We start from the raw sequence: 72,089 nt of genomic DNA, 5'->3' as shown, positions 1-72,089 counted from the left end.
AAATTCCCCCTCAAATCTCAACAAATTCTCAATTCTATCACAGTTCTAGGTGCCGGAATGTTCGGCCTTCACCGGAGTATCCGGTACTTGACACTGTTCACATATTCGCTGAGTTCTATCCAGATTCCAGAACCTGGAATGTCCGGTCTTCACAGGAGTATCAGGTAAAGTGTTAGGATCGGAGTCTCCGGTCTAGACCGGAGTCTCCGGGCTCTCCGGACTTTTTATCCCTATCCTACCCGAACAGTTACTTTTCCCCTCCACATACATCTTCTTTCAACCTCTCTCTTCACAAGCAATCCCCTTCGGTGATTTTCAAGAGTGACCAAGGATTTTTGTCATCTCTCATCGTTTCTCTCTCAAATCCAAGGTCGGAATCTTCGGACTCTCCTATTCATCGATTCTCCGGGGTCTTTTGCCCTAAAAAGGTACTTTTTCAAAAAATCTCTTGATCTATCAATGCCTTTCTCTAGAATCAATTTCCTCTAGTAGACTTGCTCAATATCCTTCTTAGAACTTATTGCTCCAAGAGATTCACCTTTTACTGGCTGAATCCCCCAAACCCTAAGGTTTTAGGTTAGCTTCGGGCTGTCCGGAGTATCCAGTGTTCACCAGATACTCTGACCTCTGACAATTTTTCAGAAACAGTCCAGTCTTGATGCAAATCTCGCCGTATCTTAAATCCATCCCTCTCGTGTATCTCAGGAATCTCAATATGGGAGGAGATAGATATGTGCAAGGTCACACCTTCGAGAGAAAGAAGAAGCAAAGGAGTTATCTTCGTGCACAAGAGCAAAGTGCTCCACCACAATCAGAGGACAGTGGTAGTGGGCATGCAAGCGGTAAGCACGTTCAGAAAATGGTGAAGAAAGTGAAATCACCCCAAGCCACCGGATGTGGTATTCGTCTTGAAGAAGGAAAAATTGATGAAGGGTCTCAAAGAACAAGTGTTGGTCTAGGCAGAACAAAGAGTCAAGTTGGTAGAGGTCGAAAAAGTGGAAGAGGATCAGCCCCAGTGACAGCGGGAAGAGGAAGAGGAACCTTGCCATCTCGAGAAGAGAGAGGCAAGGGTATTGCCATGGGGAGTAGCTTCGGGTCTCCTAATGATTTTGAAGAAGAGCATGAGGAGAAGCGAGAAGAGGATACTACGATAGGCCCTCTGAAGCTTCACAGACCCATCAAAATAACTTCACCTTTTGAAACCCCAAGGTAGACTGTCAACTACATGAAACATGCTTCGAAGGTAAATTCCGAGAGGCATGTAAATCCATTTGAGTATGAAAAGAACGTCACTGATTATCGCTTTTGGAATGATTTCCAATCGGATTTCTACGAGAGAGTCATTCTTACCAAGAAGAAACCCATAACTCACATGCAGTGGATAGATTGGGATTATATGGTACAGAAGAACAATTCTGTGTTTAATGAGGTCATAGCTGCCTGCAAACACAAAAACGTGACGAACATCATTGCATTTAAATATGATTGGTGTGAAGAAGTAATAGCACAATTCTATGCCACTGTCTGGTTTGATGGAGCAGAAAATCCCTTCATGCACTGGATGACAGAGGGAGAGCAATATAAAGTGAGTTTTAGAGCTTTTGCTCACCACTTTAGGTTTGATACTTGTGACACTCACAAAGATCCGATTCATAACAAGCATCAACTCACTCTGGAAGAGTTGGGTTTCATGTATCTAAATCATGGAAGGGTTGAATTTGGAAAACTTACTGGTATGAGGCCTTTCTATAGGTGTTTGAAATCTCTTTTTCGGCTCACTTTGGCACCCAAGAGCAGAGATGCAACAACGGTGCAAAGTATGTTGAGAAATCTTCTTGCTGCAATGTCCAATGACCATGCACCGTTCAACGTTGCATACTTTCTTTGGGAAGAGATAGTTTTTACTTCCAAATCTCCTGTCAAGAGCTATGGATATGCTCCTTATATCATGTCTATCATTGAGAGAGTATCCAAGAAGACATTTGTGAAAGAGATCAAACATGAGCCCTATCGTATGAGGCCTCTGAACATTAAGGCTCCCTCTCCATTGCCATCTCCACCTCGTGTTCCCCCGAGCACTAGAAAGATTGCTTCAAGACGTGCTCCACCACGAGGATCATCTTTTATCAAGAATTCTCTCAAGGCCATATTCAATGTGTGCACTCATAACGCCACACAGATTAAAGAGCAGAATGTCAGACTAAGGAAGATGGAGAAGCACCAAAAAGCCATGTATGCTTCAATGAATCTTCAGCCGCCCTGCTCTCCCATTGCTTCAGATGAAACAGAAAGTGCACACGTTGAGTTTGAAAATCTTTGGGCTTGGTATCATGAAGCCCAAGCAGCTGCAGAGAGCTCCCAAGCGCAACATGATGATGATTCCTCCGATGTAGAAGACATCCCTGCAGCAAGCTCTTCTCATAATGGTGACAACGATGGAAGCGGGGATGAGGACGACGGAGATGAAATCTATGAGGAAAGCAGTGGTTAGCTCCTCTCCTCTTTTTGGTGCTTGATGCCAAAGGGGGAGAGATGTCAGTTTCTTTTTCCAGCTTTGTAATGTTTTCTTTTCATCTCTATTGGACATTAAGACATATGTATTATTTGTGACGAACTATGTGGTGTGTTTAAAATTTGTAAGACATTTTATGTTAGTGTGATGCTTGTTAAGTTTGTCTTGTTATGATTATTAGATTGAGTGATATATATCTTGTCATATGCATCATGAATACTTTTGTATACACAAACTTGCATCCCACGGATCCTAGGATATAGGGGGAGCTCTTGCAAAAAGTTTCTTATAAATATGTGCATTTGTGCTAAATTCAAATTCTCAATCAATTCACACATTTAGGGGGAGCTCGCCATATATTCTAAAATTCAAAATCTTTTAATTCAGCTATCTCTTGTAAGCTTTAATTGTGTTGTCATCAATCACCAAAAAGGGGGAGATTGAAAGTGCATCTAGGCCCACTAAGTGGGTTTTGGCTTATTCATGACAAAACAATTAAAGAACTAATATGTTTATTGAAGCTATGAACAGGTTTTAGTCTCATTTGTGAAGATACACGACGTTGACGTTCCTCAAAAAGAAAAGAGAAGCGGTTTGTAGTACTCAATAGGATTTAATTTGTTTTATCTTTGAAATTGAGTCTACGAAAGCCGTACTATTAAGAGGGATGCAATTGTTAGCTTTGATGGTGTGTCAATGCTCAAAGTAACATATTAGAACCAATAGTTGATAGACACATTCACCAACGGACACCGGGAAAAATAGGCAGAATGTCTTGAGTCCGGAGTCTCTGGTGTTCACCGGATACTCCGGTACTCAGTGTTTTAGGCCGAGAGAGACTCCACTAGAGAGTCTCGGTTCCGAATTATTTTTAATTGTCCGGAGTCTCCGGTGTTCACCGAATACTCCGGTAGTTGGTGAATTTTGGCCGGAGTCTCCGAGAAAGTCTCTGACAGAGAGCCTCGGTTAAGCCTTTATTTTAAAAAGACCGGAGTCTCTGGTGTTCACCGGATACTCCGGTTAGATGAAGTTTTTAGCTAGAGTCTCGGAGTGAGAATCCGCTAGAGAGTCTCGGTTAGCATTTAATTTAAATGACCGGAGTCTCTAGTGTTCACCGAATACTCTGGTACCTGGAGAGGCTGGAGAGTCCGGGAAGTCTCCGCACTATTTCTTTGAGGTGACTAAGTCCGACCCAGAGACTCTGGTGTTCACCGGTTACTTCGGGCAGTTCAACAGAACCGTAACGGCTAGTTCTGACACCGTTCTGAGCCCGTTTTGGATTTTAGGCCGGAGACTCCGGTATTCACCGGATACTCCGGGGTAGGTGTGTCAGAACAGTAATGGCTAGTTTTTGAGGGTTAGCTATATATACCCCCACACCACCTAACATTTATTGCTTTCTATTGCTGCTGAGCTCCACATTGAAAAAGCTTCCTAAGAGCATTCAAGAGCCCTCCAAACATCTCTAGTGTTTAGTTTTGTGCCAAATTTGAGAGATTGTGTTTGGAAGAGAAATTGAGTTGTTGAGCATTGAGTTCGTCATCAAGCACACATTTGTGATCTTTTCTCTTGGAGCCTCGTGCTCCTAGATGGCAAGGCATCGCCCGTAGAGCACCCTACAATTGTGGGGTGCCACGGGAAGTTTGTAATCGCCATCGACTTGAGTAAGAAAATCTAGGTTGATCTTTGTGGTCGCTAGGAGAGGATAGGGTTGAAAAAGACCCAGCTCTTTGTGAGCTCCTCAACAGAGACGTAGGCACTTCTTTGTGAGGTGGTCGAACTCCGGGATACATTCTCGTCTCCTCATTTGTGCCAGTTTTACTAATTGTTGTAGTTTTGGGATTTTTCCCAAATTCTAGTATTTGTGAGAATCTTACTGCTAGCTATTGTTGTTTAAGCATTTTACTCATAGTAGAACTAGTGGTATCTTTTAGACTCTAGTAAACTTTCTTAGATTCATTGGTTTTTGATATCCTGTATAACCTGGATATTCCGGACTAGACCGAGTACTCCAGACAGACCGGAGTATCCGACCTTCACCAGAGCATCCGGCCTCTGATTAATCCGCTGCTAAGTTTTAATTTTCAGAAACGCCTATTCACCCCCCCCCCCTCTAGGCAACTTTAAGTACATTCAGGTGGAGAGAAAGAACAAGACATTGATCACTCTTTCAAGAGCAATGTTAGATGAGTATGGTACGCCAGAGAAGTTTTGGGCGGAATCAATCAACACGGCATGTCATGCATCCAATCGAGTGTACCTCCACCGACTATTGAAGAAGACGCCATATGAGCTTCTCATTGGGAGGAAACCCAATATCTCATACTTCTGGGTGTTTGGGTGTAAGTTCTTTATCTTCAAAAAAAGAGAACGCCTAGGAAAGTTTGAAAAACGTTGCGATATTGGTTTTCTTATTGGTTATGCATCTAACTCCAAAGCATATCGAGTATTCAACAATGCCACAAATTTTGTTGAAGAAACATGTGATGTGGAGTTTGATGAATCTAATGGCTCCCAAGGAGAAGTTGTTTCTTGTGATGATGTAGGTGATGAACCCTTGAGAGATAAAATGAAGAATATGGCAATTGGGGATATCAAGCATAAGAAGGAGGATGAAGATGTACCCTCTACTTCAAATCAACACACCTCCATGGCGCCCCAAGTTGATGAAGATGAGGACAAGGATGATCAACCACTTCCATCACATGATGTCCATATCTCTCAAGAGGAGGCTCAAGCCCAAGCTCAAACCACCGCAAGATACACCTCAAGAACCACAAGTGAAGCGTACGCATATTTCCAAGGATCACCACATTGACTTGATCATTGGAAGTCCATCTAGGGGAGTAAGAACTCGCTTTCGTCAATATGCTTCATTTTGTGAACATTACTAATTTGTCTCTTGTTTGGAACCCACATATGTAGATGAGGCTCTTAAAGATCCGGATTGGGTGATGGCTATGCAAGAAGAATTCAACAACTTCACCCGCAATGAATTATGGATTCTTGAAGAAAGGCCTGAAGACAAGAATGTAATTGGAACCAAGTGGGTCTTTCGCAACAAGCAAGATGAACATGGTATGGTGGTACGCAACAAGGCAAGACTCGTCGCGCAAGGATTTGCACAAGTTGAAGGTTCGGATTTTGGCGAAACATTCGCTCCCGTGGCAAGGCTTGAGGCCATTTGTATCCTTCTTGCATTTGCTTCACATCATAACATTAAGCTTTTTCAAATGGATGTGAAGAGTGCATTCTTAAATGGCTACATCAATGAACTTGTTTATGTTGAACAACCCCCCGGTTTCAAAGATCCTAGATATCCTAATCATGTCTATAGGTTGCACAAGGCACTTTATGGACTCAAGCAAGCCCCAAGAGCTTGGTATGAACGCCTACGTGACTTTCTCATCAACCAAGGATTCAAGATCGAGAGGGTGGACACCACATTGTTCACAAAGATCATCGACAATGAGATTTTCCTGTGTCAAATTTATGTTGATGATATAATATTTAGTTCAACTAACAAAGAGTTTTGCAAGGAATTTGGTGACATGATATCTAGGGAGTTCGAGATGTCGATAATTGGCGAGCTCAACTACTTCCTTGGATTTCAAATCAAGCAATTGAAAGAAGGGACGTTCATCCATCAAGAGAAGTACACGAGGGACATCCTAAAGAAGTTCAAGATGGATGACTACAAGCCAATCAAGACTCCAATGCCTACAAATGGACATCTTGACTTGGATGAAATGGGTAAACCGGTTGACCAAAAGCTTTATTGTTCTATGATTGGGTTGCTTCTTTATCTTACTGCATCTAGGCCTGATATTATATTTAGTGTATGCATGTACACTCGCATTCAAGCTAATCCTAAGGAATCGCATCTTAGCACGGTTAAAAGAATCCTTAGATACCTAAAGCATACACCTAGCATAGGCTTGTGGTACCCGAAAGGTGCTAGTTTCCTACTCTTGGGTTACATGGATTCAGATTTTTTCGGATGTCGTGTGGATCGTAAGAGTACTTCGGGTGGGTGCCACTTGCTAGGGTGATCCCTAGTTTCTTGGTCATCTAAAAAGCAAAACTCGGTAGCCTTGTCCACCGCGGAAGCAAAATACATTACCGCCAGAGCATATTGTGCTCAAATCCTTTATATGAAGCAAACCTTGTTAGACTTTGGTTTTCGTCTAGAGAAGGTTCCACTCCTTTGTGAGAACGAGAGTGCCATAAAAATTGCAAACAATCCCGTTCAACACTCTCGCACAAAGCACATTGATATTTGCCATCACTTCCTTACAGACCATGTGGCTAATAATGATATCTCTCTTAGTGGTGTAAGGTCGGAAGATCAATTGGCGGATATCTTCACAAAACCACTAGATGAAGCAACCTTTTGTAGATTGCAAAGTGAGTTGAATGTGATAGATGCTTCTAACGTCATGTGATGCCTTGTCATATAGATGCACTCATGATTGTTGCTTGTCTAACCTTCTTAAGATAGTGGTGAACATGAGTTTTGCTTGAGATGGTGGTCCCCTAGTTTTTCTCAAGGCATGTTGATGGGTTCACCATGAAGAAGCTTGAGAAGGGAAGTAATATGACAAGATAGATTTATCTTATGTTATGCATTCACATGCCATATAGCTTGCACCTATATTTACTTTCATGCACTTGTTTTGCATTGCATATGCATTGGCGGTAGAGAGTTCACAAAGGAGGATATCACTCTTTGAGATTGTTGTCTGCTCTCTATGTGAATATACACCTCCATGAGTATGATTAAAAAGTCGTAAGTGCTTAATGCCTATTGAGTCATGTCCTAGTGAATTTAAAGTCTTAATCTTCAATTTCATAGGAAATATGGTTCATACATTTCCTTGGAGTTTTCTCCCTCCTTTTTATTTGGTTCTTATTGCCTACTGCAAAATTATGTATGCCATAGCCTTTTTGGCAAATATTTGCAAATGAGTGTTTGAGAGAGTAAGGCTTCACTCAAGGTAGTCCAAACATGTGTTTTTGTTGAGTGGTTGTTTGAGGTTTGGACTTAGTGAGAGATTTTAGTTCAGTAGAAACTTTCTCTTCTCACGGGATAGTCCAGTGATTCTCTCCGTCCCCTCATCGGATCATCCGGTGCTCTGGCTATCAGATCAGTTCTTTTCTTCAAAGCTCCGGTGCATCTCTCCGATGATCAACTCAGCTCCAGCAGACAGTCCGGTGTGTGCAAATGATCTCCTTGGTCATTAAAGGTCCGATGTTTGCAATGGTCCAGGACCGGACCTTCCAGTGCTCAGTCAGTGGCAAGTTAAGTCAGAAGGTCTGCTTATCAATCCAGTGACCCTCTCCGGTTTTCAGTGCAACAACATCGGAGTATCCGGTGTTAACTTTTGAAAATTCTCTGAAGATTTATCTGATGGCAGTGTTCGGTGTTCAGTTTATACCCACTGGAGCATCCGGTGTGTGACAGAGGTCTCAGCTCAGTTTTGTTATGCTCTCTGGAAATAATGATCCGGTGCTCAGCTCTTAGTATTATCGGACCATCCGGTGTTCAAATTTTTCGCAGGACCCACTTGTCATATAAGCTTTCTCTCTCAGCCGGTCCGTTCACTTTTCTGCACCGCTGCTCAATCCCGTATCACCCCCGTCGTCTTGCCGCGGTCTGACTCCACCTCGCTGTCATGTCCTGCGCCGTCCTGCTCCGCCGCCTGCGCCGCGCTGCGCCCAGAAGCCTAGCTCCGCCCGCTGTGCTGCAATCAAGCTCTTCGACAGCTATGATTTGTTCCTCTCCATCATCTTCTTCCTCCATTTGATCTTGGTGAGCCTTCCTCCATTGAATTCATCAAATTTGAAAACCGTAGATTGATTTTGAGGAAATTTTGATCAAATTTCGATGAATTCAATACAATTGTGCTTCAATTAGTTCAAATCCATACATTTGATGGCATGTCCATCCATATATGCGCTTAAGTGCTCATATTCATCAAATTCATGATGAATTCATTCTTTTTGCTCAAATTTCACTCATATTCAAGCAATCAAATTCATGATCATTTGTTCAATTTAGAACTATATCATTCTCTTTGATCTTGTTTTAGGGCATGTTCATCTACATTGCATCGAATTTGCTCAAATCCTTCATATGTTGGTCAAATTTCTTGCAAATTTGCTCACAATTCAAATGCCTTTGATCAATTAATTCAAATTAAAATCATATCCTCTAAAACTGATCATTGCCCTATCACAAACATGAATCCTTAGCATGTTCGTCAAGTTTCCTCAAAATCCTTGCTTAGGATTCATTTTTGGGTCACATCATGTAAGTTTGATATACCCAATGCTATCGCTTATCCTATTATCATCTCTCTATCTGTCAGATGGGTCATGAGTGCATTGACAAGGGCAAGGGCAAGGCCGTTGAGTAGCCAAAGAAGAAGTCAAAGGCTCAGAAGGAGTGGGATAGAGCCATTGCAGTAGCTAAGGCAGCAGACACTCAGCATGGTTTCGCGATCTGTGATGACTCTCCTACTCCGCGTCGGTCCACCCACTCCCGTCCTACCGGGAGGTTGGGTTCGATGACTTCTGGCCAGTCGGGCAGCCAGAAGAGGGCTCATCTGAAGCCAAAGCCAATTGAGGAGGTGGAGGAGCAGGCAGAGCAGCAGCAGATAGATCAGCCACAGGCACAGGCAGAGCCCCGACCGATTGCTATGACTTCGTTTAAGTCATCAAGGATCAAGAAACTGCATTTTGTGCTAGTTGAGGAGTGGTTTCCTGAGGTCAGGGATGATGGAGTTGATCCCCAGTTCTGGTCAGTCCTATAGGAGAGTTTCTTCCATTCCTATCTTAGAAAGAAGGTCAATTTGAGCCAGCACAAGACGCTCAACTGGTGCTATATGCAGTCAGCTGTAGGGGTAGTGGACGTGAAGCAGCACTTTGATGCCTTCCCTCAACTTTCAGCTCTGCTCACTGACGTGGACAGATCCGTAGAGGACTAGATCAGAGTGTTCTATGCCACAGTGTGGATTGCACCAGAGAGGAACTTCATTCAGTTCATGTTCCAGGGAGAGACTTTCATATTATATCAGAACAGTATGATTGAGGCTCTAGGGGTTCAGGCGAGTTCTAGGTATCTGCACGAGATTATTCATTCGAACGTCAAGCCCCCTCACCGTCCTCTGGTTAGTGGCATCTTTCCGACTGATGAGGAGATCAGGCTGCTTTTCAGACAGCCCTTCGCTCCAGGTTCGCCACGACTGCTAGATACGCTGACACCTGTAACGAAGGCTATCCACTTGGCCTTGAGACGCAGTTTGCTATTGAGGATCGGCTATAGAGAGGCAATCACCAGCTTGCAGCAGTGGTTGATTCTGTCCATCCTCACTCACCGCCATTTTGACATCGTGGATCTGATCTTGTGTGAGATTGAGGATGCCATAGCATAGGGTATGTCCTTGGCTAGACAGCAGCCATACGTGCACTTCATATCTCACTTGCTTGCTCATGCCATTAGGTATCCAGAGTTCCTTGAGGTCTATGATGATTCCCCCACTCGCTTCAAGGAGTATCCTCCTTCTGCTCTCACCGACAGACGCCGTGGTCAGCAAGCCATGGTTCACGCTCAGGAGATGATCCCTGTTGATGAGCGAGAGAGAGCAGCTGTAGAGGACCAGGCCCTAGTAGAGGCCGAGGTAGAGCTACCTCTGTATATTTTTGATGTTAACGACTCAGATTCAGACAATATTGAGTACATTCCTCCGGTCGTTAGGTCACAGGATGCCGAGGTAGGAGGTTCTTCTCAGGCAGCCCCTTAGACATCTGTTCTTACTTCTTTAGCACCTGAGACAGCTCCTTCAATGACCCCTGCTGTGCAGCCTTCAGAGCTAGCACTGATTCTTCAGCAGATGCAGCAGCAGCAGGTAGTTCAACAGTAGCAGATCCAGTAGCAGCTTGCAGCACAGGCTGTGATGCAGGCGAAGCTCCAGGCTGACATTATTCGCCAGCAGGAGCAGTAGATGGTGTTCTTGCAATCTCTATAGCAGCAGTAGCAGGCCATGTTCTCAGACTTCAGTCGGACAGAGAGAACAATGCTCACATGTACTCCTTCCTGTTCCAGCACACTGGCCTTCAGTTGCCAGCTGCACCTCCAGCACCTTCTCCAGCCGCCAGTCCTCTCCCGGGCAGTGTCATGGTCTATTGACTACTCCGAGGTCAGACTTTCCTCTATCAACTCTCTTCTCCACCGGAGTACCTTCTCTGATACCTACCGTGATGTCTTCGAGGCCAGTGCTTACTTCTCGGACATCACCTCTACCCACTGGACCTCTCTGTTTTGAGGACTCGTCGCAGCCGACAGATCCAGCTCAGGAGCCTCCTGTTGTGCCTCCAGCTGTCTCGCTGCCTGTGGTTGATGAGGTAGACCCTACTCTTCGAGAGGCACTCAGTCAGGTCGACAAGAGATGGCCGCCCAGAGTGTCGACACAGTGCCGAGTCAGACTGCAGCAGGAGTGTCCTCTCCAGCCGACGACGCTGACATTGAGCTTATCTTGTCTTCATCCAACTCCGAGTTCGATGCCTCTCAGTTCGTGGTACAACCTTCTTCGGCAGCGTCGGCTCCCTCATCTCCTCCTGCTCCAGATGTGTAGTTGTGTTCTCTTTTTGGTGCTTCGATGCCAAAGGGGAGAGAGTCTAATGTTAGGGGGAGTTTTGGAGAGAGATTGCTAGTTTTGAGTGTCTAGAGAGCTTTCTAGTTTCAGGGGGAGTCTAGTTTAGCTTTTGGGTAGCTAGGTTCGGCTTGTTGGATCTTATGGATTTTGATGTATTGACAGGTCATTTGGTTCTTAATCGATGTGTTTCGCCTATCATCTCATTGTGTTTAATTTCTCGCGTGCTTAATTTTATTTTTTCTAGCAAGTTATATTGTCATTGCATAGCTTCATAGGGTGTACTTCAATTCATATCTCTATTATCTTATTTGTGTTGTCATCAATCACCAAAAAGGGGGAGATTGTAGTAGCATCTAGGCCCCTAGGTATCTGGTAAGTGTTTTGGTGATTAATGACAATCGTATCATTATTGTGACTAACAATTTGTTTTGAAGGTAATCAAAAGTTTAATATACAATGATATTTGGGTACTCTTGGTCTCTAAAGCGATAATCTGGTTGATCAATGGACATGTGCATCAAGATTAAGGATCTTCTAGTTCTAAGTGTCACAAAGGAGATAAAGGACATTTAGAGTAGTATAGGTCTCCTTTCTTAGTCTTTTAACCGTACTATGAAGAGGGGCTAAGAGTAGTAGCTTGACCTAGTTGGGTCTAGACTTGATTTGATGCACACTTGTGAAATTCTAGCACTAGGTAGCTCATATAAGTCCGTGGTAGAGATGTTGAGAAGTTAGAAATCAAGGAAAGTTTGAATTGGATGAGCTTAGAAAAACTTGCCTCATCGGATGATCCGGTGGTTATGTTATTGGCCTCACTGGAGCATTATTTGCACAAGTCAGAAAAACACTTCTATGTTCACCGGATGCTCTGATGATCTAGGCTAGGTATCACTGGATAATTTTTTATTTGACACATGTACAAAATTTTCAGAAGTGTTACAACGGATGGTCCAGTGCTAGTGTGTTTAATGCACCGGACTAATTTCAGCGGAACAGAAGTTTTCGGGAAAAAAATGAACTTGAACTCACCGGATTATCCACAGATTGGAAGATGTACTCACCGGACTAATTCTTGCAGAGAAGCTTTTCTGGTGACCAAAGAGATTTGTACTCACCGGATTATCCGGTGATTGAATGTTGATATCACCGGACTAACTTCTGCAGAGAAGGTTCTTCAGGCAGTAGGAAGTGGACTACCCACCGGATAGTCCGGTGATGGATATGTATGAGCACCGGAGCATTTTCAACAGAGAGGCTTGCAAAGTGAAGTTTGGCTTGGTTCAACTGACAGGATGGTCCGGTGTCAGTGTATTGAACACCGGATCTTATCACCAGACTAATTCTCAGCAGTTTCGTCTAGTGACAGCTGGCACTTGGGTATGAAAATTGTACTCACTGGATTATCCGGTGTGAGTAAGGATATACTCACCGGACAATCCGGTGATAACAGAAAATGTGGGTGGTTAGGCAACGGCTATAATTTGGATCTTTAGCCTATAAATACCTCAACACTTGGTTTCATTTGGCACACAAGCAACTCAGAGTAGTTCATACACTGTGTGTATCATCAAGTAGCAGGAGAGAGCACTTAAGATGGTTTCCATGTCCCTAATTGAAGGTTAAGGATATCATTAGTCCTTGGAGAGTAGAAATTGTGCATCTGGCTGTAGTCTAGGCTTGATCCTGATCAAGTGAAGCTATTGGCTTGTTACTCTTGGTGGTTGGCAACACCTAGCTGGTCTTTGGTGATTGAAGGTGTCTCGGTGAGCTCTTGGAGTTCTTTTGGGAGCCCCGAGAAGAGATATGTACTTGGGTTGATGCCCGCCAATCCGGAGATGGAGAAGTGGCAATCATGAGAGAGCACTTGAGTCTTGGTTATTCAATGGGGAGAAATATCTTTGGTGGATGCTCCAACCAGGACTAGGGGGAGTGCCAACTCCTCGATACCTCGGGAAAAATCCGGTGTTCTCTTGTCCATCTCTTTACTATTTCGCAATTTAATTTGAGTATTTATATTCTTGCAAGCTTTCTTCTCCACTTTTTCTTACTATCTTAGCTTGCTTGTTTTTGCTGCCTTCTCCTAGCTTGTTCGTGTAGTCGTATTTTTTTTCATCGAGGCTAAGATTGCTATTTGTTCTTGATTTCAGTAGAAGCTTTTAATTGCCCAATTCACCCCCCTTCTTGGGCCATTCGATCCTTTCAGCAGCGACAATGACAGTAAGAATTGACCCCAGCTGCTCTCCGCCAAGCACAATGTAAAAAAGACTGACCCGACTATATTTGGCACCTCAGGTGTTGAATACGGTAGGTTGCTTTCGGCACCATGTCCACATCATGTTGCCTGTGCTTTCGACGCCGTGTCATATCGGTCACTTTTTGTCTCTGCCTTTGTCTCTCCACCCTGCACTATAAAATGAGGGCAGCTACAATGCAAGAGAAGAGCGGAAGTGCGAGAGGAGAGCAGAAGCACAAAGGAGGGGAGAAGAGGAGAAGCAGCAGCACAACGCGTGGAGAGGAAAGGAGAAGCAGTGCGAGGAGAGGAGAATCACTCAGCGTAAAGAAATCTATGAATAGGTTAATAGTGCAGTGTAATTTATAAGAAGATTGAATATTTGCTCAATGTAACTTTCATGTTAATTTAAATAATATTTAATTCAATATTGAATATTAATTATTTCACTTTTATTTAATAATGATGATTTAATTAGCATTGTTAATTAGTTACATATTTAGCATGTGTATCGTGCAAACATATAAGTAGTAATTTTATTAGATGTACCTTTGTTTACCAAATATGTTATGACTTTCTATATTTATTATGGAGAACGTCCTGTAGTTTTGCACAGGAGGCTCGTAACTATTAAGAACAACAGCACATAGAGAGTCCGGTTCATGTACTTAATGACCTAGGTGACCTGAAATCACACGTTTTGAGCATTTTGCGTGTAAACCAGCAATTCCGTACTGTTGTCTTAAAGGGTGTGTGGCCACGGGTTGTTCCAAACAGCTTGATCGTTGTCCATACGTTGTTCGAGATGAGAAAAAACAACGCATGGGTATTGTAGTCACACAAGGCATTGGAGGAGAACTTTGATATGGGGGTGTACATAAATATAGTGCCACGACTGGTGCATGGTGATGCTGTGAGTACCGTGGAAGGATCAGGTCAGCAGGTGATGCATGAAGATGATGGAGGGCATGTCGGGGAGGACAGTTCTGGTAGAGATGGAGCTAGAATGGACCATTCTGATGTAGATGCAGGATGCATGGGTGATGAAGCCGGTGGTAGCAGGGATGAAGAAGATGCGGACAATGACGACCCGGTGTCGGTGGTCTAGTACATTCGTGGTGCTGGTTTGTTGGATTGTACCGTCGTTGAGTATAACACATTATCTAACTAGGGATACTAGAATAGGGACATCCAGGTCAGGCAACAATTTCATAACAGGGGGAGGTCATCCACTTTATTAGCAACTATACTGTAATGACAAGAAGGGACCACAAGTGCGTTCGATCGAACCCTACAGAGTATGAGGTCAGGTGGTTCAAACACCCGATTTGTCCTTACTTCGTACGAGCACATAGGACTAAATATGAGAACTATTTTGTGATCAGTAGACACACCCCCACATACATGCAGCGAAGAGACTATTAGGAATGTGAGCCACACCGTTGATGCGAGGTTCATAGCCCAAATCCTCATCACCCTTGTTGGCACAAACATTTGTTTGTCGCCAAAATCCAGTATGGAGGAGGTGCATACTAAGACAGGTATGCTGATCAATTACCACACTACGTGGCGTGCGAAGCAAAAGGCGTTGAAGATGCTATTTGGAAGCTTCGAGAAGTCTTAGAACTATGCTCCAAGGCTAATGTAGAAGATTGCCATGACAAATCCAGGGACTCAATGGGCGATGGCGGATGAGCTGATCAAGCTAGAGGCATACAACACCACTAACCGATACCCCATTGGGTTATTCTGGTCCTTTGGACAATGCATTGAAGCTTTTAGACATTGCAGGCTGGTTCTATGGGTGGATGCCACATTTCTGAGCGGCAAGTACCATGGTACTCTTATGACAGCGATGGCGGCAAATGCAAATAATCAGATCATTCATTTCGCCTTTGCAATGGTTGAGAGTAGAACAATGATAGCTAGCTGCGGTTCCCCACTTTGTTGAGGACACGTGGTGTGGGCAACAGGGAACGAGTTTGCATCATCTCTGACCACAACAAGGGTCTTCTACATGCATTGAACGTGCTGCATGATAGCATAAACTACGCCATTGCATGGCCTGATGTGGAGAGAAGGTGGTGCATGTGCGACTTGGGAGCGAACCTTTACACAAGATATCACAGTAAGTCTCTTGTAAAGAGATTCAAAGGTTTGTGTCTGCAGAACCAGCAGGCAAAGATATGGAGAGAGTTAAATCAGACCACTCGCAAGATGATGGCAGATCAACAAGAACAGGAGGACCATCTGCGAATGCAAATGGTTGGAGAATAAACTATTGTTAGCCGTTCATGTGCTACATTTAGCCAATGGATAGTGGGGAAGCCGGCGGAGTGTTGTGCCCTAATCCATGACACTCACGGTGCCAGGTTAGCACTTAGAATTTAAATTACATATTGAACCCTATCTTATGCAAATAGGCTTTCTAAAATTTTTGTATCCCATGTTAGGTACACCATCATGACAACGAACATAGCGGAGGCGTTCAACAATGTCCTAAAGGGAGTACAGGGCCTCCTGTTGTGTGCCATCATTGGGCTCATATTCTATAGAACGTCGAACTACTTTTGAGACCGTGGTAATGCTGCTATGAATTGTAGCACGTGGTTCGCACCTAAGGTGAAGGCAATCTTATCCAGAAGGAGGAACAAGGCACACTTTCATCAGACGAGGATCTACAACATGGACAACAATGACTTTGAGGTCATGTGCTGCCATAGGTATGCTTTAGGGTATAGCGTAGGGGACACCGTGCAACAATGTCAACTTGAGCCTCACAAGGTGAAGTGCACATGCAATAAGCCAAAACTACACAATATCCCGTGCTCGCATGTCTTAGCTGCTTATAGGGACATGGGCGGCAATGAGGGATCACAGTACGTAGCACCGTACTTCACGATAGATGCATTAAGGAGCACATGGCTTCCAAAGATGTGGTCCTTCAACATCGGAAGCAACTACAAAGCTATCGAGGGGCCTATGTGGGTACCTTATCCCCGAGTACAATGCACGGATCCTGGAAGGCCTAAATCAACGAGGTTGTAAGGTGACATGGATGAAGCAGATGATATTGACGACCTACGCAAGTGCAAACTTTGCAAACAACCTAGCTCTGACAGGAGGACATGCTCGACTTGACAATAAACTATCATGCACTATCAAACTGTAGTGTTTTAGAGTTGTTGCATTTTATTGAACAATGAAGCTTGTTTTTCACCTATGTATTAAACCATGAAGCTTGTAACATATTCTAATTTGTTATTCACATACTTATTGAACCATAAAGACTGTAGTATATTCTTTTTTGTTATTCACCTATTTATTGAACCATGAAACTTGTAATATATTCATATTTGTTGTTCACCTACTTATTGAACCATGTAGCTTGAAATCATTGTCATGGCTCATACTGGTCTTCCCGAGCTTCTTCAACAGTGGTACGACGAGAACCATAGAGGGTGGATGATTTTCACAGGGCAGCAGGTACCATGAATATATGTGCTTTTTAATTACTAACATAATTTGCTACTAATGCAGTACATGTATTGGATACCTTTTGCAGTTGCTTCCGTTGCGAGCCCGGAGTGTCCACACGATTAAAGAGTTGGACCCACGATTCCACGAGCCACTTGTATGGGCAGGCTTACTATCTTTCTCTCTCATGATGGCCGGAGCTCCCATGGCGAGATGACTGTAACATTGAGGGACGTGGCCATGCTAACCTGGCTACCAATCAGGGGCACCTCGTTAGTAGTTTCACGACCAGCGAAGGAACATTGGAAGGGTTACGTTGAGGGTAGGTAATTATTTTTTATGTACTGCAATTCACATATTGTATAGCTATTTAACCTTCGTTGACCATCTGCATCTTGTAGGTTTGATGTGCCATATGATAAGAAGGATATTGGCCTCTCCATGTCCTAGATTCATGGGCTGCCACAGTTCGGTCCATGCCCACCGGATGCCGACGAGGCTATAGTAATACAACACTATGAGGTGTAACAGTTCGGTCCTGCTGGGAGGCATCATATTCTGCAACACGACATGCGATTATGTCGTTCCGCATATTGTATGGTTAGCGATTCAACTCGCTTCACATCCTTACGAGGCAAAATCTTACAGTTAGGGATCTGCTATGCTGGCTACCATCTACAGAGGATTGTGTGATGCAACCCAGTGATCAACGAACAAAGGATCTGTAACATGCTGCCTACACCTCTTATAGCTATGGAGCTGGGAGTACCTCCCGGTTTGTTGGCCTTGGGTGCTCAAGAGCTACTATCCAGTCCCCATCTCCGATAGCATTGCAGATGACATGAGGCCTACGATGGGGTATCGGTGGATGCATGCTAGGCTAAGATGGAGTCAGCAACAAGAATATGGTAGCTACTCTCATGTCATTAGTGATTTTGACGTCCTTAGCGCAGATCTCGTGGAGTTGGATCCATGGTGTATGGCACAAGTGGCCGAAATTGCGACTGGCAGGCTCATCGCATCATGTTATTGGCGTGACTCAGGCTTATGGATGACTAGATGCTTCTTATTGTACATAAAAATGTGGCAGTTCGGGTACTGACAGGTAGTGCCAGTACCTCCCCACGAGACACCGGTCGGACCCACGAGTAAGTGTGTTATTGTAGGAAGCATTAGTGCCCAAGGTGATCAATATTAATATATTTTAACTATGTATGTCATGTACAAGAGGAGCTCACAGGGGGCCGGAGGAATGCGAGACTGGGCATCTGTGAATGCCGAGCATAGACAGAGGTGGACAGAGTCAATCGTGGTGGATGTCATTGCTCATGTTGGTTAATACGATGATGGCACCTACTGGGAGTAACTTTCATGGTATGTCCATGCACGTGCGCCACCTTACTCAGCGGACTTGTGGAGTCAAGCCCCAGACCATTCTCCGAGAATGTGCCAGTCTTCTTCATGTTGTGGTAGGTGATGCAGTACTTATAACAATTTTAATTGGTTAAACCTCCGTATTACTAACATGTCCCTCATCTCATATAAACCGAAGAGGCGTACGCAATGCATACGTAGGCGGAACAAGCTTGTGGGGAACCAAGCGGGTCATCAACGCGGAGGGATCGAAACCCTTTCCGGGAGTACATGTGGATGAGAGGGTCCTGCTTCTTGTCCACTATACGTGGTCTAGGTGATTGTGACCCGCGTTGGAGGGGGTATGACGTACCAGCAATGGACCTGTCCCGTGCCTCCCACAGCAGGCGCTCATCCGGTGCTCATGACGAACCTGTTCGCGTACAGTCGCGTGAGGCATCTTTAGCTTCGGAACATCATGTGTCACGTTCTGGTGCTAAGGTCGAGGAGTGCACGTAGGCGTTTGAGTTGGAAGTGACCACACGGCGTAGCTTTAACTATGAAATGACCACACCTCTGTCATGAGTTAGTCTTTAGACAGGAAGTGACCACATGACGTAGCTTTAACCATGAAATGACAACATCAAGTCAGTCTTCAGACAGAAAGTGGCCACACGGTGTAGCTTTAACTATGAAATGGCCACACCTCTGTCGTGAGTCTGTCTTTAGACAGGAAGTGACCACACGACGTAGCTTTAACCATGAAATGATAACACCTCTATTGTGAGTCAGTCTTTAGATAGGAAGTGACCACACGACGTAGCTTTAACCATGAAATGACAACACCTCTGTCGTGAGTCAGTCTTTAGATAGGAAGTGACTACATGACTCAGCTTTCATATGAATCCATGCCTCCATGCAGAGGCAACAACAACTCATGCTAAACTTTTGCAGATTAAAATGACCACACCAAGCAATAGCTTTTGCATGGAATCTCTGCAGAGCATCAGTGTTAGACCTTTTCCAGCTTTCACATAGAATTCTATGCTCCAGTCCCCAGCCATGCTCATGCACTCAATCCATGCACAAACCCCCAGCCACCATAAATAACTCCACCCTCATCCATGGATAGGCCAGTCCATCCTCAGCTCTCTCAACTGCAATGTCTTACTCAGCTCCACCAAGCCCACCCAAGAAACATTGGGGGATTTTCATCCCCTAGGAGGTCGAACCGCCGATGTGCTTCTGTGGCGACCCTTGTAGGCTTCATGAGTCCCAGGACATCTCTTACACCTATGGTCTACGCTTCTTCATATGTGCTAACTACCAGCACGACAAGCCTCGACATGGACCGTATGAATTCCCACCGGTATAGTGACATAGATCACTCATGTGGCACTTTCCCTATGATTTCAAGCATTTTCTTACTAATCTCTCATTTTCTTTCATTTTTCTAGTCTCCTCCACCTCTATGTGACTTCATAGAATGGCTAGATATGGAGCAAAGTGATGACCAGAAGCAGTGGATCCCAATGAGCATGCGGTGGACAAGGGAAGTGTACGAACGCTAGGAGTACGAGCAACAGTAGGAGGAACTATGACTTAAGCGTCAGGAGGAGGAGCGCATGAGGAGGGCAGCGGAGGAGCGAGCCTCGGCTGAAGCTCGCGAGGATGAGAGGGAAAGGAAGCGGGAGATGGCCCGTCACGCTAAGGCTTCAGGCCCCGATGCCCTGAGGAAGGGCAAATATCCAAGGTGCACTCAGTAGAGACCATCTTTTGTAACCCGGTCTGTTTTTATTCCCTAAGGCATGTTAGGTTTAGCAGTAGCACGCTATTAAGTTAGTCGTTAGGCGTCCCGTACATGCTAATATTTGTTGTCGTCATCTCTTTATGGTTACTATATATTCACGCACCGATAAAAAACCTCATATCAAATATAAGATTCATCAGCGTATGTAATCTCTATACCGGGTTATATGGTAATTGTTCTTCACAACTATTAATGTTTGATAATTTAGAATTCGTATCTTCCCAACGTTAATTCACTGCAATATTACCTTGCAAAATTCTTTCCAACGAGGTTTAATATTAATATGAAATGATAAAAAATACATATAAATGGAGCATTACAAAGGCTTAATATTAATTTGATAACCAAGGATTTATGCATGCTAAATTATTTTTATTCAAATTGAATTAAGAAGAGAATATCACATGAAATGATAAAAATGCATATAAATGGAGCATTACAAATGAATTCACTTTTTTACCAAATAATATAGGGTTGAAAACATTTTTATAAATTAGTACATCACATTAGAAGAATATTAGTGAATTTTTATAGATTTTTTAGAATTTATTTGTGCCATTAAATATTGCTAGAATTTATAAAGTTGGCTTATTTGGAGAATTTTAATTAAATATTGGCTTGGGATTTTTGGATCAAACCAATTAAAATGGGTTGCTCATGATATCTAATTTTCTCATGAAAATGTTTACAATTGTTGGACTATTTTTTTAAAAAAAATCGTGAATTAAGCTTCAGTCGTGGCGTGGCGCTGGCATAGGCCATATTCGGCACTTGAGGTGCCGAATACGGCACTGTTACAGGTGAGCAGTACCGTATTCGGCACCTCAAGATCTGAATACAGACGGGCCAGTCTTTTTTTTGTGTTTCAGGTCCAAAAATTGGATTTTCGGATTTTGAATGCCGAATACAGGTGCTAGATTTACAAATACATCGGTATGTTATCTATTTTTGTAAATACATTGACCTATATTGTCTATTTTTCCATTTTTGCCACAAAGGCATGGTGCAAAGGGGTGGTGGGCTTCCAGCCTCGCGGCGCTTGCAATAAAGACTTATCAAAAGGATTTTTTATTTTCTAATTTAGCAGAAATATAGGCTCCTTTCAAAAACTTGCAAAAATAGGTCCTTCTCACCCCACTGAAAGGGCGAGATTTATATCTCTCCCACTGAATGGGATGAGAAATGATGTGGCATACCACGTGTCTGTGCAAAGATTCTTCTCGCCCTCCAAGTGAGAGAAATCAGAAAGTGAGAAGGGTGCTTTTTAAAAAAAATTGCATTTCCTACCACAAAGATCACAAATTTTATATAACAAGTTAAATTGAATTCTAACATCATGACGTGAACACGTTATACCTAAAAGTTCTATGCTTGGACAACACGACTGTCCCGCTATGAAAATTTCATCGAATTGATCATATCATGTCGATTCCGAGCTATTCAAAATACCTATATTTTTACTGGATCAATCACATTGATTCCAAACTGACAAGAAATTTCTTGTCCTTCTATAATGGCCATGCATTTCTCACTTCCCAATGAGCGAGAAATCACCCCGCACAATGGATTTCCCTCTAAGAGGAAGATTTTTCTAAATCTCACCCCCTCAACGGGCAATCCATGGGAGATAGCCCTGTGTGAGGTAGAGTTTTCTAATGGATTGTCCTCTCAACAGGAAATCCATTTCTTGGCATCAGCAACAGTTGTGCAAACCACAATGGTAGGTTAGGTGGACTCGCCTTGCATTCCGGTTGAATGATGATATTGATTGCCCTTTGATAAGGCGATTTTTATAAGTCTTACCCATTATAAATTTAGCCCATTGAACAAGTGAGAATGAATTTCTTTGCAATTTTCTAAAATAGGCGCATATTTTTGCTAAATAAAAAATCCTCATCAGGAAAGCCCAAGCTTATCTGATGACGGGAGAATTAACAAAAATGGGAGAAAACGGAGGAGCAGTTGGATTAAATTTTCTTGTTGCTTACCGGTGAAATGGAAAAATTACTAGGACGGGTGCTCAAATTTCCTTTAGGATTTGTAATGTTGGGTAGGAATAGATAGAAGAACATGAACACGTTGGTGCGGTGGTTGAAGCATGTGCATCAATGCATGTACTAAGTGATGTTATGCCTCCAATCTAACATAGACATGTGCTAGGGCCACAGGTGGAGCTTAGGGGGCCTTGGCCCCCTCAATATTTGTGCAGCTACTCAGTAAAATTAGTAGTATTTAGGTAATTTACTGATTAAGCTTCAAAGTGGCCATCTCTACCTTGCTTAATTCATCAATCATATAGTATTGGCCCCTCCTAATTTTGTGCCCAAGCTCCACCACTGGCTAGGGCATATCTATTCGGGTGTGTAGCTATAAGTGTGTGTATGTCCATCTTGTACCAGAAAAAAAAAATCCCTCCATTCTTAGATGATGACATTACATTTAGAAATTTTGATCATTAATATACATAAACACTTAGTAAATAATGGAAAGTCAAAATTATGGTGGCTGCGGGCACCTTTTGTTGGTTGTTATGGCTATGTAAGAATGATATTGTCGTTAACAATAAGAAATATTCTACTCCTTTGCAGGTTATCTATACATGTACACATTGGCTTTGCACGTGGCATGTTCTGCAGTAGCAAGAGCACAGGGGGACGATGGCAGCTATGTGCTCGCACTTGGAGTGGGTGGCCAGTGAGTTTTTTACCCAGTTTGGATGACAGTCTAGACTGCAAATAGCAGCTCTTCCACATTAAACCAACACTGGAGCATCCTACTTTTGATTGTGTTTCTTTTTTCTTTTGGTGTTTTTTTAGATATGTGCATTTTAGTTATGCAGAGGCTAGGAGTGTACTCTTAATCAGTATCACCTTGATATAATGTTAAGAGTCAATAAAGCTTCCTTTTTTTGAATTTGGTTCCTTCATTTTTAGGGATGGGTCCCAAATCTGGTTCTAGGAGGATCATTTGTTGGGAAACTTGTCACTAATAGACCAATACCCAAACTTATATAACATTACTCGAAATAACAATGAATCAGTAGCCAAAGTGCTATGATCCTTCCCTTTGGATGTCTCATTCCGTAGGAACCTATCAGAATGATTTGCCCAACACCTTATCAATATTAACATATCATAAGAGCGTGATGAGTTACGGTGGAATTTGATCCAATCCGGAAAAGTTAGTGTTAACTTGCTTTATCATGCTCTCATACATAGTACCAATATTCCAACAATAAATAAGCAACTGTAGAAAATAAAAATACCTTTAAAAGTTAAAATCTTGTGGTATCTTTGTAAAGGGGTACTTTTGATCAAAGATAATCTATCTAAAGGATAATGGCAAGGAAGTCAGAAGTGTTGATTTTATCATAAAAATGAGACGATTAAGCATCTTTTCTTTAATTGTCATTTCGCTCGTTCTGCATGGTTTATCATCCAGGTAGCTTCAAATCTTTACCAACTGCGAAGTGTACCAAATTTATTTGAAAATTGGCTTCATGGTCTTAGTAAACAATGAAAAGCCAAAATTTGTTGGCCGTTGTGTCTTTGCAGGAATGACATTATCTTTAACAGTAAGAAAAATTGCACTCCTTTGCAGGTTATCTATACATATACACATTGGCTCTGTATATGATTTGTTTTGCAGCAGCAGGAGCACAGAGGGACGATGGCAGCTATGCGTGCGCACTTGGAGCGGATGGTCGTGGAGCTTTTTACCAAGTTTGTATGACAATCTAGACTGCGGATAGCGGCTCTTCCACATTAAACTAGCACACGAGCATCCCACTTTTGATTGTGTTTCTTTTTCCCTTTGGTGTTTCTTAGCTATGTGCATCTTAGTTATGCAAAGGTTTTTTTTTATGAAACAGTAGGATCGTCCCCTACTGGTTATATATTAAAAATAATAAAAAAGAGAACAAAGAGAGAATTACAAACCAAAACAAAAACAACAAAAAGACCTATACATGTTATTCTAAAGAAGCAAGCCATTCAGACATAAGATTAACATTTGAAGCTTTGGCTCTAAGAATAACCAGAGCAAATTATTTTTTGAAACAACTCCAAACTTTATGAACCGAAGGAGAAGCATCATTGAAGATCCAATCATTTCGAACAATCCAAATACTCCAGCACATCAAAATAATAATCTCTATGGCGAAAGGAGTGGCCAGACATCTCCTAAAGCGTTTGAAAGTTTGGATCAAACCAAGACTATTGTTAACTGGGAGATGAAGGAGAGTCCAACAATTCCTTGCAAAGTTGCAATCGGAAAAAGATGTAGACTATTCTCCTCAATTTGCCAAATACAGAGATCATAGGTGTAGGAAGGGAGAAACATATTTTTCCAATGAAGAACTTCCCTTGTGTTCAGTATGTCTTTAAGCAATAACCAGAAGAAAACATTATGTTTCATTTGACAACGGATTTCCAAATCCAATTGAAAAATGAATGAACAGGCCTGTGGCCAATAAGAAATTTATAAGCTTTATTATCCGAGAAGTGAGCACTTCCCCAAATATAGAGCCAAGGGTCCCGCTGATTACGAAAAGCCAAGCTAGAGAGGTGTTCCAGCAGAACCTGATATTGATCATAAGCTTGCAACGAGAGAGGGAGGTTGAACGCATCCGAGAAATTGTGTAGCAAATGTACAACCTGCATTGTAATTCTAGCATCTTTTGCAAAAAGAGAATAACTCTGGGAAAGCCTGATTGGGGACAAAACTAGCCCAAATATCATCCCAAAGTAAAATGGTGCTTCCATTTCTAATTTGAGGGGAGGCAATACCCTTATAAGTGGTAAGGAGTTTTACATTATCTCTCCACCAAAAGGAACCTTTTTTGGAGTCTCTTGAAGGGTACCATTTCTATTGTAGCTTTCCCAGATCAGATGAACCCAAGGAATATCAAACTTGTTATAGTATTTATGAAGGTTCTTTAGGAGGAGTGCCTCATTATGAACTCTTAAATTGATGACACCCAGACCACCTTCTTTTTTCAGTCTGCATATCAGTTTCCATGCTACTAATGTTGGTTTCTTCCCATTAATGTCAGAGCCCCTCCAAAGACAATGCTTCCTATATTTGTCGATTTGATGACCGCTGAAGGAATTTTGATGGTGCACATGATGAAAGTTGGGAGGGAAGAAAGGACATAATTCACCATTTCTAGCCTACCAGCTTGGTTTAAGAAAGCAAAGGTGCATATCAGTCTTCCTTCTATTCTTTTAAGAAGAAGCATGAACTCTTCAATCTTTGGCTTACTGAGGCTTAGAGGCAGCCCCAAATAAGTGAAACGGAGAGATCCCTTTTGACAGTTAAAGGTTCTGGAAAGAATCTCCATCTTTTCATCTGACATATTTATAGGTACCATTACAGATTTGCTATAATTTACCTTAAGACCTATTGAATCAGCAAAGGTGTTTAATGGGGCTTTAAGAACAAAGAGCTGTCTTGGGCAGGCTTGAAGAACCAAAAGAGTATCATCGGCATATTGAACAATAGGAAAATCATGGCCAGCCCCCATTTGAATAGGAAGATGAAGCAATCCCAAAGCCTTTGCTTTATTGATGATGCTTTGAAGAAGGTCATCTGTCAAGACAAATAGCAAAGGAGAAAGAGGGTCTCCTTGCCTTACACCTCTCTTACAATGAAAAGACTTGCATGGAACACCATTAAGTAGAATAGCCTAGGTGCCTGATTTAAGAATTTCAAAAATCCAAGAGATCCAACGGTGACCAAATCCCTTATGCAACAGAAAATCAATAATAACCTGGTTCTCAATTTTATCAAAAGCTTTTTCAAAATCAAGCTTTAGGAGCACAATCTCCTTTTTTGATTTATGACAAATATGTAAATACTCAAAAGACTAAGCTAAATAATCTTGAATAGATCTTTCTTTGATAAAGCCATACTGATTTTTATGAACAAGTTGCTGGATAACCTGTTGAAGCCTATCAGCCAAAATTTTGGTGATTATCTTAATTGAAGAATTAAGCAGGGAGATTGGTCTATAATCACACACCGAGGTTGGATTGTCCTTCTTGGGAACCAAAGTGGTATAAGAATTATTAATATTTTGTGTGTTGATATTCCCTTCATAAAAACCACTGCATAAGTCATAGAAGTCCTGAGAGACCGCTCCAACATCTTTTTAAGAAGTCCCCAAACCATCTGGCCCAGGCGATTTGTCAGATGGTAGAAGTGCAATGATCCTATCAATTTCATCCTTTGAGAAAGGGAGCTCAATCCAATCCAAATCATTCGAAGCTGTCAAAAGATCAAAGAGGTCAAAATGCATTTTGACAAATTCTGAAGAGCCCAGCCTTTCTTTGAAAGAAAGCCATAACAATCTACTTTTTCTTCATGAGAGGAGTGGGAGATCCCAGTTTCATCAGTGAGGAACATAATAGAATTATTTCTATGCTTGATAGTGGTATTTGTATGAAAAAACTTAGTGCAAGCATCACCAAAATTAACATATTTAAGAGAACCCCTTTGCTTCTAATAAATCTTCTGCTGAGTTAAAAAATTATCAAGAGGAATGAGAAGCAAGTCTCTGAAATTCAACTACTGCATAGAAAGGTCTCAAAATTCCTCCAAGGTGTCCAAAAGAAGGATAGTCATCTTTGTATTGGCAATGGTAGCAGCCAAACTCGAGAGATGCTGCTGCGAGTGTCTAAGAACTCTTCTGAGGTTCTTGAACTTAGCCCCAATAGTTTTTGCCTTGTCAACTTGATTAGATTGAATAGATCAACCATGCCGAATGATGGACATAAAATGCTTGTGCTCCATCCAATAATTTTCAAATCTGAAAATCCTAGGTTTGGGGATAGAAGTTGTGATGCAGATCAGATAAGGCACATGATCAGAAGTCTCTTTACAGAGGTAAGTGACTATTATGCAGAGGTTGTGAGTGTACTCTTAATCTGTATGACCTGATAAAGATAATACTCACTAGGGTTTAGCGCAGGAAGCATTGAGGTGAGCTGAAAGTTATTGCTGCTGTCTACTAACTAGATATCCGATTCATGCACATGTTACAATATGGAAATTATTTCAGAGGTTTTCCTTTATTTTATCCATGTCAATAAATAATTCCAAATACCTCAACTTTTTCAGAACAGGCCCGAGTCAAATATGACTGACCCAATAACAAAAGTTTCCTAAAGGGATTGGTGTAAGCTACTGTAAGACAAAAGATCTTCTTTCTAAAGAGATTAGATTCTAAAGAAATTCTCATATTTATACTCATATATATAATTCAACAGTTATGGCTGATTTGGGCGATCTTCACCGTTCACCCGAGTTGATCAAACAGTCACTGTGCAAAGTTGAGTCCCGTTTATCATTCCAAAAATATATTTAATCTCTTATTATTTGGCTTCGATATCTAGATATCCAATATTTGCCTTCTATGTATTCTAAAAATACATTCAACCTCTATTATTTACCTTCTATACTTTTTTGGATTGTTGTATATTGAATTGATTCTATATGTGTAACATGTGTGCAGTTAGTAGTCGGACAAAAAAAAATCATATATCTATTTATCCTTCGCAGGGCTAAATAATAATGGTGCGGATTAAAATAGGTATGTCCCCTGACAATCTATTGTCGTCAGATCAAAATAGGACTTTCAGATGCGTGAACCGAATTTTCTATCGAACAAGAAAAACTCCCAGAAAAAAACGGCAAACAAGGATCACCGAACATGTGCTGCTCAACAATTTGTTGCTGCTTTTCCTCTCTGATTTTTCTTCTGGTGGCTCCGTTAGATCCGATCCGATCATGGTAAGTGGCCGAGTCAAGGTTTTGGCTTATGCGGTGGCAAGAAGCACGTACATGAATCATGCCGTCAGTGCATGATCATACGATGGATAGTTTCAAATGTACCATCTCATAACAAGCTGTTATTTGTTTCGGGATAGGTTGTCGCCAAGATGGTCAAATCCAAGTTCCTGCAAGTTATGAGTGTGATCAATCGTGATTTGATATGTATTTTTGCATAGATAGAAAGAGACAATCCTGATCGTGTAATTGTAGGGATGGTTACTTGCCTTGTACGCTAAGTTGTACCACTGTCTATATATGAAAGACACATCGGTGTACATAATGATTACGGCAAATTAGTTTTTCTAATTTGGTATCAGTTAGCCCTGATCTCATCTATCACCGGCACCATGTGCACCACCGGCGGCTTGGCCCCGTTCACCACCGACACGCTCAACTCCACCTCCGCTGGTGCGATGTCACCGACCTTTCCGTCGACTTTGTCCTTCAGCAGCCTCTTCACCGTACGGTTCACGCGTTCCAATTTCCTGCTGTGGAGGGCATAGGTGGTGCCTGTGCTGTCCGGCCAGGGCATGTTTGGTCACCTGGACAGCACCATGGTGGCTCCCCCTCTGATGGTGACCGAGGGCACGGATGAGGCAGCCGGGCAAGTGCCCAATCCCGAGTACGTGTGTTGGTTTCAGACCAACTAGACTGTTCTCGGAGCTCTTCTCTCCTCCATGACTGAGGGGATCCTTGGTCAGATGATCACCCTGACCTCAGCACATACGGTGTGGACTGCCCTCCACTCCATGTTCTCCGTGCAAACTTACGCGAGTTTTGTCAACGTCCGGTGCCAGTCGGCGTCGTTGAAAAAGAATGGCATGTCGCTGAGTATTATCACAAGATGAAGGGACTCATCAACATCATGGCCACCATTGGCCACCCGCTACAGGATGATGAAGTGATCGACCACATCATGGCTAGTCTTGGATCCGAGTTTGATCCATTGATGGCATCTTTGACCATCCTCAACACCACCATAAGTCTTCATGATTTTTATGCCTTTCTTTTGAGTTTTGAGGCTTGGCAACAACTTCATAGTTCGACGGGCGAGTTCACCTCCTCCGCCAACAACGCCACTCACTTGTGTAGATCTTCCTCCAATACCACCCCTCGCTAGCAGGATGGCAATGCTGGCTATGGTGGTCGTGGTGGGGGTGGCACAGGCCATGGCCGTGGAAGCTACTGTCCCCAATGCCAACTTTGCGGCAAGTTCAACCATGAGGTGCTAAAATGTCGCCAGTGCTTCAATCATGCATTTCAGCCGGACGACTCCCATGGTGGCTACCACACCGGCAACTCTGCATCAACCGGTGATGTGCAATAGTATGCAAACACGGGCGCCACGGATAATCTCACCAACGACCTTGATCGCTTGACCATGCATGAGCGCTACACCAGCAAGGATCAAGTCCAAGTGGCTAATGGTGCAGGTTTGATGATTTCGCATATTGGTCACTCTATGATTCCTGGCTATACTGTTCCTCTTGCTCTTAAAGATGTTCTTCATGTTCCTCATTAGTCGTCGTATCCTATCAGTCCATAAACTCTTTTCTGATAATAATGTGTTTGTTGAATTTCACCGGGATTGTTTATTTGTCAAGGACACGGTCATGAGGAAAACAATTCTACAAGGTATAAGTCGTGGTGGTCTCTACCCCATTCCGTTTGGTCACGCGTATTCATCGTCTCCTCGTCATGCCTTCGCCTACGTCAAGATCTCGTCCCACCAGTGGCACCAACGCCTCGGTCACCCCTGCCCAAGTGTCGTCCAGTCCGTTATGAGCTCCAATAATCTGCCTTGCATGCCTAATCGTGAGTCTTTAGTTTTTGATGCTTGTCAGCGTGCTAAATGTCATCAACTCTCATACAATAATTCTGCTCGTGTAACTTTTGCTCCCCTAGAGCTTATTCTACCAATGTTTGGGGACCTGCTTTTCCTTCCTCATGGAGGGGGGAGGGTTCAAGTTTTATGTGAGCTTTGTTGATGACTACAATCATTTTTGCTGGATCTATTTGCTTCGTCATAAGTCAGATGTTGAATAAGTGTTTTATATGTTTCATAAGCATGTTAAACGTCTTCTTAATTCCAAAATCTGCACTGTTCAATCCAACTGGGGGGGGGGGGGAGTATCATCGTCTTCATCGCTATTTTCAGCGTGTTGGCATTTCTTATCGCGTATCATGTCCACATACTTCTCAATAGAGTGGCATTGCCGAAAGGAAGCATCGTCATCTAGTTGAAATCGGGCTCGCACTATTGGCACACTCTTCTCTCCCGCTTCGTTTTTGGGACTAGGCATTCCTAACCGCATGTTATCTTATTAATCGCATGCCAAGCCGTGTCATTGGCAACGCGATTCCCATCACTCATCTCCTCAATATTGTACCTAATTATTCCTTTCGCTGCACGTTTGGCTGTGCGTGTTGGCCGAGTCTCAGGAAGTACAACTCTCGAAAGTTAGAATTCCGGTCCAAAATGTCTGTTTTTCTTGGCTATAGTCCTATGCACAAGGGGTCGAAATGCCTTGATCGGTCCACATGACGCATTTATATTTCTCAGGATGTTGTCTTTGACGAGACCATTTTTCCTTTTGCTACACCTAATACCCATGTAGACCTATCTTTATTATCTACTCCTATTTCATTTCCTTCGGTTGAGCCGGTTATTCAGGGTGCCCAAATGCGGAATTATGACATGTGCTATTTATCCACTAACTCTGCTGGTATAGTAGTTGGTTTGGTGTAGGAAATGATGCATGGTGCTGGTGTTCTATCTAGCCCTGCGCTCGATGGCCCTCTGTCCGCGCTGCCACATGGGTCGCCTGATGGTCCGGTCTCTGTAGTGCAGAGCAAGCCACCTGCTAGTCCTGCGCTCGATCCATGCCATTCTTCATAGTATACCTAACAAAGCGGAAGGTGTCGTTATTCCGATCATGATTTTCCTACCCTCAGGGACCTATTATACAAAAGGGTCCAGATAGACTGAGCAAAAAAAGCTTTTTGAATGGCAGTTCCAAAAAAACGTACTTCGACTTCTATTCCTTGTTGGCCTCCAGCTCCTTCTGTCCACACCCCCTCCCCCTGTACCTACACCCATTGAAACGTTTATTTTCTGACAATCTCTGATGTGACGCGCAACGCCAGACCCTCCATCCACGTTGACACATGGGTTGCCTGTTGGTCTGGTCCCTATTGCAATCGATGGGCCATCAACTTTAGACTCATCATCGACAATGCCTGAGCTGGTGTCCTTAGCTTCGCCACCATGTATTCCTACCTTTGGTTACCCAGTTACTGCCTCGATGGCTTTTCCAGCTCCTCCATCCGGTCATCCGATGCAGACACGAGTCAAGGATAATATTGTCAAGCCTCTTCAATGAATAGATGGCACGGTTCGGTATTATCCCTATCGTCGTGCTTTTCTTGCTGAGCTAGTGTCTCATCGTACTTCGTTGGCTGATCCTTCATGGTGGGAAGCCATGGACGTTGAGTCCTGTGCTCTTCAGGACAATCATACCTTGCAGCTAGTTCCTCGTCCACCTGGTACAAATATTGTCAACTCCAAATAGGTGTTCAAGTTGAAGAAAAAGACATATGGTTTCATGGACAAATATAAAGCTCATCGTGTTGCTTGTGGTTTCTTGCAACAATATGGTATTTATTATCTTGAGACTTTCAGTCATGTGGTTAAGCCTGCTACAATTCACCTTGTTCTCTCCTTGGCGGTTTCTCGAGGTTGGCATTTGCGCATTTATGGTCTTAAACAATCTCCCCGAGCATGGCACTCTCGTCTCAGTGACAGACTTCGGCATCTTGGTTTTCAGCCTTCTACTGCAGATACATCGTTGTTTGTATTTCATCATGATGCATCTCCATTTATATGCTTGTCTATGTTGATGATAGTGTTATTGCTGGGTCCTCTCAATCAGTTGTTGATCAGTTGCTGAGTAATCTCTCTAGTGTATTCCCCATCAAGGATCTTGGCAGATTGACTTATTTTCTTGGTCTTGAGGCCACTTAAAGTTCAAGGGGGGGTGGGGGGGGAATGTGTTTGACACAACATAAGTATGTTGTTGATCTTCTTCATCGAGCCCATATGGAGAACTGTAAGGCTATGTCTACACCCATGTCAGTCACTGACAAGTTTGCTCGGACTCTTGGTCAACTGTTGAGTGATGAAGATGCATTCAAGTACAGAAGCGTGGTTGGAGGGCTGAAGTATCTTACTCTTACACGACCAAACATCTTGTTTGCTATCAACAAGGTGTGTCAGTACCTCTCTAAACCCACTGATGTGCATTGGGAGGCTGTGAAGCGCATCTTACGCTACATTAAGGGCACTCTTATCACTGGACTTTGTTTCTCCCGCTCTTCATGCACCATGCTCAGTGTGTTTACTGATGACGATTGGGCTGGCTATTCTGATGACCGTCATTCCATAGGTGGTTTTGCAGTGTTTCTTGACCCCAATCTGATATCCTGGAACTCTTGAAAACATCCCACAATATCTCAATCTAATACTGAGGCAGAGTACAAAGCTCTTGCAAGTGGAACCGCTGAAGTGACTTGGATACAATCTCTTCTACGGGAGATGCACATTTTCCAACCAAGAGCGCCTGTTTTGTGGTGCGATAATCTAGGCACAACCTACTTGACTGCTAATCCGGTTTTCCATGCACGGACGAAGCATATTGAGGTTGATTTTTATTTTGTCAGAGAAAAGGTTGCTCTCGGTACTCTTGATGTTCGGTTTGTCTCTTCAGGATATCAGATCGCTGATATTTTCGCTAAGTCACTTCCCAAGCCTGTTTTGGAGAAATTAAAGCGCAATCTCAATCTGATGTTCACCAGTTGAGATTGATGGGGAATGTGATCAATCGTGATTTGATATGTATCTTTGTATAGATAGCAAGAACCAATCCTCATCGTGTAATTGTAGGGATGGTTGCTTGCCTTGTACGCTAAGTTGTACCACTGCCTATATATGAAAGACACGCTGGTGTACATGGTGAGTACGGCAAATTAGTTTTTCTAACTATGAGCAGTCATAGTATAATATCAAATAACCAAGATATGCAGGTCAAGTCCTTGTTAACAAGTACCTGTATGTGCTGGTCCCAAGTAGCATTTCATCATTCCTAGCTCATACCATGTTAGCATAAGAAAAGATTGTCTCCTCTAACATGGATAACCACATGATAGGACTAACAAAAAGGATGTTCCTCTACCGAGCATCTCACTGAGTTGTTAGTGTACATAATGTCTCACTTGTAGCTGGCTCTTCTCTCATCAGACTTCATAAGTGCCTATGCATATCCTACACAAGAAAATAGCAACAGAAAATTATATGTTTGCCTCTGATGCTATTTCTATAAACTACTGTAACATCATCACGTATTTCTAAACTAGCAGAGAAGAGGGTCTAGAAAGGGTAACAATAGCTTTGTTTCTAAACTAACTGATTTAGACCCACAGTAAAACCAAGAAAACGATGAAAACAGCCCATCCATTCAGCATGAACGCTGCACCAAATAATAGTTTACAGTCACCATTGAAAAATGATCACAGTGCTTAAATGTGCAGAAATAGGGAAGACATGGAGAGCGAACTAAATTGTGTGTCAGAAATTTGGTTTTCTATACCGACCAAACAAACTCATCCCGTTGAAACAGCTTGGACTTATGCAGAAAACCAATTACGAACTACAACCTAAACATATTAAGTTTGCATTAGTTTAACACATCACTAGGAGTTACAATAGTATACTGCATTGTTCAGTGATCCGATTGGTCCACTAAAAAGGAACACATGACAATAAGAGCGTGCATTGCACTGATCAGGAATGTAAATGCATAATAGACTCTACGAAGTGGAGAAGTTACCGCCAAGTCTAGGCCTAACTTCTTCTTTATCAATATAATAGGCAGCTTTTCTGCATATTTGTTCCAAAAAAAAGAAGTAAAGAAGTTACAACAGTAAACTATCTTCAGCGGTCAATGTATCCAATAAAAAGGGCAGACAAGATAAGAAAGTGAGTTGCATTGATGAGCCATGTATGCATAACAGAATCGACGGAAGGGAGCCACCTATGTCAGCTAGATTAACAAGAAAATGCAACACATCTGATTTCGTATAAGCCGCCAGTGTCGACACAAGTCTCTCGCCACTATTGCGAGCGTCGGAATTCAGCTGTACACAGAAGCTATAACGACTTCCAAGCTCGAGACTTGTGGGGGTTCTGCGCGCGGCACGCTACCTGTTCGTCGGAAAGCCTCCGAAGCGGCTGCTCGAGTGCGGCGACGATGAGGCAGCGTAGTCGCCCACAACTCAGGCGTTGAGGATGCATAGGACCCTCAGAAACCCGCAATGACGGCTGCAGTGGTGTTGAGCTAGTGGGGGTGACGCTGGTGCTGGCGCAGGAGAGAGGAGGCGGCCTCTTGGCCTTGGGTATGGAGCTGTATCGGATGGTTGGTTTGGAGCTGCGGATGTGATGAGGCGTTGGGATAGGGGTGGAGAGGAGGGAGGTGGAAGGGGAGGATAGGAGAGGGGAGGCCGCGGCCATGGGAGCTGGGACTTGGGGGGCAGGCGGGGAGAAGGGGAAAGGAAGGGAGGAAGGAGGAAGAGCTTACATGTGGGCTCATGCGGTGCGGTATCTGTCTCTTACATTGTGGCTCCACATGTAAGGGAGCTGTGCTGGCGTAAGTAAGAGTGCATATTTACGTCAACCTTGCGTGAATGCGTAAACGCAGCGTGTCTGTCAGTCGGAGAAGGCAAATCCATGAGAAAAAAACAAAAACTCAATAAAAAATAGAAGGAAAAACCTCTGGGTTCGGCTCTTACCTTCCCAAGTGTATACACCCGTACCATGCATGCTGTCTGTTGGTATGATTCCATCTTCCTTTATTTCTTCCCACTAGAAATATCTGTTGGTATGATTCTGACGGTGCTATTAGCATGTCGTTAATTAGGTATACCGTGCAGGGGAATTCGTAGTTTATAAACCCGTCCCACACGCTAGCTCAAAGAGACATGGAAAACGTTTTTTATAATAATAAACTCCAAAAATACCTCCAACATCTACATGCCACCAGCAGGATATGCAAAAGGATATGTCTAGCTCTTTCCCTTATCAAGATTTATGTAATACTTTGATGAATCTCGCACATATACTTCACAATAGCTATACAAGCTTGTGTTTTCAAGCGACATGTCCCAGCTCCACTCACTTGGATCTGGAAGATTAAATGTATGCTAAGGCTAAAATTTTTCATGTGGCTACTTCCGGTAGATAGACTGAACATAGGAAATCTTTTGAGGCACTTTCAAGAAATTGTACTTTTGTGGTGACTTCGTCAATCTTCAAGTTCCGTATCTCCGGTTTTCAATAGGCGTTGTTTGAGTGCGTGCGTGTGGTGGTGTGAGTATGTATTGGTGTTTCTCAAAAAAAAATTAAAGAAATTGCACACTGCTACTGTGTCCTCTGCAATAACAATATTGAAGAAACAAGGGATCACTTGTTTTACTTGTTTTCTGAGTGCTGATTCAGTCGCAGATGCTGGCAGAAGCTACATATGCACTGGCAGGCAATTCAGGACATATACGTAAGAGTTTCTCAACTAAGAAAAGAAACTTTCAACAGCCCTTTTTAATTGAGATATTCATCATCGCAGCATGAGAGATATGGAATTTAAGGAACGGCAAAATCTTTGAAGGACAGACCATATCTTCGACTTTGGATCTTGAGATTCAAAGAACAAGTTCTCCTGCATGTTCACAGGGTGCCAGAAGATGTCAAGCACAGTATCCGTCAATGGCTAGATCACATCCTTTAGCTTGACCTGTACAACTCAAACGCTGCACACTTCCAGGCCCTTCTTTTCCCATCCTTGGAACAAAATTGATGGATCAATTCTCCGACGCCACCAATATACCTTCACTTTCAGGTGGAACGTTCATGTTCCAGAGTTGCTTCCAGACTCGGTTATTATCTGTCGCCAATGGTGCGCCAACCGCCTTCTTGCACTCCTCCCCCCATTCACCACGCGATTCTTCAGACAGTAACCTCTAAGCCAAATGCAGACCGTGTCTCTCAGCCACTGACGAACTCCAAAAATCCTCATCAGAGCGCCTGGGGGGGGGGGGGGGGGAGGCATTCGCTAGGGTAACCACCAAAGCAGAGCAAGCAAGAAGCACCAACCCGGAAGAAAATAAAACCAACGAGACGTTTAGTTTAGGAGCAACAACGTGTTACCGCCGGCCAAAAAAACAGGAAGCAGCATAAAACCATACCTTGTTTAGCATAAGCTGGCCACCGGTTAGGCACAAACTATTTGTTTGGCGTTTTCAGACTTGTATTCTTTATTGATACCGGAAGGCAAACGAAAAAGAAAATCCTCTGCTTCGTTTATTCAAATCAAACTGAAGGACCTGTTGGAAAGAAAACAACAACAATGGATGACTATGGTCAGATGCTAAAGATTAAGTAACATGAGAAGGAAAAAAAAGGAGACAAAAGCACTGACATTTGGAGTTATCACCCATGCTTTGCTCGATCACAGTGCGGCAACTTAGCATCAACTCAAAAAGGGCTGCCGGATCAAGGATGTAACACCTGAGCTTTGCTTCAAACCAGAGGGGGGATTTGCTTCAGTACTCCATACCAGTAGCGTTTGCACTTGCTCGATCTTTGGCCTCCTCCATATATGAAAGCCTTTCTTTTTTCGGACATGCATACCATGAACGGAAGTTAGTTCCTGATGCTCGTTGCTGTCATATTTCATATCCAAGACACATTACATGCATTCTTATGGAATGTTACCAGGCATATAATCTAGTCGAGAAAAGAAGGCGTATACTCCCTAAAGTTATATAGGAAGTGTCGGTTTGGATATTGATAGTCTTCAAAACACAGACCACTATTGTTTGAAAAAGAAAAACACAACCATAATGTATATTTTCAAAACCAAATAAAGTTTTAATACTATGAAAGTATTTTTCAAGGCCAATTTAAACACATAATTTCCATTTAACTGATCAAATTATTCATAAACATATTAACGATTAAGTTTAAAAGTTTGGTTGCACGCAATAAAAAACGGCACACTTCTTTTTCATCAGATGGAGTATATACCTTAAAGTTTAGTTAGGCCATCTCCAACGGACACCGTATCCGGCCCCCGACCCGTATCCATGTCGGATGCGGGGCGGCGGGAGGCTGAAACTCGTCTCCAACAGACGTCGTATCGAGGTGAACAGCGATGCGGGGAGGGGTCCGGTGATGGCAAAATTGGGAAGCAATGTGGCGTCCGCTTCCCTGTGCGCGAGGCGACTGGCGAAGGGGTCGTTGTTCCCGCGGAGCGGCGGAAGGGGAGCTGGCGAGCCCTTGCGGAGGCGAGGCGGGTGGCTTCGGTGCCCAGCAGAAGCGAGGAGCATCTGGTGACCGGGGAGACGATGCATCCTCCCCCGCGGCTGACGACTAGGGCAACGCAGATCCGGCGGCGCTCGAAGGTTCCCCACCGTCCGTGTGCTCGGCCGCAGTAGCAAAACCGTGGTCCTCCCCAAGCCTCTGTAAGTCGTTGGGTCGCAGATCCATGTCTTTGCGTGGGCGACGGCCGGAGCTCGGGTTGGTCACCGCCGGTAGTGAAGTAGATCCCGTGTATTTCTGGAGGTCATGCTTGCTTGCTTGGTTTCACCTGATCCATCTCTTTGCTTGATTGGATTGTTGCTTCATGAATCTTTGGTGAGACACTGGTTTGCCATGGACTAGGGTGATCAGTCATTTTGAAGCGCAGCGCCGTAGATTCGATTTTGGAGTGCACATATATGATTGAATAGGAATGGGGTTCTGGAAGGGGATGACTAGTATGTGTTTTTGTGTGATTAAAATTGGATTTTTTTACCCGGAGCTAATTGTTGGATCACCATTCCTCCAGATGGCAAAAATTTGTTCTAGAGATAAGCTTTGCTGATGGTAGTTGGGTGCACAAATTCCAGATGAATCCTAGTCACACTGTCGTGTATATGCAATTATGCACTGCACGCTGCTTGATTGCAACATGTTTACACTTGACCTGTTGCATATCTTCTGACCTGACTGCAAGTTTATAGTGTTTCTGACTGCATTTTGCATGTTCATGTCTTGCATTTGTCACATCAAGGTTTCAGAGTGTTTAGTTTTAGATATAGGCTTTACGGAATTATTATTTTTGTGACAATGTTTCATGTATGATTATCCAATGGATTATTACTGAATGATGCTTGCTGCTAAAGAGTTGGGTGTCAATGGATTTTCATATTAAGATGTATGGCGTAGGCATGAAGTAGTTTGCAGAAGTGCAGCTAGGTGATTTAATCAGCTTCTTCTCCTTGTAAGTGAAGCTTGTAGCTTCATTGATGTTGGTCAGCCCAACACTGAATCACTGATGCTTCATAATTATACTTTGATTGAAAGTAAAAGCTGAGGGAAAGAAATTTAGACTGCAAATCAAGAAGTAACTATAGAATTCTTAGACAAAGCGTTTGAGTCATCCACCAAAAATAGTATCACAGCAAAGGTAGTGGCTCCTCCACGTGCATTGAAACAACTAATACATATTTTTAGCAGTGTACAATTTTAGCTCAATTTTAGTTCCTCGCTTTAGTCATCCCTCTCCCCTGGTTGTAGATGGACGCTGCAGCACTTGCTGCTCTTGTGTCGAAGATGCAGGACCATGTGCAGGAGGCAGCTGCCGCGTTGAAGAAGGTGGCCAATGACAACTTGAGTACGGACAGCACCCCTGCTGCCATGGAGCTCAATAGAGCACTGCTGGAGGTTGACACCATTGTGGCAGACTTGGAGCAGCTCGTGTTCCAAGTTGAAGATGCTCTGAGCGACGGTGGCGTGCCCAACCATGTTGGTCACGCCGACAATAGAAGCATGGCAGTGGAAGAGGAAGCGTCATTTTCGAGGGACATTGACGATGATGATGTCGTTCAAACTGACTGGAGCTCGGATAAGCTTCTGTGTGCTGATTCGGACGATGGCTTATCCATTGAATCCGATTGTTCTTGGTTTGTGTGTTTTTTTGCATCCTTGCTTATGTCTGTTTGCACTTTACATTTGGTTTGTGTGTGATCTGTCTATGATATGGTTTGTGTGTGGGTGTAGACTTTATTTGTCATATGGGCAAATCAAATGAAATCGGTGTCGATGATATGGTAGTAAATAATGGGGAGAAATATGGAAATGGATGGATAACTGACATAAGGTTTTTTTAAATGGTGTTGTATTTCCTTGCTTGTTTACTGGTTTGCAGGGACTCTATGGAGTACACCCCGTTCCTTCGTGGTGAGAACGATGGCATGGCTTGGGACGATGTTGTGCCGTGCATCCAAGACGGCATCATCGAGACACAGGATCATGTGGCAGATGTGCAGCACCTAGAGGCACCAGGAGAGGTGGCAGCTGCGTGTGGCCGTGGATGTAGTTACATCATGAAGAAGGACCTTCATCTTGTGTCAGCATAGCTGAACGTGAGCATGGATCCCGTGGTGGGGAGCAACCAGAGTATAGGGGCTTTCTGGCAGAGGATCGAGACATACTTCCACGAGCACAAAGACTTCCCTTTGACCTGCAACAAGAAGTCTATGCAGGGGAGGTGGACGTTCATCAATGGTATGGTGCAAAAGTTTTGCGGGCATTATGCTAGGGCCATGCGTACTAGGAAGAGTGGGACGACCGAGGCTGACACCGTACATTATCAGTATATTTTGGATTATTTTCTCTCTTCTGATTATAACAGAACTTAATAGCTCTTATTGGTTCTGATTGTGACTTAAGAGTAGTGTACCTTTCTGTTTACTCTCTGGGGTACCTATATGGCTGAAATACACATAATTTGGTACTATTGGTTGTACTGAGTCTAGAGCTTATCTTTTCTGATTATAAATGGAATTTAGGATACCAACAGAATCGAATTTGAGTAAGTTCATGATTGTTAAAACCTGTGCAGTCTGTCATTAGTCTTGTTTAAGTCTTGCATAAGATTCTGGATAATTACTTCCATATTATTAGTCAAGTTTCTTAAATGGTGTCAAGATACTAAATTCTGCAGGATACTTGCGAGTTTTGTGAGCCCAAACTTAACTATCATCATACCTTTGTTTGTAGTTTTCTGGTGTTATTTCTTATCAGATTCTAAGAGGCTAAGATTGCATTCTCTAGGTAACTATGCTTTTCCGAGGATTGATAGCTGCCAACATTGACAAGTCAAGAAAAAAGATCTGACAAAAAATAAATCCCTCCAACAATTAGCTTTTTCTGGAACTTAAGTTACCTTAACTTTGTATACTACTAAAAGAAAGGATGTTCTTGGAGGCATTGTGACAGTGGAGTGAAACGAATGAAATACAAAATATCTAATGTAGCAGTGTCTTCCATGTCCATGCCTAATTCAAGTTTGATATTTCTATGTGCCATAGTAAGATTTAACATATATTCAATTGCTATCTTTCAGTATTGAGATATCTCAGTTACAAGGGTAGATGAGGCTAGCACACCCACAGAACTATACAAACCACGGGTCATGCTCCTCAACCGCCTGAACAATCTTAAGGTAAAGATCACGTTTCATCCTAAACCTGCACAACCACCGAGCATTAGCACCTCACACATACATCAGTACATAATACTTACACAAGAGAGCTTCTGTTTACAATATTACCTACGGTGGAAAATGTAGTCGAGGTACACCGCAGGATCGGCAAAGTAGTCGTTGTACAACCTATTGTGGCCCTCCTGCCGATTCCGGTAGATACGCTGATGACCCGACACTGAACTGCCCCAAGGTCCCCACTGTGATGCCTTCTCGTCCGCATGCCAGGCGCTGAGAGTCGCTAAGAACAAATCATCTTCCTCATCGGAAGAATTGTTGGAGAAACATAGCTCTCTCAAGTACTGCTTTCAGGCTAAACAAGGATCTATTTGGCTGGTTTGCAAGTGAGAGTACCTCAGCCTCATATATATAGCGAGATGTTGAGCCTTATGACGGAAGCCACCGCAGTTCCTTCCCCTGGAAGCCACTAGTCATGAGGCTTCCGCTGCAGGACGAGTGGCCTTCCTGTACAAGCTAAATTGTAGTGGAAGCCACATCCGTTTCGTACATTGCAAGCAATCTGCATAGTTGCAGGTGTCAAAAAAAATTAGCTCTAAAAAAATTAATGCCAAAAAATATATTTATTTCCAAATAAATAAAATTTTAACATACCACCAATTTTAACTGTGCCATTCAATACCCGTTGCAACGGGAACATGTGAAAAAACGATGCTGCTATGGCAGTTAAACAAAAAAATATTTTAATATAGGAGAGAAGATAGTGGATGAGATATAGAGTTTCTGTTGGAGGTGGATGGAATGAGGGATGCTGTAATAGTGATAGGGGATGCTATAATAGTATTTTAAGGATGAAATTTTAAGGTAACTGTTGGAAATAACATTACTACACTTTTCAAATGCTACTGAATAACACATAACAAGCTGGAAGAAATATAAAAGACATAACTGATCATGTTATCTACTTCTTGCTCATATGATGTGCTATTAGTGTGTATCCATATTGACATTGAAGGAAAAATTGTGACAAAGAAGCAACAGGGCATGTATCAACAACTGCACACAGAAATTGAAGTACTGAGCGTCTGAGCCTACATGTATAGAATGACGGTAAAAAGAGAGAGAGAGAAATTAGTTGATACACTTACCTCTGGGAATAGCAGCGTCTATGCCTTCTCTCGGCTAATTATTTCCCGTATGTTTTTCTCAGCGTATTCAACAATAACCCATCTAATGTGGCTAATCTTCATACGCTCTTCATTGAATTCATTTTCTCCACTCTCATGCCTAAGCTTCTCTATGAGCTCCTCTCCAGTGTCTATCAAATATAATTTCTCAAGGCCTGTAAGGTACTCAATGCCACGAGGGAGGCGCTTCAATTCTGGGCAGTGATCAAACACTAGCTCAACAAGGCTTCCCAGTGCACCTTCTTCTATTTCGACTTGGTTAAGCTGCGGAGCACCAACTATTCTTAGTTGTCGGAGTCTAGGAAACGACAGTGCAGAGAAGTACAATTTGTTCCCATCATAAGCCTTAACAATGGAAAGATAGCATAATCCACGTAACACCACGAGGCTAGAAAATGAGTCTTCGTCAAGTTTGGAGTATTCCAGATACAATCGAGTTAAGTTGCTATGGTGCGACCAGGATGAGACAATCTGAGGCATCAGTTTCTTTTCCAGCTGCCCTGTAAGTTCAAGTTTATCTAGTGTTCCTGGTAAACGGAGTGCTTCCAGTGGTAATACTTCATTTTCGTTTGATGCAGCAATTGTCAGATGGGCAAGATGGCTCATGTTCATGATAGCACTGCACAAGTTTAAAGAGTGCTCACTTGTCACATCGCTAACGGAAAATGTTCTTAACTCCTTCAAGGCCGCAACATCACAGAGAGTCTCTACGGTTGCTTTAATGTCTTGCAGAGCATGCAGTCCGGTCAAGTTCCTTATGCCCCTAGGCACCTTAACTCCACCAAATTGTTCATACACTCCATCTGTGACCAGAGTACACGCGTACAGGAACCTAAGATTGTTTAGTTTTGCTACACTTTTTGGTAAAGATACCAGAGCAGTACCGCTTGCATCCAGTACTTCTAAGTTTTTTTAATCTTCCTACTGGCTCAGGTAGAATCTCAATTTCAGTATGTCTAAGACCCAAAAACCGTAGATTAAACAAGCTGAATACCTCATTAGACAACATCTTGAGTCGAGTACCTTGCAGATCCAATGTTGACAGGAAATTTGAACGTGCAAGGATAGGCCTCAGCAAATCAATATCGACATGAGTTGTAAATGCATGGATTGCACGGAGACGTGTTGCACCAGATTGACTCAGAGGTACAATATTGGTGCTCTGGATTGACAGTCGACGTGTGCCGTCTGCTGAAAATGTCCTAGAGCCGTCATACACTTTACCAAAGCATTCTTTCTCTGCTTTGTCGAGGGCAAGATGCCGGATGACATCATGCATTCGGCAACAACTCGCTCGTCCATACTCATTCCTCCTCACAACTTGTAGTAGGCTTCGATTTACAAGCCCATTTAAGTAGCCCTCTGCCACTTCTTCCAGTGTTTTGTTCTCTTCTCCCTTGATAAATCCAGCAGTAATCCAGTGCTTTATTAATCTCCTCCTCTTCATTCCATAATCCTCTGGAAACATTGCACAATGTAAGAAGCAATTCTTCAATTCATATGGAAGGTCCTCCAAGCTGACTTTTAGAATGATATCAACACCAGGGATCACATTTTTAGCTGAGTGCAACTCTAACTCCTCATACACATTTTTCCATTCAGAGTAACTTGGGGGTTTGCAAGAAAGTACGCGGCCTATGCATGCAATAGCAAGAGGCAAGCCTTCACATTTTTGTAAGAACTTTGCGGCCAAATCTTGTAACTCTGGGGGGCACCTTTTGTCATCATTATTCCAAAACGCTAGATTACAAAATAACTTCCAAGAATGATTTTCTCCCATGTGTTGCAGCTTAATTACACAGTTATTAGTTGCCAATGATGCGACTTCATATTTTCTTGATGTGAGAACCACTCGGCCGATACATTTGCTCGGACTCGGAAAGACATCCTTGATATTAATCCACACATCATTTTCCCAAACATCATCCAGAACCAAGATAAACCTTTTACCTTCAAGATGGTTACGAGTGATCTCCACTAGGCTTCTCATCTCCATGTTGCTAACGTCAACTGAGATCCCCAACTCTCTAGCAATCTTCTTCAGCAAGTCTTCAACTTGGTAACTTTGTGACACAGTTACCCATGCAGCAGCACCAAAATCTACTTTCACAATCTTATAGACATGATCAACCAGAGTAGTTTTACCCGCTCCACCCATCCCCCAAACTGTGGCGATTTTGTAGTTCCTTTCTTCCAAATCACCTACAAGCCACTGTTTCAGCTTGTCTACGTTATCCTGAATACCCACCAGATCCTCTTCCTGCGCAAAACAAAAGGTTTGATTGGTATTTGTAGCATTGTGGCCATTGCCTCCAGCATATCTCTCCATTCCTGGCATGGCATAAAGGCCCCTCTTTTTTGCAGCATCTTCTAGCTCAGCATTGATATCACTGAGCTCGTGAGCTAGACGACGCCAAATCTTGACATGCTTGATCCTCTTCATCATCTTGGCTGTAAATCCTCCATGCTTGTCGTCCTCGAGCTTGAAGGTGAACTCGTCGACAACATCCTCGATCCGGAAAGCTAGATCTCGAATTTTCTTGATGAAGATGCCAGTGGTCTCGTTGGTATCCTTGCACTTTTCTGAGTCGCGCAAGTAGGCCTTCATGATCTCCAGCTCCCCCTCGGCTTTGCGGATCTGGCCAAAGAGACCGTTGAGGGCAGAAGATTCCTTGGAGAGCAGCGATGAACCGTAGGTTGCTGCCCCGTTCGCCAAGGCCGCGCCGAGCTTGCCGATCAGCACTCCCACAACAGCCTCCGCCATGGTGGTTGTGTGCGCTTGCTTGAGAGCACAGCTAGAACTGGACTGGGGTGTATGGCTGTGCTCAGAGTCTCGAACGCCAAGGACTTTAAGACCGATGCTTTTGAGTGGACGACCCCACAGGCACCGAGAATTATTCCATGCTTTAAGATCAATTATTTCAGCAAGCACCGGCAGCGAGAATTGATGCCGAACATGGACTGGCACGAGTTTCAGCAATCCAGACGCTCTCCGCCAAGCACAATTATCTCGTGCTGAAGGGGAAAGGAGAGGTGCAGAGGAGTTGTGGGGCTCGTGGGGCTTGCGGGCCTCATCAGGAAAGCGCAAGGCATCCGTGGCCCAAGCTTATCAGGCATATTTGGTAACATGGCTACTCGGTGGTGATATGGCCTTCACACCCATCGAGCTTTTTTATTTTGTATATTTCGAAAATAAAAAATTACAAAACTATGCGTTGTTTGAAAAAATTGTAAAAATAGACTATTGGCATACTTCTAACGGGTGACATCTTTTAAAAAATAAAGATATCGGTCTTCTAGCAAGCGACAGGTTAAAAAACAAAAAAAAAAATATTTCATTGCTCTCAAAATTCCAAACACGATCGAAATAGTTATAAAATTTTCTGAAAGAAAAGTATGTCGTAGAGGATGTCATAATATATCTCTCAAAAAAATTCAACTGAAACAATTACTTTTACAATGAAAAACAAAAAAGATAAATTTCACTGTGTATAATAAAATTTGTCTTTTTTCCTCATTGTACTTATCATATTTTGTATAAATATTTTGAGAGCTAGATCATACTATCATCTACAATATATATTGTTTCAGAATTTTTCATAACTATTTTGATAGTGTTGTGGTGTTTTTTTATTTTTTAACCTGTCGCTCATGCGAAGGGCGACATCTTATTTTTTTAATGTGTCCCCATTGGAAAAGAGACACTTGATATCGCCTTCCAACGGGCGACAACAATCCAATTTTGTAATTTTTTCCAAATAAGATGTCTAGTTTTACAATCTTTTATTTCCGAAATAAAAAAATAAAACAATTCCACATCCATCTCACCTGCACCATCGCTGTAGCCCATCTGAGAATCGGCTCCATCCTCGGTGGCCCATTTCTGGAGAAGGCTTGAGACAGATTTCGATCCAAGGGCGAGTACTGGCTTGTGAGTACATCTAATCATGTCTCAATTTCAGCAGACAGCAGGGACGTGTCTCGGCCTGGCCGACAGGTTTAACCAACCTCCTGGTTAAGTATGTTAATCCACCAGGCCATGCATAATTGAAGCCCTCCCTGCTGGACGCAGACTCGACCTGTCGCTGTAATTAAGCAGCTGCCCCGGCACGAAAACAAAGACGTACGTGACAGTCGGCGCCGAAGCGGGAGCTCGGCGTTTTAAGGGCCGGCCGCAGGTATGCAGGTACGTTAGGTAGCCAGAAATGGATGGCCGGCCGGCCGGCCGGCTCTGGTTTAGGTCTTGCAATGGGACGGGTCGATGTCGGAGGTAGCAAGAACGTACTCGATTTGATATTTGAATAAAAAAACTTGACCCGCTCTCGGAACACCTGATGGGTGAAAATCACCCTCGACCCCCAATCTGGCAATGACCCGAAACCCGAAGGGACCCGCAGGTGGAAGTTGCGGGCGGGAGCGGCGACACGATGCCGAAGCTAGATGGGTGGCGCGGGAGTAAATGAGAGCGGCGGCTGCGGAGGGCTAGGTTGAGCGCTTGGGCCACCGACTGTTCAACTCATTTCGAGCGCCTGTTAACACCCCCGCCCCGACTCAAACACAAATCGGCTCTGGCCGGCGATCCCACGAGGCAAAATTTGCTCCCGCCTGATGTAAACCCGTAGGGACCCGACTCGGACCGCTCCGTTGCCCGTCCTACTCTGGTTGGACACTTCACCTGCTGTCGCCGTGAATCGTGAGGATATGGGGGCCTCATGTGCCGAGTTCACTCTGCGGACCACATGCAAGACCAGGGCGCGCGACACGACGCACGGATGGTGGCACACGCAAGCGGAGCACCGTCCAACTCCATGCATGCCATGCGTCGCCGCCGGCCGGCTAGGTGCACATGCCGGGGGCTGCCGCTCGCCCACTCACGTGGTGACGGAGGCCTAGCGATCGAGTCGACCACGTTCGTGTGTCCCTGCTTGCTGCGTCAGCTGGCTAGTCACTCGATCAGTTACTGCGTAAAGATCGATGTTCTACTGCTACATTAGCTTGGATAATTAGCAGTTGAAAAATTTGGAAGAAAATCACAACAGTTACCTGTGGTGGGTTACCGTAAGATGCTGACCTAGTTTGTCTTGTGGGGTTGAGAGCTAGCTTTTGGCTGAATACGTGAATCGTGTCAAACCACGGATTGAACCACGCATATTGTACCTTTCGAATAGGGATGTAAGTATGGTAGTTTTTAGGTTATTAGGTGGATCCGAAACTCAAAAAAGTGAGCTAAAATTCACTCACACCTAACTACGTTAAAGAAAAATAGATAGCACTTGTATCGGTATTCGCCCTGTATTCACATCTAACAAATCTGTCCTGTATTCGCCCTCGAAAACAAAATTAGATTCAGTGTACGAAATGGTCACCGTTGTCTTACTGAAATGGACACACTTTTGGGACACGACTCATCCGATTATATTTACTGTAGTTGTGGAATAATTTTTTGTCCTTGATCCGGAGCCAAACTAAGTATTTATAAATCTTTTTAGGAAAAATGTTTGATAAAATTTGCTACAGTAAAAAAATTAGTGACAAATAAATGAAAACTGAGGAAATACTAGTTGTGGAGTGATTTGTTTCTTGGATCCAGCGCCAAACTAATACTGTACCAACTGAACAAACCGGCCAAGCAGTTGCAGAATTCAATGCTGAGATTCTGCAGGTTTCTCGAACCACTTGAGCAGCTATTCTATTTACCGCACATGCATCTGACTATAGGCGTCCAGGATAAAATTAAGGAAAGAGGCGTTTAAGAACTTGTCGCCCTTAAGATTAGCACAATTAAAAGGGTGAAAATTCCATACTAAGACGGATGATCAGATGACACTTATTTTTAAAAAGAAATGCCATGCGAGGCAAGAATAGTCCTTGCTTCAAACTGTGTAGTACCACGGAATCAAACAAGGAATCGATGCTTCCCTAGCTACTCGGGCGATAGGTACGTACGTACGGATTTTCCTTTTGGAAAAGAAGTACTCCCTTCCTCCCGATCGAAATGATCACAACAGGCCACTACACTTTGATGCCTAGCTCCAAAACATGGATCAAATCGATAGACATCCCAACTTTCACTTTAAGGATCACAAGAATGTTTATGCCCAATTTTCGTCTAAAAAGAATGATGATATATAACCAAATAATGTAGGCACTTAAACCTCGTGTATGTACACTATAGTTGTGCAGCAAATAATGTGAATTCAGTATGGTAGATGGGTACATACCGCTCAATGATGGATTCAGGTCACTAAATAGGGCTCGCTTCTGCCTCTTTTTTTTCTTTCTCTTTTATACTTAAAAATTGAAGGGAAGCTTAGTTGCTTTTAAATGCGTCTAGAGGTAGAAGATTTAAGCCCCTCCACCCCATGATGGATCTGCTCTGATGGTACCTTTGTATGTACCAAAAAGGGAGAAAAAGATGAACCTGCCTGCTTCAGATTATCAAAAGGTCGTTAATCCGATCAGTGTGATCACATCAGTTTACTACTACATAAACCCCTATATATACCGGCCCATCACTGTCGGTTTCTAATGGGCCGACAGTGATGGGGAATCACTGCCGGTTCATAAGCTGCGCGGGAAAAATACAGTCATCGTGACTTATGAACTAGCAGTGATAAGAGCATCACTACGGCTATTGGTTTGAGCCGGCAGTGATGTCCTACTCTATCTTCACTGCCGGTTTAATCCGCCGACCGGCAGTAATAGTAGGGTATCACTGCCAGCTTGTTATATGAGTCGGCAGTGATGTCTTGACTATATAAAAGCCACCCTCTCCTTCCCCAAACCCGAGCACACAACAGAGAGGAGCACTGTTTGCTCAGTGGCAGCCATTTTTAGTCACCAAGTTCTTAGTGGCTTCAAAATTTTGAGGAATCCTCATGCCCTAGGTGTTCCAAGGTATGTAACTCCATCTTCAATCCATTTCTAGTTGAATTTTATTTGCTAAATTGCTCTAGATTTTGAAAAGATGGAGATGCACCTATGTCCATGATGTTTTAAGACAATGTAGATGCAATTATATCTCGTTTATTATACAGAAGCTTCAATTAGTAGCTTATGATGGAAAGTGTCTTTATTATTGATTTACATTAGCTATAGGTTTGAGCATATTTATTTTTTAATTAAGTTAGCAAGCTCCTATATAGAAACTTTATGTATGAGCATATTTATTTTTGATTTATAATGAATTAGAAAAATTAGCCATGATATTTAGGTATGTTGCAAGCTCCAATTATATTTTTATATTTTAATTAATTAGCATGCCCCTGAATGAAGACTTTAGGTAGTATTTATTTTGATTTTTAATAAATTAGAAAAGGTCTCCATGATATTTAGGTATGTAGCAAGATCTAATTATATATTTTATATTTTATTTAATTAGCAAGCTCCATATATAAACTTTATGTATGAGTGTTTTTTTTATTTTTACTTAATTAGTCCTACAAAAGGGTTTAATAATAAAGAAAAATTTCTAGGGATGCCACCAACAAATACTCATCGGAAGCGTACGCGAAAGCATACAAAAGGTGGCTCCTCCAACCCGGGCCAATTGCCGATAGGAGATGACGAGGTAATTTATTTGTTGGTGATCGTAAAATTTTCTAGATGTTATGAATTTGGATTTATAATAATGATATAATTGTAGATGGACAGAAGATAGATGTACGATGCGAGCCGTGTGAGCGCAAATTACAAGAACGGCGTGGATTGTTACCTGGTACAAGCCACGGCGCATAAGTCAAATACACAGTCTCAATGCATGTGCTGTCCATGCGTCGATTGCGAGAACAAGAAGCAGTTTTCCACCACCAGCAGATACATTCCCACTTGATGCCAAGGGGCTTTATGCCTGGCTATATTCGTTGGACCGAGCACGATGAAACTGAGACCGTACAGGAAGGGCAATTCATTGGCAGAGAAGACAAAAACTTGTGCACCCGAAATACCGGCTAACGAATACACCGATATGCCCCCTACCAAAGATACGTTGGTCGATGATGATCTAGAGGAGTTATTGGCCGACGCCGACGCCGATGATCTGGAGCAGATGTTGCGCGATGGGGAAGAGAACTTCACCAATGAAATAGAGTTTTAAAAGTTTCAGTGTATGTTAGAGGACTCTAAAACACCGTTGTTCTCGGGCTGCGAGAGGGAGCACACAAAGTTACGTACCGTGCTTTCACTGCTACAATTGAAGGCAAGCAACGGGTAGTCTGCTACAAGCTTCACAGAGTTGTTATTGTTCTTGCAGAAATTGCTTCCAAAGGGAAATGTGCTACCAGAAAACACATATCAGGCCAAGCAGGTTGTGTACCTATTGGGGTTGGAAGTGCAGAAAATACATGCATGTCCAAACGATTTCATGTTATATCGCAGAGAGCATGCAGACTTGGAAGCATGTCTCTTCTGTGGTGCATCACGGTACAAACGTGACCGTGATGATATCGATGGTGAAGGAAAGAATAAAAGGCCTCCCATCAAGGTGATGTGGTATTTTCCTATAGTCCCTTGGTTGGAGTGTTTATTCGTGAACAAAAGGCATGGCGAACTCTTGCGGTGGCACGTCAAGGAGCACAAGGATGATGGAATGCTGAGACACCCCGCTGATTCTATACAGTGGAGAAATAATGATAGGAAATACAATGAGCCATTTGCAGAAGATGTGAGAAATATAAGATTTGGGTTGAGTACGGATGGGATGAATCCATTCGACAACATGAGCAGTACTCATAACACTTAGCATATGATTCTATGTATCTACAACCTTCCTTTTTGATTGTGTATGAAGTGGAAGTACATTATGATGTCGGTGTTGATACTAGGGTCGAGGCAATCTGACAACGATATCGATGTATACCTGAAATCATTAATGGATGATCATGTAATACTGTGGAACAATGGTGTATAGGTATGGGATGCATACAAATGAGAGAACATCACCCTACACGCAATGCTGTTAGTAACAATCCAAAATTAGTCTGCCCTTGGCAACTTATCAGGCCAGACTGTCAAAGGCTATTGTACATGCATGCATTGTTTGGATGAAATAGAGAGCTTGTAGCTGAAGAATAGCTGAAAAATAGTGTACCTAGGTCATCGTAAATTTCTTCGCAAGAATCACCCGTACCGCAGCAACATGAGAGCTTTTGATTGGAAAGTTGAGACTCGATCACCTCCTAAGCATCGCACTGGGAGACAGGTATATGACATGGTAAAGGGACTTAGGGTTATTCTTGAAAATGGACATGGGAGTACACTGATTCCAAAATCTAATCTTAGAGCTCCTATGTTCAAAAAGAAATCTATTTTTTATGCTTATTGACCGGATTTGGTGGTTCGACACGTAATCGATGTCGTGCACATTGAGAAGAATGTGTGTGATAGCTTGATTGGTACGTTACTAGACATACCTGGCAAAACAAAAGATACACTCCAAGCACGGAAGGACCTGAAATATTTGAAACTCAGATAGGATCTACATCCCGAAGATATGGAAGAAGGCGACAAATATCTTGGTCTCGCTAGCTACAGTGTGAGCAAGACGGAGAAAATTGCAATGTGCAAGTGCTTGCATGAAATCAAAGTTCCATCGGGTTACTCCGCCAACATAAAGAGACTAGTAAACATGAAAATTTTGAAATTAACTGGCATGAAGCCTCATGATTGTCATGCGATGATGACACAGATGCTTCCAACTGCAATTAGAGGTATTTTATCGTCGAAGGTCTGAAACCCAATCATAAAGCTGTGTTCATTCTTCAACGTGATATCACAGAAGGCCATCGATCCGACCAAACTAGATAAGCTGCAGGAAGACGTGGTCGAGACTCTATCCTAGCTTGAGATGTTGTTCCCTCCATTGTTTTTTGATATCATGGTGTATCCCATTGTTCACATTGTGAAAGAGAGACGGATTCTTGGCCCATTGTTTCTGCATCAGATGTACCCTTTCGAGAGGTTCATGGGAGTTTTGAAGAAATATGTTTGTAACCGAAATTGGTCAGAAGGCTGCATGGTCGAGGGCTGGGGAACCGAGGAGTTCATTAATTTCTACGTCAACTACATGAATCTCAAATCGATTGGTGTGCCTGTATTTCGCCATGAGAGGAGGTTACAGGGGAAAAGGGACGATAGGTGCAAACTCATTTCGCACTAAATGACCATGTTTCATTCACGCAAGCACATTTCGCAGTTCTGCAATAATCAGTTGTAGTGGACCCATATGTCGAAGAACACCAGAAGATGCTACGCACCATAAATCCAGGGAAGTCCGATGTTTGGATCACGCGAGAGCACCGAGATCATTTTGGTGCCTGGTTACGTAGACAGGTGATGTATAAGCAGATAGAGTGTGCTCAGTTGACTGTGTTGGCTCACAGACCGTCAACTACAATCCTCACATTCCAAGTATATGACATAAATGGCTATACATTTTATACAAGAGCTCAGGATAATAAGAACGCCAAGAAAAATAGCGGTGTCCGTATAGATGCCTACGACAGCAATGGAAATAGGGAGACCTACTACGGATTCATAAAGGAGATCTAGGAGCTCGACTATGGAGTGTTAAAGGTTACTCTTTTCCGGTGCCAATAGATCAGACTCCCAAGGGGTGTGAAGATCGACAAATACGGTATGACTACAGTGGACCAAAAACACGTTGGATACAGAGAAGAACTATTCGTACTTGCAAACGATGTTATGCAAGTCTTCTATGTAAAGGACCCAGACCCGGCTAACAAGGAGGAGCGCCACGTGGTTCTTCAAGGAAAAAGAAGGATTGTCGGAGTGGAGAATGTTGTTGACGAGGAAGACTACAATCAATTCGACGCGCTATCTCCTTTCAGAGAGGACGTCAACCTAGGTCCATGGAAGATACCGACGAACCTTCCTATGTATGCCGTGATCATAATGAAAGGCGAATCGTTAAGACAAATTAGCTAAATTGTATTAATTACTATGTATAAATTTATTTTAGATGCAATTTATATACCTTACTTTTGTTATTGAACCTTTAGTTTCTAGTTTGTGGTGGAAGATGTCTTTATTATTGAGCATATTGATTTTTGATTTTTAATAATGAATTAGCAATAGCACAAGCTAGCACTATTGCTATGTATTACTATTTTTTATTTTTAATGAATTACCTATAGTTATGAGCATATTTATTTTCAATTTTTAATAAATTACCTATAGTTATGAGTATATTTATTTTCAATTTATGTTGAATTACCTATAGTTATGAACATATTTATTTTATTTATTTATTGTATTAGAAAATTGAACTAGGAAATTTAGGTATATACAAAATAAAATTTTGGTATATAGCAAGTTCAAATTTAAATAAATATGTATTAGGATTTTAGGTCAACAGAATGTTAATAAGTATAGATAGTACAAATTAAATCGGAATCACTTGAGTAGCGCAGTGGTTTGTTCGGTTTTACTTTTGCAGGTCGTGGGTTCGAGTCTCTTCGCGTGCGCGTGAAACTTTGAAAAAAAAATTCACCCTAAGCCACCAACAGAGAAAGGGGTTTCACTGTCGGTGGACATAATAGGCCGGCAATGAAACTACTTTCACTACCGGTGAAGTTATTGGGCCGGCAGTGAAAATACCCTTTCACTGTCGGTCGTCATATTGAGCCGGCAGTGAAGGTACCCTTTCACTGCCAGTGCTCAAATTGAGCCGGCAGTGAAAGTACACTTTCACTGCCGGTCGTTATATTGAGCCGGCAGTAAAGGTACCCTTTTACTACCGGTGCTCGAATTGAGCCGACAGTGAAAATCCTCCCCTATATTATATTGCTCGACGTCCGCCCTTTGACACTTAGAAAAATTGAGCCCTGTCTGTGCCCTCCGCGACACCGCCGCCTCTCGACACCGTCGGCTCCTCCCCGACACCGCCATCCCCGCCGCATCCTCCCCAACACCGCCGTCCCTGCCGCATCCTCCCCGACTTCGCCGTCCCCAGAGCCCCCCCCCCCCCCGTCTCCGTCCCTAGAGCCCCGCAGTTCCCGTCCCTCGAAAACAAAATTAGATTCAATGTAACTATATTTTCATATGAAATAGTCACTGTTGCCTTACTAAAATGGACACACTTTTTAGATACGACTCGTCCGATTATATTTACTAGTTGTGGAATAATTTTGGTCTTTGATCCGAAGCCAAACTAAGTATTTATAAATCTTTTTAGGAAAAATGTTTGATAAAATTTGCTACAGCAAAAATTAGTGACAAATAAATGAAAAGTGAGGAAATACTAGTTGCGGAGTGATTTGTTTCTTGGATCCAGCGCCAAACTAATACTGTACCAACTGAACAAACCGGCCAAGCAGTTGCAGAATTCAATGCTGAGATTCTGCAGGTTTCTCGAACCACTCGAGCAGCTATTCTATTTATCGCACATGCATCTGACTATAGGCGTCCAGGATAAAATTAAGGAAAGAGGCGTTTAAGAACTTGTCGCCCTTAAGATTAGCACAATTAAAAGGGTGAAAATTCCATACTAAGACGGATGATCAGATGACACTTATTTTTAAAAAGAAATGCCATGCGAGGCAAGAATAGTCCTTGCTTCAAACTGTGTAGTACCACGGAATCAAACAAGGAATCGATGCTTCCCTAGCTACTCGGGCGATAGGTACGTACGTACGGATTTTCCTTTTGGAAAAGAAGTACTCCCTTCCTCCCGATCGAAATGATCACAACAGGCCACTACACTTTGATGCCTAGCTCCAAAACATGGATCAAATCGATAGACATCCCAACTTTCACTTTAAGGATCACAAGAATGTTTATGTCCAATTTTCGTCTAAAAAGAATGATGATATATAACCAAATAATATAGGCACTTAAACCTCGTGTATGTACACTATAGTTGTGCAGCAAATAATGTGAATTTAATATAGTGGATGAGTACATGTCACCTAATGACGGATTCAAAACCACCAAGTAAGGACTCTCTCTCCTTTCTCTTTCTCTTTCTATTCCATGCTTAAAATTTGAATGGAGCTTGGGAGCTTCTAAGTGCGTATAGAGGTAGAGGATTTGAGCCCCCTCCATCCCATATTGGATCCGTCCCTGATGCTACCTTTGTATGTATCAAAAAGGGAGAAAAAGATGAACATGCTTGCTTCAGATTATCAAAAGGTCGTCAATCCGATCAGTGTGATCACATCACTCTACCCTTTCCTTTTATAAAGCATAACGTCTTATCTCTCCATAAAATCCTAATTAAAATGAGTTCGATTCTATCATCGGAAAAAGGAATACTAGACTAGCTAAAGAATTCAATTCACAAGGGATCGAAATATCGTAATTAGAAAATGCGAGACTTGTATTTTGATATGGTTACAGAGAAACACAATTATAGAGACGACGTATGGCCAAAGCTTGGTCTGTTTCTGAAAGAGTAAACGAAAAGAGAGTAGCAGGCAGGGGCAGGGTAACCTCGCTTTTTTAGCTGTCCACTTAGATTTTTTTAACCTGTACGTTTGTTCCATTCTTATGAACTTGTCAATATAGATGCATGTCCTCTTTTCTAATAAATACTAGAAAATTTTACTACCTTTTTTTTTTTTGCATCTTTCTATAGTGGAGAGAGGCCCAACGGAGGCATATCCATGTAAGAGATTTGAGCCAGATCATTTGGTAACTCCTAGAGACATGCATGGACGTAATAACTGGCAGAAAATCATTGAAAAAAAAGAGGAACTTGCATCATCTACAAGCGACGGCTAAACACAGCTACATGCAATGACGGATTCAAATCTACCAATTACTTTTCTTCTTCCTCCTTCTTCGCTAGAGGGCTTGAATCCACTCCGCCCCCACGGTAGATCTGCCTCTGGCTCCATGTGAAGAAGTTAATTATATGAACGAATTGGAATGCTCCTCCCAATTAGTTGCAAGTAACACCAGAACGCATCTGTTCGTGTTTAAGTTGCTGAAGATCGAGTAATCTGCAGCAGGGATATATGATGTTTTAAGTATGCATGTTTGCACGCATATCTGGCGGTCAATTCTGCCCCTGCATAATTTAGGCCAATCCTTGGACGTGTCTGCTGCTGCCCCGGCACGAGGATTAACGAAACAAAAAAAACGTACGTAATCTCGTCTTTTCCGATCGTTTGCACACTCCTGAAGATGGAGAGGAATATGCTTACAGCTAGAGCTCTTCGTTGGGATGTAGTAGTAGTACGAAACTCGCCAGACATGCGGAATCTCCACCGCTGGTGCCTGAATTTTAGGAAAGAGAAAAAATGATGAGATAGATGTGTGATGTACTGGTTGTATTATCTATAAAATTTCTTTATTTTTTAGACCCCTATGTAATATTGGGATATATTTCTTTCAAGTTTAACATAGTTCTAGGAAAGAAAAGATATACTTATCTACAGCGTGTTACTCCGTACCTACCAAATGGAGCTACTTAACAACCGACCAGCCGACATTCTTGACACACCTATCAGCACTAGCAACCACACATGTGTTTCGACACAAAAAATTAATTTAGGATATAGCAATTTGAAGAAGTAAAAAATATAGCATAAGAAAAGAGAGATTTGTATGTACTCTATAGGTGCACCCTCTCCAGAAAGCTAACGTTGTAGGTATGGAGAAACTCGACAATGAATATATAGAAGATAAATATTAGACGTATAGGTCTGGAAGATGAATAATAAGAGATTGAATATATATTTAGACATATAGAAGATAAATAATGAACGCCTAGGTATGAAGATAAATAATGAGAGATTAAATGTATTTTTAGAAGGAGTAATAGGAAGAATCTTTATACGGTGACCGTTAGATTAACTCGGATGGACGGTAAAGATTATCTAATTCTATCATAATTTGTATATTTTATAGTAGTAAAAATATAGATAAGAATATATCGGGATCGGATCCCCTACCGATCATCCTAACCTTCAAATTAAATCACTATCTAGTCCAGTCCACAGGTGCATGTGAACTATTTATCTCTCTCTATTTTTGCTAGCAGTATGTGCATTATAGCTACACAACAAAGGAGTACAATTAAAAAAAGGAGCATAATTCGTTAGTGTTGCAATTGTAAGATCTTACAATCCCAGAGTACGCATGTATAAAACACGGACGTGCTTACGTGCGCACGGCAGGAACCGTTGACGTGAGGTGTCTAGAATCCCAGTTGTTGCTGCTGTCTGCTAACGAGCAGTCGGTAGCCGGAAAGAAAAGCAGGGGAAGCCTCGTGGCGGATTCATGCACACGTGCACCACACCTAACGAACCTAACTAAATCCGCCAAGTCAACGCATACGGATTTGATGGATATTTAGTCCAGCAAATTTGATGGATACTAATAGGAACCGTATGTGATAACTGTTATTTCAGTTTGATAACCGTTTAGATATCACCGAGCCCGAGAACCAAAATTAAACTTGGGTGGTTAGCATAGGCGGTAGGTTTACTCTGTATCCACTAAGGATAAACTTCAGATTTTTTTTCACATTAAGATAGAATTTTTTAGTAGATGATGTTCTCATCGATAACGAGATGGTTACGGTAACTTCGTCAATCTTCAAATTTCACGTCTTCGGTCTTCAGCAGGCATTGTTTGAGTACGTGAGTATGGCGATATGAGTAGGTGTCTATGAGTTGTACTGATATTTTTTTAAAAAAAAATTACCGATCCCAAACGGCTCGAGAACTGTTTTGGATTAACTTTTCTGTGGCACAAAGATGCAAGTGGGGCGGGTTGTAGCTGTCTGCCCCACTTTCACAGCAGTCGCGAGCACTACACGGACACAAGCGGCAACCCCGCGCAACCGCAGCAGCCTGCTAAAGCGTCGCATGCCTTGCGACTGGTCGCAGACAAGACCTGTAACACCCGGTTTTCAAAGGAACAAAATCGGGCACAACACATATATGCCAGGATCAAGTTTCATACTTGCGTTATATCATCAGTGTATCATCACAGTGTCATTATTACAATAACATATTTAACTTAATACAAAAGGACCCGAAGGTCTAAAAGAAAACACAGCAAAACTAAAGATCTTCAGCGTTAGCGGGCTTCCATCTTCCACAGGCGCCAACCGGGGGCACTCTAGCCTAGAACAACAACTCTAGGTCGAAGTCATTTTCATCAAATGTTGCAGCTTCATTGACTACTTCTGAACAGCGGTATAATGCAAGAGAAGGGATAACAGGTGTGAGTACAAAATGTACTCCGTAAGTGTGAGAAAAACATGCTATAGGACTAAGTCAAGAAAAGATTAGACGCTGATTAACTGCACTAAGCAACTTTAACATATGACTTCAACAACAACATCCTATTTACTATGTGAGGAGACACAACTATGATAAGGGGAACAACTCATTGGATTTCATCTAACTAACAAGAACTCACCAGGTAATTTCATTACCCGGCTACCCGATCAACTATACCAAAACCCTGATCCCAGCTAATCCTGAAGGAGTCCAAGCCACTCTTGACCGTGAGCACAGCTGATCAACCAGATTGATACTCTGCAAAGTTTGCACAACTTTCCCCACGAGTCATGATTCCCGTGTTGCTTCACATTTTCGGGGTGTGGACTCAGGGTCTCACTACAAGGCTTGTACAAAGCTCCCGCAAACTTGCAGGCATCCACTGAGGTTTCACCGCTAACAGACGATTATATCGCTGTAAAAGCCCCCTCTTATGCCACTCAACCGTCCAACGGTATCCACAGAGTTAGAGGGGTGGCTAATTAGTTGGATAGCTATACCCATATAGGCCTCGTGGTTGTGCGGATTCACTTGGTTACATGTTCAAGAACTGGTCTTTAGGACCCCACATAGGAACCAACACAAGCCTACTGTTCAGCACCACCCTAAACCAACCATCCTGTTATGATCCATATACCATATTGCTACAAGATTACCATACCCATTTCTAGTTGCATAAATATTAGTCAAGATTAACATTTTCCCCATCTATGACTGCACTAGCATATACTACATATTTTAACCCATTGTTAAACAGCGGCGATAAGGATTAATCATACAAAGCTAGTAAACCCTAACATAGGATTCCAATTTAGACAAGCATGCATAGAAGGAATAAAATAGTTACACATGAATCCTAAAACAGGGGCAAAATATTCAAGGACACTTACCTTTAGCGGAGGGTTGTTCAAAGTCCTCGAAAACTTGATCTTGAAGATTCACGAACTGCTCACCTCCTAATCGACATACCAGAAAAACTACATCATGGAAACTACTAAGAACAGTACACCATATAGTACTAAAACTAGATAAAAACTCTATAAAAAGATTCTACATGTCGCTAAGAATATTTCGGCACGAAAATCGCCCAAAACGGAGCTAGAGCAAAGGTATTAAGCTTTCAAGTTTCAGGGGCTAATCTGCAAATTTTACTTGATTTTCGAGAATAAACCGAATTGATTTTATACTGAAAATTCTATTTATGACGTCATAAATCAAATACCAAATTATTTTTTAATTCAAAAACTGGTGGAAAAAGTTTATGGGCCCATGGACCATAGCCTAGAGACTGGTCCAAGGGTCCACGGTGGATCGATTATGAATGGATAAAGTGGTATGTGATTTCGGCCGAAGGATGTAGATCGGACAACCGAGGTTCAAAAGAGCTCGGACCGACGGCGCAGACACGGCGGCGTAGGTAGCCGGAACTTCGCCAGAACCTCGCAAACGGCCACAAATTGTGAAGGGACAACTTGCAAAGGAAAGAGGAGCTCACGGGGAGTCTCATCGTGAGCTTATTGCCGGAGGAGAGGGGTTGTGGGTGGACGACGATGGAGAGGAGCGGTCGGCGGTGCTTGAGCTCGGGGGGTGACACTCCAAGAGGTCAAGCAACGCTGGAAAGTGGCCGGGAAGCGGCGGGACGGTACTACGACACCAAAGAGGGAAGAAACGTGACCAATGGTGGCTCGGACACAGAGAAATGGCGCAGCAGTGGAGGTCTTACTGATGATGAGGAAGAAGCCGGCGCCAGGGACGAATCCGAGTGGGAAACTGAGGGGAAACGAGTGGAATGGGTGAGGAACGTCGCAAAGAAGGGGATGGGAGGCTTATATACTAGAGAGAGAGAGAGAGAGAGAGAGAGAGAGAGAGAGAGAGAGAGAGAGAGAGAGATGGCCGGATTCAAAGAGAAATGGTCAGCGGCTTTAATTCCATAAATGTGTCAGTTTTCCACATTTGAGAGGGGTTAAGGAGGGGGAAACGATCGGGAGCTCATGATTAGGGGGCGAGGATCGCGGTTGCGGGGTTTAATTGGAGTGAAACGGCTCGGAGAGGTAGGATTTGAACTAGCGGGGGCGGAAATTGTGGGCGGCGGGAGGATGAAGAAAGGCAGTCGCCCGGGCGGCTCGGTGACTCGGGTGTTGCGGCTCAGCTCCAGTCAGGCCCGCTTGGCGGCGAGAAGTGGGGAGGGCTGGCTCGGACGGCTGCGGGTAGGCCGACTCAGCCTAGCAGGCCAGTGCGAGGGAGAAAAGAGGCCGGCCCACACGGGGAGAAAGAGAGAGGGGGAGGAAGGAGAGGTGGGCCGTGGAAAAGAATCGGTCTGAGAGGCTTTATCAATTTTGAAATCCTTTTTCTTTTATGAATTGGAGCTACTTTTCAAAAGAGGTATCAAACGAGTGACTTCTAGCGGACTTTTGCAAATTTTCCACACATAAAAACCTATTGCAACTACAACGGCATGAATGCATCAAACTTATATAACCTATGTCAAATTTAAATTTAGAAATTAATTTCTTCTATTGAACAAAATTGCAACTCCTATTTAAAATTCTAGTATAATTTTAAACTATTAAAAAATTAAAATTTAAAGTGTTACAAGACCCTACCATCCTACAATTTTGTCTCCACTAACCAGGTAAGCGTTTAGTAATTTATGTTTCGTCCATGGCTCATGTCTTCTCTAATCCTCTCTCCCCCGAACAGGAACCTAAACAAATATCAACAAAAATCTGCATCTGCTGTTACTAGCAGTCTAGCATTAGATTAGATGATTGTATCAAAATACTGACTGGAGCTTAACTGAACGAAGTCTAGCTATTTTGCACGAAGCAATGTATGATTTCTTATATTGATTCATCTTATTTTCATCCTTTTTTTGGAATCTCTGTAAAAAAATGAATTTAATTTGAGGATGCAAGAACAACCCTTGAGATGTACCTACTGGACTCTCTGCTCTGCGTATTGGTTGGTATGCCTAGCTTCAGAAGTACATAGTTTTCTTCCTCTCTGCTTGAGAACTAACAGAGAGAGAAGGACAAAAGAAAAATAGAAGAAATTGGAAAATTAAGAAATCTATGAGGGGAACTAGGAAAATGGGAAGGGGATGGAAACCGATTGAGCTCTTGTTCTTTTCATTTGCTACTGCCTCTTTCAAGGCTGCTTGCTTGCTTGTTTGATCCTTATGTTTTTTCACGCGCTTCTCATGGATCTAGAGGGGGCGAGGCGGAGGGTGCAAAGACAAGGAGGGTGGCAGCAGACGGGCCGGTGACAGTGCGGCTGGTGCTCACCATGCTTTGCATCCACTACCGGATTTCGAGACTTTGCCGTGTGCCTAGGGCACACGGCGAAGGCCTTAAAACACTCGGCAACATGTTTGCCGAGTGTAACACTCGGCATATCACTGTCGGCATACACAGTGCCGGCAAACTACTGTTTGCCGAGTGTTTTATATCGTGCACTCGGCAAACATATTTGCCGAGAGCCAAATACGACACTCGGCAAAAAAAAGTGACCTAACGGTGCCAATGCGTTAACGGCCTCTTTGCCGAGTGTCTCAGGGATACACTCGGCAAACACGAGGACACTTTGCCGAGTGTCTCAGGGATACACTCGGCAAACACGAGGACACTGTGCCGAGTGTCTGTGTATACACTCGGCAAAGTGAGCACAGAATAGCACCCCAATAGCACAGTTTGGCGACACGTGCCACGCATTGCCGAGTGTATCCCGTGGACACTCGGCAAAGTGGCATCCAAAATGCCAGATTGAACAGCCTTGCGACACGTGTCCGTTTTGCCGAGTGTAACACTCGGCATAGCCTTGTTTGCCGAGTGTTACACTCGGCAAACTGTTATTTAGCAGGTCGACAATTGATCCATACCAGATTCAAAAATGTCACTGCAATTCAAAACAATATACATATATTTCACAGATTACCACCTTCACATAAACATCGCATATTACGCAAACATCACATAAAGCGTCGCATAAACATCTCATATTACGCAAACATCACATAAATCGTCGCATAAACATCACATATTACACAAACATCACATAAAGCGTCGCATAAACATCGCATATTACACAAACATCACATAAACCGTCGCAAGTGACACAAACATGACAAATTGTCGTGACAAGATAGCAAAACATAGTCCAAACAAAAAGAAAATGTAGCAGGCCGTAACGGACTCAACACTTGATTACCACCTTAACCTGCATCAATTAAGGAGCAAAAACGCTAATTAAGAAGTATGCATTTGAAAGTAAACAGAAATGGTAAGTATGGATATAGGGTTACAAAAGTAAGTTTTCAAAGTGAGGAGAACAAACCAAAGTGAGGTGGAGTACCAAAGTGCGAACCTCCAGCTCCAGGCGTATTCGATCCCTCTGATGGATACTGCACAAAGTAGATAGTTAGCACAACACTCTATGGTTGTAAGAATGGTAATAATGGTGATTACAAGGTTATAAACTAACTCACAGGAGTGTTTGGAGCCTGTGGAGCAAGTGGACGAGAAGGGGTTGGCATCGGTGGCGGAGTTTGACCCATTGCAGCATAAAGGGGCGTCATCATCGCATACCACTGGGATCGTTCTGCCGCCAGTGTTTGGAGCCTGTGGAGCAAGTGGACGAGAAGGGGTTGGCATCAGTGGCGGAGTTTGACCCATTGCAGCATAAAGGGGCGTCATCATCGCATACCACTGGGATCGTTCTGCCGTCATCCTCTCCTCGAACGATCTCTCTAATTCGTGCCGGAGCCTCTTTTCTTCATCCAGCTGGGCCTACAGTATGTCATCGCAATCTCATCATCGTTCCAATGCAAAGCATGTAAAGATAGTGGAGGATGAATGAAACAGAACTAACCTGCATTTCGTTCATCGCAATCCGTGTAGGCTCTGGGCGAGGGCGTATACCCGGACCTGAGCTCGTGCTCTGAGCTCTAAGCTGAGAGAGAGAGGGAGTGGTGGCCGTATCGAGTGTGCCGTCGCCAATCCAGAACCGGCCATGTTTCTTGCCTCCTCCCGCCCTCATAACCACTTCCCCATCAAGATCCTGCTCGCTCGGATCAAAGTCTGGGCCGTGGACCTCCTTTGCCATCGATGTGTATCCATCCAGGCGAGCCTTGACGTTCTCGTTGGTGTACGCTGAGGCCGGGTCATTCGGGTCATAAGCAACCCCGTGCATCGCCTTTGACTTATGGGCTAAAGCATAAGCCTTGAACTGGGAGAGAGGCTGACCATCATTTTTTGCCGACTGCAACAGAAAAGCAATAACATTCATAAAGGGGACGCCCGCACAGAAATTAAGGAGAACTGAGCTTGGGAACAACAGATGCTATTGCATACCCATCTAGCCGCGAAACCAGTCAGGCTGAGGTTGCCTTGATGGTGTGGCGCGCCAGGCATCAACAATCGCCTTTCCCGGCAAGCATTGTGACTCTCCTCCCACTCGGGAGCGCACCACTTGTCCACAATCACAAACCAGCACGGAAGGTCTCCGGCGCACCACCCCGGAGGCACCTAAATAATCAAGTGCATGATATATAAGAAGAAGAAATTAAGTGTTAGTAATCTAAGGAACAATAAGCTTTATTGTACTTTACCTTCAGGTACTGCTCCCGGGTCAGAGATATGGTCCTAGCGTCCTTTTTTGTCACCTTCGCTCCAAGGTGTTCCGCGTGAAATTTGATCACGGCCTGGACGTGCGCCTCATAGTGCATATCCTTAACAAGTTTCTTAGCAGCTTTGTCGATGACAGCAGCTGCCCTAGCCTCCAAGCCCGGCTCGCATCTAAAAAAATCCTGCATATAGACGCGACGGATCCAGTCATTAGTTAAATAATTTCCATGCGATTAGTATTGACTAATGTAGTGTGAACGAAACTTACCCACAGCTCGGCCTTCACCCGCTCGGCTCTATTGGGAAACACCCTTCCCTCCCGGTCACGGGCGTCCGGCGCGGCTGCATAGTGGGCCCATGTGTATGCCGGCTCGGTTACTCCGCCCAAAGTAACCATGCCAGGGAACTTCTCCTTGATCAAAAGTCCAAGGATGCCGTTTACATGGCGTGAGTGGTCACCCTCTCCAACCCTCAGCCAGTTCCTGCACAAGTGTAAAGGCAATTTATTAGTATGTGTTGAAATATTGAAGATACAAAGGCAAAAAAATAATGAGAGTAGAGAGAGCCATTTACTTCTCTCCATCTGGTCGAATGAGCGGGTGTCTAGCCATTGGCACCGGTCGCCTCGGGAGGCTCGAAGGACCACGCAGCCACACACGAGAAGAAGTAGAGCTAGAGCTACCCCCCTAGTCAACCTGCTCCTCCTCATCCCCAGACTGAGTTGCAGCCGTAGGTATAGGCGAGTCAGACTCAGACTCAGCCGCACCTAGAGGCGACTCAGTCTCCTCCTCAACAGCAGGTATAGAAGCACCTCCTCCACCCCTGCCTCCGCCTCTCGGCTTAGACTCGTGAACCAGAAATTTGTAATGAAGAATCCAGACTTCATCGAGGACTACTTATTGAAGTGTCTGCTTCACCACCAATACAAGAAATTCATACTCTTACCCTATAGCTATGAGTATGTGTTTGCGCGCTGGGGCATCCTCATTTTATGGGTAACTCGATTCTAGTACTAATTTGCTATGGTGACATATTCTGCAGCTTTCATTGGATCCTCTTTGTCATCCACCCAGACTTGAGTAAGATCACTGCCTTTGACTCACAAAAGAGAGATAAGACGACTTACCAACACCCCATCGAAATGCTAAATAGACTAACTCGATCATTTAATCTTCTCGATGATTGCATCTAAGTTTAATTGGTATTCATATTCACGTACAGGGCGTACATAAGATACCGCAAAAAGAGCGTTATCCACTTTCCATTCAGGAAGCAGTATGATATAAAAATCGACTTTCCAGTACACAATCCATATTAATGTCTTGTATTTCCTACTGAATAAAAAGGTTCAATTCATTCCACTGACGAATCCTTTCCTCTTGAAGTGTATGAAGCAGCCACCCGGGAACAATCTCTGCGCTTTTTATGTTCTTACTTTCATGCACGCATTTAGTCCGAATGGAGACGTTGTTAGGTTCAATGATATTGAGGTATAAAATAACATATCGATGCCTTCTTTTCAATTTCTACACGTGTTCAAGGACTAATTCTTTCAATTCTTCAAACGCAACGCTTTAAACTACGCACAAGTGTGTTACAAGCTGCAGAAATATATGCCCTTCAAGAACAGATGGCCGAGTTCTTCTTGGAACATATTATCAACCCAAACGGCGAGTTTCATAAACTGATCGTGCCATCCATGTATGAGAGACCTTCAGATGACACCATACCTTCTAGAAGAGAGTACACGACAAGGAGGAATGCTACCAAGGGCCTTGACAACGTATTATATTTTGCCAATTGACACAATATTTATTGAATGATATTAATTACTTTTTATTAATGAATGATATGAATTACTATATATGATACGAAGTTGGTATCATTGAACGACTCTTCAACAGAATGGCCTTACAACGATGATGTGAAGGAGGAATAAGAAGCATCATCCCGTAAGCATGCCCAGGAGAAGGAGGATGAGAGGCTGGCCCGTCAGCTGTGTACTACAGAGGAGCAAGAAGGAGCATCCCATAAGTGTGCCCAGGAGGAGGAGAACGAGAAGGTGACCTGTCAGTGTGCTGCGGAGGAGGCCGAAGACTCAAACCGTAGAGGCGTTCAGGCATCAGACTTTGATGTCTTTGATACGCCGGTGAGCCTGGAGCATAGACGACGCTGCGGGCGATCAGGCGTGGCCGGGTCCTCCGCTCCACCACCATCGCCCCCCGGCGTCCCTAAACGTACACACGCCATCAGTTGTTAGTGCGGAGACGTGGTCCTCGTCGCGGGAGAGGCAGAGGGATACTAGACTGGCTCAACTTGACTGACTTTTCAGGGGGTGACCTGTAAGACTATTATGTATATATGTGTGTTTGTCGATGCCTAACTTATAATATGTATTCATTACTATGTATTAATGAAGGTGCTTTTATTATTGATTTACATTAAATATATGTATTATTGTATGCATGTATTGAGAGAGAGACGGAGAGATCGAGGGGAGAGAGGGAGTATAGAGAGGACACAGAGAGAGAGAGAGAGAGAGAAAGGAGAGGGAAAACACTGTCGGCTAAAACCTTCAGCCAGCAGTGATTCTAGCGAATCACTGTCGGCTGATCATTGCCGGTCAAATCCTTTAGCCGATAGTAATAACCTCATTCACTGTCGGTTCACTAAGTCGGCAGAGATAGTCCTCGACTATTACTGTCTGTTGTCCATTGTCGACTCCAAAACCGATAGTGAATGAGGTTTTAAAGTCGATAGTGAAGAGGATTTTTATAGTAGTACGAAGAGCTAGCTATTCAGTGTGCATGCAGGCATTTGCCTATAGACGTCTAGGCTAAAATGTTTTTTTTTTAACCAAGAGCAGCGCCTCTCTATTAATCAATAGAACTACTGTCTTCCTGCAAACACCGAAGCAGAAAAGGAGCATGGGTACGTAGCCCAAGCGTTCAGCTTCCTAACAAGCGTAGCAACCTTGGCGCTGTTAAACATAGCAAGTCTATCTCTATACATGGAAGGGTCTCCCCTAATCATGGAGCTGCGTCTCCTACCTTGCCGTGTATCCATTGATCACGGTTATAACACATTCCTTTGTACATCTTCTATATATATGAAAGCCTATGACTCATAGAGGTCATCCAGCGCCATACAATCTAACATGGTAACAGAGCCAAGGTTTTTTCGTTGAAGAATGTCTACCCCATCTTCTTCTTCCTCCTCCTCCTCCCCCTCCACCATTTCCAACATGACCTCATCTTCCATGGCGACAGTCTTTGCCCAAATTCCCATCCACCACGCCATTACAATTCATCTCACCAAGAACAATTTCATCATATGGCGCGCCTAGCTCCTCCCCCATCTGTGGAGTATGAAGCTTATGGGCTATCTTGATGGATCCATCACCGCACCCGCCAAGTTGGTCGTCTCTTCGACTGCTGCCGATGCTGACCTGGTCCCAAACCCAGCTTATGACCGGTGGTATGATCAGGATGAACAGGTCCTTAGTGGCCTCCTCTCCTCCATCTCTGAGGAGGTCCACCCCGATGTGGTCGCTGCTACCACGTCCAAGGAGGCATGGGACACGATGCAGCGGATGTACTCCTCTGTCACTCGCGCCCGTACGGTTCAGATTCGTGTGGAACTTGCCACGACCAAGAAGCGAGATCTCTCTGCTGCAGATTATTTTTGTAAGATCAAAGGGCTGGCCACCGCGGGTTCTGCCATGCGCGATGATGAGGTGATCGCGTATCTCCTCGCCGGTCTCGGCCCTGAATATGATCCCTTTTTCACCTCGATGACAACCAAGAGTGAACCACTCACGCTTGATGATGTGTTTGCACATCTGATGGCGTTTGAAGCCCGTCAACTACAACATCAGGCCGACCTGCAGCTGCATCATGGATCCTCGGGCAATTATGCTGGTCGTGGTGGTCAGCAGAGGAACCGCGAGCGTGGGGACCGTGGTCGTGGTCGCCCTGCGTATACTCGGGGTGGTGCGCTCGCTGCGGTAATTCTTCTCGTACTCCATGCCAGATATGCGGCAAGATGGGTCATACCGCCGTCAAGTGTTGGTACAGGATGGACGACTCCTATCAAGATGAGCCTCCCTCTGCAGCTATGGCGGCTACCTCCTCCTACAAGATTGATCCCAATTGGTACAGTGACATGGGCGCCACCGACCATATCACAAGTGATCTCGACCGTCTTGCTATTCGTGAACGCTATCATGGAGGCGAACAAGTCCACGTCGGCAACGGCGCAGGTTTGCAGATTATGCATGTTGGTCATTCTTCAATTAATACTACTGCTCGCCCTCTTGCATTGCGTAATATTTTACATGTGCCTGATATTTCTAAGCATCTCCTCTCCGTTCATAAATTTTCTCGTGATAACAATGTCTTCTTTGAATTTCATCCATGGCATTTTTCTATTAAGGATCGAACGTCGAGGAGAAGCCTTCTGGAAGGGCAGTGTGAGTCTGGCCTCTATCCTATCAAGCCGGCTGATCTAGCCGATGTCAAGCACGCCCTTGTGAGTAGTTCCATTAGTCACGCCCAATGGCACGCCCGGCTTGGCCATCCTTCATCCCAAATAGTTCAGTCAATTTTGTGTCTCAATAATATTTCGTGTGCTAGAGAGTCATCTTTGCCAGTCTGTAATGCGTGTCGAGTAGCCAAGAGTCACCAATTACCATACACTAGTTCTATTCATCGGTCTACTTCTCCTTTGGAGTTAATTTTCTCTAATGTATGGGGCCCTACACCTCAATCCATTGGGGGTTTTAAATATTACATCAGCTTCATCGATGATTTTAGTAAATTTTCTTAGATCTATTTGATGCATGATCGTACAGAAGCCCCCCGTATATTTTTGCAGTTCCAGGCGCATGTTGAGCGTCTCCTGGATGCTAAGATTAAATGTGTCCAGTCCGATTGGGGTGGTGAATACCAGAAAATTCATAACACATTTTTTCGTTCTCTTGGCATAGCTCACCGTGTTCCGTGTCCTCACACACATCAACAAAACGGTTCTGCTGAACGCAAGCACCGTCATATTGTTGAAACTGGCCTTGCTCTTCTCGCTCACGCCGCCATGCCTCTTAAATTTTGGGATGAAGCGTTTCTTACAGCCATATACCTCATCAATCGCCTTCCTACTCGTGTTATCGACAACAAGTGCCCTTTGGAACGTCTCTTTAATACACCGCCTAATTACTCATTATTAAAGGTTTTTGGGTGTGCCTGTTGGCCTCATCTTCGCCCCTATAACAAACAAAAACTCTCCTTTTGTTCCAAAGAATGTGTTTTCCTAGGCTACAGTTCGTTACATAAGGGGTACAAGTGCCTTGACACTGATTCCGGCCGTGTCTATATCTCTAGAGACGTTATCTTTGATGAGCATGTTTTTCCATTCACTAGGAATCCCCCTGGTCCTTCCCAAACCTTGCAATCGAATCCCACCAGTCCTGATTTGCGCATCTTGCATTTGGGCAATAGCAGTACTAATTTGGATTGTGATCATATGCATACATCTGTGCCTGCTAATTTTTTGGATGCAGAAAATCCAGCAAATCTGTCCCAGGAATCTGCTCTAGACTTGCCGCCGCTGTCGACCGCGTCCTTGCCGCGTGAATCGGCGTCGGGATCGCCACCAGCACCTGCCATAACTGCTGCCCCAGGTGCCCCGCTCTCCGATCATGTGCCCGCGTCGCCCGGGCCTTGTCCCGATTCGCTGGGCCGTCATCATGGGGCTCGGTCCCCTGGCTTGCCTCGGGACGCGGATCCCTTGGTCGGGTCCTTGCCTGCTGATAGCCCAGGCACCGCGGATTCTTCGGCGCCGTCAGGTACTGCTACCCAATCAGGTGCTGTGGCCAATGCACCTCCCGCTCATCCGTACGGTACACGGCTGCGGAATAATATCAGGCAACCCAAAGTCCGTACCGATGGAACGGTCACGTATTCTGTGGTTCGGTCTCCTGTCTCTGAGCCTACTTCTCATGTTGCCGCTATGGAGCATCCCCTCTGGCGTCAGGCTATGGATGATGAATTTCAGGCCCTCCTCAAGAATAACACATGGCACTTAATTCCTCCTCGTGCTGGCCTTAATGTTATTGATTGCAAATGGGTTTTCAAACTCAAGCAAAAGCTAGATGGGTCCATTGATCGCTACAAAGCACGCTTAGTTGCTAAAGGATTCAAGCAACAGTATGGGGTTGATTATGATGATACTTTCAGTCCAGCTGTCAAGCCTACTACTATTCGACTATTATTGTCTCTCGCTGTTTCTCGTCGTTGGGCTACTCGACAAATTGATATTCAAAATGCTTTTCTACATGGTGTTCTTCATGAGGATGTTTATATGAAGCAACCCCCTAGTTTTGTGGATTCTCAACATCCTGATTATCTTTGCAAGCTAGACAAGTCACTCTATGGCCTCAAAAAAGCACCGTGTGCCTAGTTTTCTCACCTTAGCTCCAAACTCTTGCAGCTGGGATTTACTGCCTCAAAGGCCGATGTCTCTCTTTTCACTTTTAACAAGGCGGGCATTCAAATATATATTCTTATCTATGTTTATGATATTATCATAGTCAGCTCATCTTCTATGGCTACTGAGCGACTCCTTACACAGCTTGAGGCTGATTTGTAGTAAAAGATCTTGGCACTATCAGTTATTTTCTTGGGATTCAAGTACATCATACTCCCCAGGGGCTTGTTCTGACGCAGCACAAATATATACAAGATTTATTGACCCGAACTAATATGCTCACCTCCAAGGGCGTGTCCACTCCTATGGTTCCCAGTGAGAAGCTGTTGTTGGATAGTGGTGAAAAACTCTCGCCTGAGGACACTACAAGATATCGGAGTGTTGTTGGTGCTCTCCAATACCTCTCTCTGACACGACCTGATATTTCATTCTGTGTCAACAGAGTTTGCCAATTTTTATCAGCTCCAACTACTGTCCATTGGGCGGCGGTCAAACGAATTCTATGATATCTTCATGATACTGCTGACATGGGATTATGCTTCACCAAGTCGGGCTCTTCATTGCTTAGTGCCTTCTCCGATGCTGATTGGGCTGGGAACCCTGATGATCGTCGCAGCATTGGCGGCTATGCCATCTTTTTCGGTGGCAATCTTATCTCTTGGAGTTACGCAAACAACCGACGGTCTCCCGCTCTAGTACGGAGGCTGAATACAAGGCGGTTGCTGATGCTACTGCAGAATTGATCTGGATTCAAGTGCTATTGCGTGAGCTTGGGATTTCACAGGCACGAGCGCCCAGTTTATGGTGTGATAATATTGGTGCCACTTATTTGTCTGCCAATCCAATTTTTTATCGCCGGACGAAGCATGTTGAGGTTGATTATCACTTCGTTCGTGAACGAGTATCAACTCGTCAGCTTGATGTGCGATTCATTTCCTCCAAAGATCATATTGCAGATATCATGACAAAGCCGTTGGCAGGTCCGATGTTCAATAGTTTTCGGCGCAATCTGAACTTAGTTCCGCATCGTCCAGATTGAGGGGATGTTAAACATAGCAAGTCTATCTCTATACATGGAAGGGTATCCCCTAATCATGAAGCTACGTCTCCTACCTTACCGTGTATCCATTGATCACGATTGTAACACTTTTTTTTTACATCTTCTAATATATATATATATATATGAAAGTCTATGACCCATAGAGGTCATCCAGCGTCATACAATCTAAACAGGCGCAAAGATGGAGTGCCAGGTTTGCCGCGCGCTTTACATGCACCAGTGAGAAAGAGGATTGCCATGACATCTGACTGTTGAGAAGACCCGCTGTTCCATAGGCTCATCAAAATCTTCGAGTCAGTCTCCACAATGATATTGACCGCCCCCCAGTCTACCAGTCCTAGACCATCTCTACGGGCCTCGGCTTCTGATGCTATTGCGAAAGCAACGGACGAGAGCCACCTAGACGTCGCCGCCCTGAAAGATCCATTCTCATCTCGTACAATTGCGCCTGTAGCACCGACAAGCTCATTCGGAGAGAGAGCTCCGTCATTGTTGATCTTCAGATATCCAAGTGGCGGAGGAGACCATCTAGCAAAAAGCTGCTGTCGTACATGTTCAGTTGTCGGACCAGTAGCACGAATCAGCTGAGTAGCCGTGTCTAGGCTAACATGTTTACTACTGGTAGTAGTACCTCTTAAGATATTCTGGGTATCACTCCATATCTTTTACGGGTAATCTTCATGTAAGCAAGTCTATTTCCCTCGATGTACGGTACCCACTCAAGTAATCAAGAGCCATATATAGTCGTACGTAATGCTCAACGGCTAGTTAAGACTTCATGAATTTATTAAGTCTGAAAGAACCGCAGATCGGTATATCGACTTGCTTAATATTGTAGGTACACGATCGTCACTTCAATTTTGCACTTGTTACATAAAAAGAAATCTTAAATCCTTTTGGCTAGGTCAAGTACGTGTAACAATATCAAAATATCTACCAGAAGGCCTCTTAGAGAAAGGGAAAAAGACTTCATTATCTCTCACAGTTCTCTCTTCTTTACCTAGTAGAATATTGTTTTCA

General features: G+C 43.4%; 2 protein-coding genes, 1 non-coding gene and 1 pseudogene across 3 annotated transcripts; 1 reads left to right on the top strand and 3 right to left on the bottom strand.

The window, feature by feature from the left end:
* Positions 1-33,018: 33,018 nt before the first annotated feature.
* Positions 33,019-34,505, bottom strand: LOC133887373 (uncharacterized). The gene is made up of 2 exons (XM_062327304.1): positions 34,132-34,505; positions 33,019-33,192 (listed from the first exon to the last, which is right to left on the bottom strand). The coding sequence occupies exons 1-2, from the start codon at positions 34,435-34,437 to the stop codon at positions 33,172-33,174; spliced, it is 327 nt and encodes a 108-aa protein (XP_062183288.1). The 5' UTR covers positions 34,438-34,505; the 3' UTR covers positions 33,019-33,171.
* A 5,680-nt stretch (positions 34,506-40,185) lies between these two features.
* LOC133887346 (disease resistance protein RPM1-like) lies at positions 40,186-44,478 on the bottom strand (annotated as a pseudogene).
* Positions 44,479-63,381: 18,903 nt separating this feature from the next.
* On the bottom strand, positions 63,382-64,233 carry LOC133886294 (uncharacterized). Its single transcript, XM_062326044.1, has 4 exons — positions 64,100-64,233; positions 63,795-64,008; positions 63,626-63,708; positions 63,382-63,427 (listed from the first exon to the last, which is right to left on the bottom strand). Exons 1-4 carry the CDS (start codon positions 64,135-64,137, stop codon positions 63,382-63,384), a joined length of 381 nt encoding a protein of 126 aa, XP_062182028.1. The 5' UTR covers positions 64,138-64,233.
* Positions 64,234-67,244: 3,011 nt separating this feature from the next.
* LOC133887580 (small nucleolar RNA Z247) lies at positions 67,245-67,384 on the top strand. The gene has a single exon (XR_009903616.1). It is a non-coding gene; the product is annotated as a small nucleolar RNA Z247 (small nucleolar RNA).
* The last annotated feature ends 4,705 nt before the right edge of the window (positions 67,385-72,089 follow it).

The sequence above is a fragment of the Phragmites australis genome, chromosome 12 (assembly GCF_958298935.1).
Source record: "Phragmites australis chromosome 12, lpPhrAust1.1, whole genome shotgun sequence".
NCBI classification, from domain to species: domain Eukaryota; kingdom Viridiplantae; phylum Streptophyta; class Magnoliopsida; order Poales; family Poaceae; genus Phragmites; species Phragmites australis.
The sequence above is the reverse complement of the archived record's forward strand: the minus strand, read 5'-3'. Positions and strand labels throughout refer to the sequence as shown.

What these genes read in the sequence shown, in the direction of transcription:
- LOC133887373 (XM_062327304.1), bottom strand. Translation starts at nt 34,437, where the DNA reads ATGGCCGCGGCCTCCCCTCTCCTATCCTCCCCTTCCACCTCCCTCCTC. An exon ending in GGAGGCTTTCCGACGAACAG is followed by an intron (nt 33,193 to 34,131) that starts GTAGCGTGCCGC and finishes TTTCTTGTGTAG; the next exon opens with GATATGCATAGGCACTTATG.
- LOC133886294 (XM_062326044.1), bottom strand. Translation starts at nt 64,137, where the DNA reads ATGGCTAGACACCCGCTCATTCGACCAGATGGAGAGAA. An exon ending in ATTCGACCAGATGGAGAGAA is followed by an intron (nt 64,009 to 64,099) that starts GTAAATGGCTCT and finishes ACACTTGTGCAG; the next exon opens with GAACTGGCTGAGGGTTGGAG. An exon ending in AAGAAACTTGTTAAGGATAT is followed by an intron (nt 63,428 to 63,625) that starts GCACTATGAGGC and finishes TTGATTATTTAG; the next exon opens with GTGCCTCCGGGGTGGTGCGC.